The sequence below is a fragment of the Leptodactylus fuscus genome, chromosome 5 (genome assembly GCF_031893055.1).
Source record: "Leptodactylus fuscus isolate aLepFus1 chromosome 5, aLepFus1.hap2, whole genome shotgun sequence".
In the NCBI taxonomy this organism is placed as follows: Eukaryota; Metazoa; Chordata; class Amphibia; order Anura; family Leptodactylidae; genus Leptodactylus; species Leptodactylus fuscus.
The window spans coordinates 2716256-2788344 of record NC_134269.1 but is presented as its reverse complement, the minus strand read 5'-3'; the positions used below and the strand labels follow the sequence as shown (position 1 = coordinate 2788344).

At 44.9% G+C, this 72089-nt stretch overlaps 1 pseudogene; it reads right to left on the bottom strand.

The window, feature by feature from the left end:
• Positions 1-17273: 17273 nt before the first annotated feature.
• LOC142204274 (olfactory receptor 6B2-like) lies at positions 17274-45833 on the bottom strand (annotated as a pseudogene).
• Positions 45834-72089: the final 26256 nt, after the last annotated feature.

Genomic DNA, 72089 nt, shown 5'->3' with positions numbered 1-72089 from the left:
TGTTCGAATCGAATTTCGAACCTCGAACATTTTAGTGTTCGCTCATCTCTAATAAGTCTCTCTTGAGAAATCATCAGATTTTTTTTTTACACTGTGCATAACAACGAAAATAACATCACTATTAAACACAGTGTATAAGAATCGAATTGGAGAAACTTTTAATCATTTAGACACTCAGTAAAGAAGGTCAAGGCCAAAAGTTAACACTAGAGATGAGCGAACAGTGAAATATTCGAGATCTGATATTCATTTCTAGTAGAGCCTCAATATTCGACTACTCAATCGAATATCGAATCCCATTATAGTCTATGGGAAAAAATACTTGTTTCAGGGGAAACCACTATTCGACTAAAGGAGAGTCACCAAGTCCAGGAGTAGCAGGAGGAGAGTGTTTAGGAGGAGCGTTGTGCAGTTAAAGAGCACGGACCCAATTATAGTCTATGGGGACCGTGCGCTTTAACTGCACAGCGCTTGCAGTTGCGCTGATAAAAAGTAAGCTCCCTCGTAACCGCAAGCTGCCAGCTCTACTTACTAGCAAAGATGAGCAGGCGGCAACTCAACGCTGGTTCTGCTTGCTGTTACGAGGGAGCTGACTTTTTTGTCATAGGAATGCATTGACCAGCGTTGATTGGTCAGTGTACAGCATTCGTCCAACCAATGCTGGTTCTGCCAGAGGCTCGTCTGTGAGTAGGCGGAGTCTAAGATCGGACCACAGCAGTCTCCATTGTGGTCCAATCTTAGACTCCACCTCTTCACAGACGAGCCTCCGGCAGAACCAGCGTTGATTGGCCCGAATGCTGTACAATGTATAGCATTCGGCCAATCAATGCTGGTTCTTCAGGACGAGTAAGGGCCGGTTCACATTAGTGGTTGCCTCTCATCTGAAGGAGTCCGCAGGAGGACCCCCCCCCCGAACGGAATATCAGTGCAACTGCAAGCGCTATGCAGTTAAAGTGCATGGACCCCATAGACTATAATAGGGTCCGTGGGCTTTAAGTGCACAGCACTCCTCCTAAATAGAGATGAGCGAACACTAAAATGTTCGAGGTTCGAAATTCGATTCGAACAGCCGCTCAATGTTCGTGTGTTCGAACGGGTTTCGAACCCCATTATAGTCTATGGGGAACAGATACTCGTTAAGGGGGAAACCCAAATCCGTGTCTGGAGGGTCACCAAGTCCACTATGACACCCCAGGAAATGATGCCAACACCTCTGGAATGACACTAGGACAGCAGGGGAAGCATGTCTGGGGGCATCTAACACACCAAAGACCCTCTATTACCCCAACATCACAGCCTAACAACTACACACTTTACACACTCAATACCACCTCTCTGACAGTAGGAAAACACCTTGAAACATGTGTATTTGGCACTTGCAGTGAGGAGAGCTTGTCACCAGCAGTGAATTTGGCCCTTGTAGTAAGTTGAGGTTGGCACCAACATTTGTTTTGAAAATCAGGGTGGATTGAGCCTCTAACCAGCAGAGTTTGGGCAAATTCATGGTGGAGGGAGCCTCTAAAAACCCCAGTTTGGACCAATTCATGGTGGAGGGAGCCTCTAACCAGCCCAGTTTGGGCAAATTCATGGTGGAGGGAGCCTCTAAAAAACCCAGTTTGGACCAATTCATGGTGGAGGGAGCCTCTAACCAGCCCAGTTTGGGCAAATTCATGGTGGAGGGAGCCTCTAACCAGCCCAGTTTGGACCAATTAATGGTGGAGGGAGCCTCTAACCAGCCCAGTTTGGACCAATTAATGGTGGAGGGAGCCTCTAACCACCCCAGTTTGGACCAATTCATGGTGGAGGGAGCCTCTAAACAGCCCAGTTTGGGCAAATTCATGTTGGAGGGAGCCTCTAAAAAACCCAGTTTGGACCAATTCATGGTGGAGGGAGCCTCTAACCAGCCCAGTTTGGACCAATTAATGGTGGAGGGAGCCTCTAAACAGCCAAGTTTGGACCAATTCATGGTGGAGGGAGCCTCTAAAAACCCCAGTTTGGACCAATTCATGGTGGAGGGAGCCTCTAACCAGCCCAGTTTGGACCAATTAATGGTGGAGGGAGCCTCTAACCAGCCCAGTTTGGACCAATTAATGGTGGAGGGAGCCTCTAACCACCCCAGTTTGGACCAATTCATGGTGGAGGGAGCCTCTAAACAGCCAAGTTTGGACCAATTCATGGTGAAGGGAGCCTCTAAAAACCCGTTTGGACCAATTCATGGTGGAGGGAGCCTCTAACCAGCCCAGTTTGGGCAAATTCATGGTGGAGGGAGCCTCTAAACAGCCCAGTTTGGGCAAATTCATGGTGGAGGGAGCCTCTAACCAGCCCAGTTTGGACCAATTAATGGTGGAGGGAGCCTCTAACCAGCCCAGTTTGGACCAATTAATGGTGGAGGGAGCCTCTAACCACCCCAGTTTGGACCAATTCATGGTGGAGGGAGCCTCTAAACAGCCAAGTTTGAACCAATTCATGGTGGAGGGAGCCTCTAAAAACCCCAGTTTGGACCAATTCATGGTGGAGGGAGCCTCTAACCAGCCCAGTTTGGACCAATTAATGGTGGAGGGAGCCTCTAAACAGCCAAGTTTTGGGAAATTCATGGTGGAGGGAGCCTCTAACCAGCCCAGTTTGGACCAATTCATGGTGGAGGGAGCCTCTAAACAGCCCAGTTTGGGCAAATTCATGGTGGAGGGAGCCTCTAAAAAACCCAGTTTGGACCAATTCATGGTGGAGGGAGCCTCTAACCAGCCCAGTTTGGACCAATTAATGGTGGAGGGAGCCTCTAACCAGCCCAGTTTGGACCAATTAATGGTGGAGGGAGCCTCTAACCACCCCAGTTTGGACCAATTCATGGTGGAGGGAGCCTCTAAACAGCCAAGTTTGGACCAATTCATGGTGGAGGGAGCCTCTAAAAACCCCAGTTTGGACCAATTCATGGTGGAGGGAGCCTCTAACCAGCCCAGTTTGGGCAAATTCATGGTGGAGGGAGCCTCTAAACAGCCCAGTTTGGGCAAATTCATGGTGGAGGGAGCCTCTAACCAGCCCAGTTTGGACCAATTAATGGTGGAGGGAGCCTCTAACCAGCCCAGTTTGGACCAATTAATGGTGGAGGGAGCCTCTAACCAGCCCAGTTTGGACCAATTAATGGTGGAGGGAGCCTCTAACCACCCCAGTTTGGACCAATTCATGGTGGAGGGAGCCTCTAACCACCCCAGTTTGGACCAATTCATGGTGGAGGGAGCCTCTAACCAGCCCAGTTTGGACCAATTCATGGTGGAGGGAGCCTCTAAAAAACCCAGTTTGGACCAATTCATGGTGGAGGTAGCCTCTAAACAGCCCAGTTTGGGCAAATTCATGGTGGAGGGAGCCTCTAAACAGCCCAGTTTGGGCAAATTCATGGTGGAGGGAGCCTCTAACCAGCCCAGTTTGGACCAATTAATGGTGGAGGGAGCCTCTAACCAGCCCAGTTTGGACCAATTCATGGTGGAGGGAGCCTCTAAACAGCCCAGTTTGGGCAAATTCATGGTGGAGGGAGCCTCTAACCAGCAGAGTTGTGGGAAAGCAGGGTGGAGGGAGCCTCTAACCAGCAGAGTTGGTGGAAATCAGGGTGGAGGGAGCCTCTAACCAGCAGAGTTGGGGGAAATCATGTTGGAGGGAGCCTAGTATTAGCAGAATTGTGCAACGCTTATGGTGGATGAGTATGAGGATGCGGAGGAATTGGAGAGGTTGAGTACAGACATGGAGTTTCATGTTGGGGTGCTTTACACAGGTGGGCACAAAAATGAAGGCTCTATCCAGTGGTGGTTCATTTTTATCAAAGTGAGCCGGTCGGCACTCTCAGCTGACAGACGGGTGCGCTTGTCAGTGATGATGCCACCGGCTGCACTGAACACCCTCTCAGATAGGACGCTGGCGGCAGGACAGGACAGCACCTCCAAGGCATATAGGGCAAGTTCAAGCCACAGGTCCAACTTCGACACCCAATACGTGTAGGGCGCAGAGGGGTCGGAGAGGACAGGGCTGTGGTCGGAAAGGTATTCCCGCAACATGCGCCTATACTTCTCACGCCTGGTGACACTAGGACCCTCCGTGGCGGCACTTTGGCGAGGGGGTGCCATCAAGGTGTCCCAGACCTTAGACAGTGTGCCCCTCGTTTGTGTGGACCGGTGAGAACTTGGTTGCCTACTGGAGGAACTGCCCTCCCTACCGCCAACGTCACATGCTGGAAACATCTCCATCATATTCTGCACCAATTGCCTGTGGCAAGCATTGATGCGATTGGCCCTCCCCTCTACCGGAATAAAAGACGAGATGTTGTTTTTATACCGGGGGTCAAGGATAGCAAAGATCCAGTACTGGTTGTCCTCCATGATTTTGACAATACGCTTGTCGGTTGTAAAGCACCCCAACATGAACTCAGCCATGTCTGCCACAGTGTTAGTTGGCATGACTCCTCTGGCCCCACCGGAAAGTTCAATCTCCATTTCCTCCTCATCCTCCATGTCTACCCATCCGCGCTGCAACAATGGGACGATTCGAAGTTGCCCGGAAGCCTCCTGTATCACCATCACATCATCGGACAACTCTTCTTCCTCCTCCTCCTCCTCCTCCTCCTCCTCCATTAAACGCAGTGAAGCGGACAGATGTGTGGACCTACTCTCCAGCTGTGACGGATCGGATGCTATCCCTAACTCCTCTGTGTGATCTGAGTTATCCCTGATGTCAATCAGGGATTCTCTCAGAACACACAAGAGCGGGATTGTAAGGCTCACCATCGCATCCTCAGAGCTCACCCTCCTTGTGGACTCCTCAAAGACCCGTAGGATGTCACAAAGGTCTCTCATCCATGGCCACTCATGGATGTGAAACTGAGGCAGCTGACTTTGTGGCACCCTAGGGTTTTGTAGCTGGTATTCCATCAAAGGTCTCTGCTGCTCAACCACTCTATTCAACATCTGAAACGTTGAGTTCCAGCGTGTGGGGACGTCGCACAAAAGCCGGTGTTGTGGCACATGCAGGCGTTGCTGGAGAGATTTTAAGCTAGCAGCGGCTACTGTCGACTTGCGAAAGTGGGCGCACATGCGCCGCACTTTCACCAGTAGCTCTGGAACATTGGGGTAGCTCTTTAGGAAACGTTGCACCACTAGGTTGAAGACGTGGGCCAGGCATGGAACATGTTGGAGTCCGGCAAGCTCCAGAGCTGCTACCAGGTTCCGGCCGTTATCACAAACGACCATGCCTGGGCCCAGGTGCAGCGGCTCAAACCATATTGCCGTCTCATCGAGGAGGGCATCCCTCACCTCGGAGGCAGTGTGCTGTCTGTCCCCCAAGCTGATCAGCTTCAGCACAGCCTGCTGACGTCTACCAACGCCAGTGCTGCAACGTTTCCAACTCGTAGCTGGGGTCAATCTAACAGCGGAGGAGGAGGCGGTGGCGGAGGAGGAGGCGGTGGCGGAGGAGGAGGCGGTAGAGGAGGAGGAGGAGGGGGGTGTTCTTCTCGTGTCCCTGCCAGGAATGTTAGGCGGGGAGACGAGGTACACCGGGCCAGTTTGGGAAGCAGTCCCAGCCTCAACTACATTCACCCAGTGTGCCGTCAGTGAAATGTAGCGTCCCTGTCCGCATGCACTTGTCCACGCGTCGGTGGTCAAGTGGACCTTTGTGCAAAGCGCGGAACTAAGGGCCCGCCTGATGTTGAGTGACACGTGCTGGTGCAAGGCGGGGACGGCACACCGGGAGAAGTAGTGACGGCTAGGGACGGCATAGCGAGGTGCCGCAGTTGCCATCAGGTCCAGGAAGGCGGGAGTTTCAACAAGCCGGAACGCCAACATCTCCTGGGCCAGCAGTTTAGCGATGTTGGCGTTCAAGGCTTGCGCGTGTGGGTGGTTAGCAGTGTATTTCTGCCGCCGCTCCAATGTCTGAGAGATGGTGGGTTGTTGTAAAGAAACGCCTGATGGTGCCTTTGATGGTGCAGGAGAAGGAGATAAGACAGGACCAGGGGAGGATGAGGTAGAAGTCAACAAAGTGGCGGAGGCAGATGAAGTGGTGTCCTGGCTCGTCCTCTGGAGTGCATCGCCAGCACAGTCAGCAGTGGCAGTGGCAGAGGCAGAGGCAGTGGCAGAGGCAGTGGCAGTGGCGTGAACGGCAGGCGGCCTTTGTCCTGCCGTTGCTGCCTGCCACTGATTCCAGTGCTTGGATTCCAAATGACGGCGCATTGAAGTGGTGGACAGGTTGCTCTTCTCAGAGCCCCTAATCAATTTCGAGAGGCAAATTGTGCAGACAACACTATATCTGTCCTCGGCGCATTCCTTGAAAAAACTCCACACCTTCGAGAAACGTGCCCTCGAGGTGGGAGTTTTTCGGGGCTGGGTACGAACTGGAACATCTTGGGAGATTCCGGGTGTGGCCTGGCTTCGCCTAAGCTGCTGACCTCTGCCTCTGCCTCTAGCTACCCTTTTTGGTGCTGCACCTGCCTCAACATCCACACTACTTTCCCCGCTTGACATCCCCCCTGTCCAGGTCGGGTCAGTGTCCTCATCATCCACCACTTCCTCTTCCAACTCCTGTCTCATCTCCTCCTCCCGCACAATGCGCCGGTCAACTGGATGCCCTGACGGCAACTGCGTCACATCATCGTCGATGAGGGTGGGTTGCTGGTCATCCACCACCAAATCGAACGGAGATGGAGGAGACTCTAGTGTTTGAGCATCTGGACACAGATGCTCCTCTGTTAGGTTCGTGGAATCGTGACGTGGAGAGGCAGGTTGAGGGACAATGAAAGGAGCGGAGAACAGCTCTGGGGAGCAGGGACAGTTTGGGTTATTGTTCTGTAAAGCTTCGGAATTTTGGGAGGAAGGAAGACAAGACTGTTGGGTAATAGGAGGAGAGGAGGCAGAGTCTGACTGGCTGCTGGACAATGTGCTGTAAGCGTTCTCTGACAGCCATTGCAAGACCTGTTCCTGGTTCTCGGGCCTACTAAGGTTTGTACCCTGCAGTTTAGTTAATGTGGCAAGCAACCCTGGCACTGTGGAGTGGCGCAATGCTTGCTGCCCCACAGGAGTAGGCACGGGACGCCCTGTGGCTTCACTGCTACCTTGCTCCCCAGAACCATTCCCCCGACCTCGCCCACGGCCTCGTCCACGTCCCTTTCCGGGAGCCTTGCGCATTTTGAATTCCTAGTTAGAAATTGGCACTGTATACCAGTAGTAAAAATTGTGGGTGCACGTAACCCCAATATATTCTTTGAATTACCAGTCAGAAACTGGCACTATATGGCAGTAGCAAGAAATGAGGGTATTTGTATTCCCAATATATTCTTTGAATTCCCAGTCAGACAATGGCACTGTATACCAGTAGTAAAAATTGTGGGTGCACGTAACCCCAATATATTCTTTGAATTACCAGTCAGAAACTGGCACTATATGGCAGTAGCAAGAAATGAGGGTATTTGTATTCCCAATATATTCTTTGAATTCCCAGTCAGACAATGGCACTGTATACCAGTATTAAAAATTGTGGGTGCACGTAACCCCAATATATTCTTTGAATTACCAGTCAGAAACTGGCACTATATGGCAGTAGCAAGAAATGAGGGTATTTGTATTCCCAATATATTCTTTGAATTCCCAGTCAGACAATGGCACTGTATACCAGTATTAAAAATTGTGGGTGCACATAACCCCCATATATTCTTTGAATTCCCAGTCAGACAATGGCACTATATACCAGTAGTAAAAATTGTGGGTGCACATAACCCCAATATATTCTTTGAATTCCCAGTGAGACAATGGCACTGTATACCAGTATTAAAAATTGTGGGTGCACGTAACCCCCATATATTCTTTGAATTCCCAGTGAGACAATGGCACTGTATAGCAGTAGCAAAAATTGTGGGTGTATATAGCCCCAATTCTATTGCTAGGGGACTTGCAGGGTATTTCTGAGGTGAAGGTGGGGGGGCACACCGTTGGAACGGGGATTTGGGGTGTATATATGGGGTATACGGGAATACACTGTCAGTGTGTTCCATTCAGGATCCTGGGAAAGCTGGGTTGCGGCGATTGAGCCCGTCAGTGCCACGTTACACTGACAAGCTTCTCCCTGGAATTGAAGTTATATGTAAGCCCAATATATTCTTTGAATTCCCAGTGAGACAATGGCACTATATGGCAGTAGCAAAAATAGTGGGTGTATATAGCCCCAATCCTATTGCTAGGGGACTTGCAGGGTATTTCTGGGGTGAAGGTGGGGGGGCACACCGTTGGAACGGGTATCGGGGGTATATATCGGGTATACGGGAATACACTGACAGTGTATTCCATTCAGGATCCTGGGAAAGCTGGGTTGCGGCGATTGAGCCCGTCAGTGCCACGTTACACTGACAAGCTTCTCCCTGGAATTTAGCTCTTATAAGAGCTGTTGGTTGTCTTCTCCTTCCTATCCTAGCCTGTCCCTGCCTACCCAGAATCTAAGCCCTAGCTAACTGGACGGAAACCTCCGTCCTCGGTGAATTGCAAGCTCAGAATGACGCGAACCTGGGCGGCGCTGTTCTTTTAAATTAGAGGTCACATGTTTTCGGCAGCCAATGGGTTTTGCCTACTTTTTTCAACGTCACCGGTGTCGTAGTTCCTGTCCCACCTACCCTGCGCTGTTATTGGAGCAAAAAAGGCGCCAGGGAAGGTGGGAGGGGAATCGAGTAATGGCGCACTTTACCACGCGGTGTTCGATTCGATTCGAACATGCCGAACAGCCTAATATCCGATCGAACATGAGTTCGATAGAACACTGTTCGCTCATCTCTAAGACTTATTACATTGGAGCTCGGGGGCTGGTTGTGGATCTCCCTATAGACGCATCCGGTATAAAACGCCCAATAAATGCAGCTATACAATGACTGGATATGGAAACATTATCAAATACCGACTATGCTGCCCAGACTCTCTGCTGTTATATTGAGGATCTTAGGCTCTCATTACCTTGTTCTAATCTCATCAGACTAAACCTTATTTACGATGGGCCCACATGGACATCCTACAGTACAGAACTGAAGTGAGTTACAGAAACAATTGCTGAAGGATCACAGATATATATATATATATATATATATATATATATATATATATATATATATATATATATATATATATATAATCTAATATACTTTTTTTTTTTTGTGTAATTGCTGAGATAATTATCCATTTAATTTTAAGGTAACATTAGGAATATTCTATTTAACAAGCAAAAAAAAACAAAGATAAAATACAAGAAATAAAATATCTAAATGACCGAAACTATGTAACATAAAGACTGAAGTTAGAAATGCCGAAATATCTTATAGGTAAAGCCAAAATATCTTATAGGTAAAGCCAGCCTAGTCCATACTATGGAATGGGAGGAGGAGAAAAAAAAGAGACAATAACTTTCTCCAGTCTCTGATCTTATCACAGAGGGTAAGAAAACCTATTGAAAAGCCATCGAAAGGAGTTGAGATTCCGTTGTGCGGCAGAGGGGTTAATGCAGTAAGTGCCAAAGTAAAAATGTCTTCAGCTGTAAATAGCCCTCACGTGAATGTCACTTGGCAAAAAACAATCGGTTACATATAAAAGGACTGGAAACATTACAAGACTGATTATACATATCTGATTAAATAAAATGCAAAAATACATTTTCATAATTTATTATTATTATTATTATTATTATTATTATTATGATTATTATTATTATTATGATTTTGTATAATAGAAATTCTCGTTATTGTCAGCAATTGTTTTGAGTCTTTTAAGGTTTCTTGAAGACACACCTGACAAATAACATCACATCATTACATTTTTCTTCTTGGATTCTCAAATATACAAAACGTTAAAATCTCGTTCTTCTCTCTACCGGTTCTTATGTACTGCGCCACCATTTCAGGAAACTTTTTAATTACTGCCTTGCATTTAACAAATTAATCCCTTCGGTCCCCTCATGTACTTCTTATTTAATGAGTAGAACTCTTTGGTCACCCATGTACTTCTTATTTAGTGAGTAGAACTCTTCGGTTCCCTCATGTACTTCCTATTTAGTGAATAAAACTCTTCAGTCCGCTCATGTACTTATTTGGTGAGTAGAATTATTTGGTCCCCTCATGTACTTCTTATTTAGTGAGTAAAACTCTTCGGTCTCCTCATGTACTTATTATTTAGTGAGTAAAACTCTTCGGACCCCTCGTGTACTTCTTATTTAGTGAATAGAACTCTTCGGTCCCCTCATGTACTTATTATTTAGTGAGTAGAACTCTTCGATCCCCTCATGTACTTCTTGTTTAGTGAGTAGAACTCTTTGGTCCCCTCATATACTTCTTATTTATTGGGTAAAACTCTTCAGTCCCCTCATGTACTTCTAATTTAATGAGTAGAACTCTTTGGTTGCCTCATGTACTGCTTATTTAGTGAGTAGTACTCTTCGGACCCCTCATGTACTTCTTATTTAGTGAGTAGAACTCTTCAGTCCCCCTAAGTACTTCTTATTTAGTGAGTAGAACTCTTCAGTCCCCTCATGTTCTTCTTATTTAGTGAGTAGAACTCTTCAGTCCCCCTAAGTACTTCTTATTTAGTGAGTAGTACTCTTTGGTCTTCACATGTACTACTTATTTAGTGAGTAGAACTCTTCGGTCCCCTCATGTACTTCTTATTTAGTGAGTAGAACTCTTCGGTCCCCTCATGTACTTCTTGTTTAGTGAGTAGAATTCTTTGGTCCCCTCATGTACTTCTTATTTAGTGAGTAGAACTTTTCGGTCCCCCAAGTACTTCTTATTTAGTGAGTAGAACTCTTTGGTCCTCTCATGTACTTCTTCATTACACATTGTCTGAACTGCTGGTGACTACAGATGTTGCGTCCATCCTTCTTCTCACTCTACTGTATGGCAGTAGTACTATGACTCTCATAGACTGCATAGTTTTGTGTCTTCGTTACCTCAAAGTTCTCAGAATATCTTCTACTGACTGTGATGTTTTATGACCAGTATGTGGCCATCTGTAACCCTCTCCACTATCACTCCATCATGACTCATAAGTTTTGTATGACTTGGTCAGTTGCTTTTATGGTGGTTTCGGTCTATACCATTTCTTTACATAATCTGTATTTCTGCAGACCATTCACTATGGACCATTTCTACTATGTCTTAGAACCTATACTGCAGCTCTGATATATCTGCAATACAGTACATAAAAAAGAATCTCATTGCTGGTTTTCTAACTGGACTTTTTCCTCTTATAATAATATTGATGTCCTATGTGTACCTTGTCATTGAAATTCTGATGGTGTCATACTGGTAGTCATAAAGCCTTCTCCACCTGTAGCTCCCACCTCATTGTGGTCTCCATATTTCATGGGACATTAACAATTGTGTATATGTTTCCAACAAGAGGAGAATCCCTGACCCTGAGCAAGGTCTTGTCCATGATATATACTGTGGTGACCGCACTGCTTAACTCCATTATATACACTATTCATTATATAGAAACAACAATTTTAAAGAAGCTTTTCATTATATTAACTGTGTCTTCTAGTTTGGAAAAGAAAGCAGACTTTTATCCACTGGTCGGTATAAGCTGCTGTCACAACTGCTCTCTCCCTGCAAAAAAATATGTCTTATTCAGAGCCCCAAACTGAGATGTAGAAAAGTTTCTGGTGCCAGAATATGGAGAGTTTTTAGGTTTTTGTTTGCAAAGTTTTGTATTTCTTTATGTTATTAAAGCAAACAAAAATTGTATAAATGTGTTATTACCATAATTGTGCTGACTCACAGAATGTAGGAAACCTTTAGCTCATAAGAAAGTCTTGCTAAGGCTGAGGCCCCACATTACGGAAATGCAGCATTTTTTGTTGCAGATTTTGTTGCGGTTTTTGAGCCAAAGCCAAGAAAATTACATGATTAACAAGTAATAATTGAAAAGAAAAGACTTGTGATGGAATGAAAAGCCCCACTACATTACTCCATGTGTGCTGTGGTTTATTTGCATAATTAAATGTTATTATTATTATTATTATTATTATTACTATTACTATTATTAATTATTATTATTATTATTATTATTATTATTATTATTATTATTATTATTATTATTATTATCCTCTATATTAGTATACTATAAATTATTGATATTTTCAGCAATTGTTCTGCTCTTTTATACTTTCTCCAGGACACATTTACAAGTAACATCACTCACATTTTTCTTCTTGGCTTCACAAATATACAAAACTTTAAAATCCCGTTCTTCTCTCTGATGTTTCTTATATACTGTGCAACCATTTCAGGAAACCTTCTCATCATGGTCTTGTATTTAGTGAGCAGACCCCTTCGGTCCCCCATGTACTTCTTCCTTACGCAAGTCTCATTGTGTGACATCATAGTAGTTACAGATATTGTCCCCACCTTTCTCTACACCCTACTGTTTGGTGGTAGTACTATGACTCTCATTGGCTGCATCGTCCAGTTTTGTGTCTTTGCCACGTCAGAGTTCTCGGAATGTCTTCTCCTGTCGGTGATGTCTTATGACCGGTATGTGGCCATCTGTATCCCCCTCCGCTATAGCTCCATCATGACACCTACATTTTGTGTGACATCAGCAAGTATGACTTGGTTGATTGCTTTTATGGTGATGTCAGTCTATGCCGTTTCCTTACATGATCTGTATTTTTGTGGACCTCATGTCATTGACCATTTCTACTGTGACTTAGAGCCTATACTGCAGCTCTCCTGCTCCGATATATCTGCAATACATAAACAGAATCTTATCATTGGTGTTCTAACTGGATTTTGTCCCTTAATAGTCATTGTCATGTCCTATGTCTACATTGTCATCACCATCCTGAAGATCCCATCCAGTACTGGGAGACATAAAGCCTTCTCCACCTGTAGCTCCCACCTCATTGTGGTCTCCATATTTTTTGGGACATTAATTGTTGTTTATGTTTCCTACAGGTGAAGAATCGCTGACCCTGAGCAAAGTCTTGTCCATGATATATACTGTGGTCACCCCACTGCTTAACCCCATTATATACACCCTGAGGAACAAGGACTTTAAAAAAGCTTTTAATTTGGAAAAGAGAAGAGTTATGCATCTACTCGACTAGCGGGGGGGTTTGTAGTGTTAACCCCCCACATAGTCTCAATTCCTCAGTTATCATGTTATCGAAGACCTTTTACCACCTCCATCAACTCTTTGCATCCTCCAATAGTCGCTGATCTGATTCTGGTGCAGTTGAATTTTTTTCTCTAGTTCCTGAGCAATCAGTGCTGTTATTTATTATTTTCTGCACCCAATATGTGGAATAGTTTTTTTATTGTCAGGTGGGCGGTCCCTGACTGTCTTCTCCAACCTGGGACTGCCCACCTAATATTACAGAGCCTAATTAGCAAATATAATACTGAAACTAACACTAGAGATGAGCGAACACTAAAATGTTCGAGGTTCGAAATTCGATTCGAACAGCCGCTCACTGTTCGAGTGTTCGAATGGGTTTCGAACCCCATTATAGTCTATGGGGAACATAAACTCGTTAAGGGGGAAACCCAAATTCGTGTCTGGAGGGTCACCAAGTCCACTATGACACCCCAGGAAATGATACCAACACCCTGGAATGACACTGGGACAGCAGGGGAAGCATGTCTGGGGGCATAAAAGTCACTTTATTTCATGGAAATCCCTGTCAGTTTGCGATTTTCGCAAGCTAACTTTTCCCCATAGAAATGCATTGGCCAGTGCTGATTGGCCAGAGTACGGAACTCGACCAATCAGCGCTGGCTCTGCTGGAGGAGGCGGAGTCTAAGATAGCTCCACACCAGTCTCCATTCAGGTCCGACCTTAGACTCCGCCTCCTCCGGCAGAGCCAGCGCTGATTGGCCGAAGGCTGGCCAATGCATTCCTATGCGAATGCAGACTTAGCAGTGCTGAGTCAGTTTTGCTCAACTACACATCTGATGCACACTCGGCACTGCTACATCAGATGTAGCAATCTGATGTAGCAGAGCCGAGGGTGCACTAGAACCCCTGTGCAAACTCAGTTCACGCTAATAGAATGCATTGGCCAGCGCTGATTGGCCAATGCATTCTATTAGCCCGATGAAGTAGAGCTGAATGTGTGTGCTAAGCACACACATTCAGCACTGCTTCATCAAGCCAATACAATGCATTAGCCAGTGCTGATTGGCCAGAGTACGGAATTCGGCCAATCAGCGCTGGCCAATGCATTCTATTAGCTCGATGAAGTAGAGCTGAATGTGTGTGCTAAGCACACACATTCAGCACTGCTTCATCAAGCCAATACAATGCATTAGCCAGTGCTGATTGGCCAGAGTACGGAATTCGGCCAATCAGCGCTGGCTCTGCCGGAGGAGGCGGAGTCTAAGGTCGGACCTGAATGGAGACTGGTGTGGAGCGATCTTAGACTCCGCCTCCTCCAGCAGAGCCAGCGCTGATTGGTCGAGTTCCGTACTCTGGCCAATCAGCGCTGGCCAATGCATTCTATTAGCCCGATGAAGTAGAGCTGAATGTGTGTGCTTAGCACACACATTCAGCTCTACTTCATCAGGCTAATAGAATACATTGGCCAATCAGCGCTGGCCAATGCATTCTATTAGCTTGATGAAGCAGAGTGTGCACAAGGGTTCAAGCGCACCCTCGGCTCTGATGTAGCAGAGCTGAGGGTGCACAAGGGTTCAAGTGCACCCTCGGCTCTCCTACATCAGAGCCGAGGGTGCGCTTGAACCCTTGTGCAGCCTCGGCTCTGCTACATCAGAGCCGAGGGTGCGCTTGAACCCTTGTGCACACTCTGCTTCATCAAGCTAATAGAATGCATTGGCCAGCACTGATTGGCCAGAGTACGGAATTCGGCCAATCAGCGCTGGCCAATGCATCCCTATGGGAAAAAGTTTATCTCACAAAAATCACAATTACACACCCGATAGAGCCCCAAAAAGTTATTTTTAATAACATTCCCCCCTAAATAAAGGTTATCCCTAGCTATCCCTGCCTGTACAGCTATCCCTGTCTCATAGTCACAAAGTTCACATTCTCATATGACCCGGATTTGAAATCCACTATTCGTCTAAAATGGAGGTCACCTGATTTCGGCAGCCAATGACTTTTTCCAATTTTTTTCAATGCCCCCAGTGTCGTAGTTCCTGTCCCACCTCCCCTGCGCTGTTATTGGTGCAAAAAAGGCGCCAGGGAAGGTGGGAGGGGAATCGAATTTTGGCGCACTTTACCACGTGGTGTTCGATTCGATTCGAACATGGCGAACACCCTGATATCCGATCGAACATGTGTTCGATAGAACACTGTTCGCTCATCTCTAACTAACACCACTGATGACTTACGGAAAGTGAGGGCTAGAGAAAAGATTTCAACTGTAGTGGATTCAGTAGAGAGGCATCTATTGAATGATACACAGAGTTGGAGTTGGTCGAGGTGATTTATTTAATAATATATCAGAGAAAAGATTAAAGTGTATTCATGTATGTGATACAATATAACCAGACATTAGCAGCTCCCACCTCACTGTAGTTTCCATATTTTTGGGACATTAATCCTTATTTATACATTCCCTTGTCCGTGACTTATATTCTGGTGACCCCACTGCTTAGTCCCATTATATACACCCTGAAGAACAAAGACTTTAAGAAAGCTTTCCAGAAGATGAAGCATATCTTGTAATGTGGAGAAAGAGATGGAGAAAGAGACTGGCATTGGTCGGACAAGTTACCTTTGTGCCCAAGGCAGGAGTTTCAGAATGTGTCTTCTACATGTACCCTCAATCCCTAGATCATTGTAACTGGATGGACAATACTTTCTACCTAATATTTCCTATTTGCAGTTTCCCATTTCTTGTTTAGGTAGGTCTACTATCTCAGTGTATCAGCTAAGTTGTTTTATGTTTGTGTATTTAGTTTTTTATGTAAAGCAGTATGGAATTAATGCCGGTGCCGAGGAGATACCTTTGCATACGTCACATTTTTTCGGCCTGTCCATACAATGTGTCTGTCCTTCTATTCCAAGACCCCGTCGAGCAGTGCTTTTGTAAATTACAGAATGTCAATTATACCTATGGAAATGTTGGCGTTTTCCATATAGTTATAATCAGAAGAGAAAGTCCACAAAGGAAAACTCTTTCATTTGAATGGAAGCGGGGATCGTATGCGCCGCGCTAGTTTGCGGCTGTGAATAAATGCACGGCCACAAACTAGCGCGGCGCATACGATCCCCGCTCCCATTCAAATGAATGGGAGCATGAACGGCACGCAAAGGGTCACGCGGCATACACGTGCCACATCACGCGGCACGTTACACCGTGTGAACGAGCCCTTACTGTGAAAAATGTTGCGGGAAAAAATGTGACGCATTCCCGGTGTGGTCTTTTACACAGCGCTTTTAACCCGTATTTCGCCCAGAGGTCGGGAAAAGTGAAAAAAAATAATTACCTGTTCCTGTTGATCTGGTGTCTTCCATCGTGGTCTGGGACTGCTGCTCTGGTATCTTGTTTTGGTGGAAGTCTTCATCACATGTGACTAGCCTCAGTGGCCTAAGGACGTGGGACACAGGGGACGTATGTAAGTGACATCTCGGTTCCTTTCCTTAGACCTCTGAAGCCCCTGATTGATCTCAGCAGTCACATGTGGCAGGAACGTCTACCAAAACAAGAATCTGGAGCAGCATTACCGGACCACAATGAGATCTTGTTGTGGTGGAAGTCTTCACCACGTCATTGGCCTCAGTGGCTTAAAGAAAGGATATGGGACACAGGGGACGTATGTAAGTGACATCCTGATTCCTTTCCATAGGTGTCTAAGGCCTCTGATTGATCTCAGCAGTCACATGTGGCAGGGACTTCCGCCAAAACAAAACCCCGGAGTAGCATCACCGGACCACAATGGGATCTTGTTTTGGTGGAAGTCCTCACCACACGTCACTGGCCTCAGTGGCCTAAGGAAAGGACGTGGGGCACAGGGGACGTATGTAAGTGACATTCCAATTCCTTTTCTTAGACGTCAAAGGCCCCTGATTAATCTCAGCAGTCACAGGTGGCAGGAACTTCTACCAAAACAAGAATCTGGAGCAGCATTACCGTACCATGATGAGAAACATGGGTGAGTATGTTGTTATATGTTTTTTCCCCTTCCCAGGTGCAAAACACCAGTCAATCAAATTTCTCGGCTGATGCAAGACCGGAATTATTTCTAAGTTCTGGTGTATTAATAAATCTGGTGCACTCCCGAGTAACAGAATAGAAGTCAATGCTACTCATGGACTGGTGTAGGTGTCCTGTATGACGCCAATTATGGTGCGAGTTATAGGAAATCTGATCCAAATCTGTGAAAATTGCCTTAAGAATGGATTCATCTGTTTTTCACACAGCCTCGTGTAAATATCGCCTAAGATGTTCAGCATCAGAAGGAAGCAGAAAACTGGTGGAAAGGAAAAATCAAGATGGAGAAAAGCATTAAATTCGCACAAGCGCTATAGTTGTCTTAGAAAGACTTTGCCCTCTGCGCATGAACTTACAAGGTCTATGGAACAGTAATGTAGTCCTTGCACTGCATTGAACAAAAGTATTTAAATTTGCTCTTACCCTTGTACATAAAACTAATATACATGACAATAATAGAATAAATAATACAATTCCGATCTTATACTATGTTATGGGAATGACAAATTCTGAATATGGCCATTGTACAATCTTCTAATTATAATAGGAGGGTCCTTACTTCAGGGGTCATTAAGGTTGGATCCATGTTAGACAATGTGACAGTGATCACGCTGTATTCTGCTGTGCTACCATTTTGCAGGATGGCCGGTGTACCACCGATGTGAAGGCTCTTCATGGACCACAGTGCACTTAAGGCCTTATGGAGTCCACCACCACCGAGAAGTCTATGGAGAATTCCACAATTAGAATTACCAATAACTAGTTAAAGAACAATTACATATCACACAATATGGGCGCGTGCTATAGAAGACTCTGGTTACATTTACCAAACAGTGTTTATACTGTAAAGCTATTCCCATACAGTGTGAACATGCTCCAAAGTTTCCTCAGAGAAATTGTATAAGATGTATTCCTGCAAACCGATTACGGCTAATGTGCAAGATGTGGAATGCAGAGTTTTGGTAGCTGCTGAAAAAACTTTTATTGAGGTCAGAAATTCATTACCATACGCCTTCTTTTTATTGTAGCTGGTGAGCCCCATATTTATGTAAATTTGTTTTCCTATCAATCTGTCTTTGGAGTATGGGAGGAAATCCATGCAAACACGGGGAGAACATACAAACTCCAGGCAGATGTTGTCCTTAACAGGATTCGAACCCAGGACTCCAGTGCTGCAGTGCTAACCACTGAGCCACCATGTTGCCCCTCATTACTATACTTCTATCACAGATTGCTGTGCGTAGCCTGTAATAGAAGAGAATGGACTTACATGGACAAGATACTGCAATACAAATTACCTAGGGAGTCTAAAAATGTAATAAAGAAGAAAAAAATCCACAAAAACTATACTTGAAGGAATCCTGATGGTGAATTCCTACAGGTCATAGAGTAATTCTACTCCACAAGAGATATAAATTGGGCCCCAATTGCAGATTTGCCACAGACCCGCTCCTGACTTTAGTCTTTGCATATCACCCAGTGCATATATGGTGTAGCTCGGGGCAGATAGCACCCTTCTTATTGCTAGTAAGATGTGGCCTAATAGGCGCTCAAGCACTGAACAGCCAATGTATAGTAGCTGAACTTACCAGCAAAGTCGCAACGGTTGCATCGGACAACTCTCTATGAATCTCAGAATCCCAAAGCTCACAGGGGTGTCAGTTAAAGTCTTTGTTGCCCAGGATAATGCGTACTAAACCCACATGGACTCTGCTACTCAGAACTATCTCCACGTAACGCTCTGATAACTTCTGGGACATGGTTGAGAAGCTCCAAACACGACCTGGCTTTGGCTTCTACTAAGTTGACATCTGGACTGACTTCCAAAAGGCCAAAGAACTTTATCCTTCATGGTGAGTATTTCTACCCCAGTGGGGCAAAAAATACTGCGTCTCAATGTGTGTAAGGGGCTGGTTTTCACCACCTTCTAAATCTACAGGCAAAATAAAATATATATATTTACGCCTGCAAAATATCGATTCACCAACACTATAAAAAAATTGGCTAGACTAAAAAACAAAAAATACAAAAGACAAACAAATCCCTTTTAGACTGCAGCATTACACATTGTGATTAATACCCAGAACACTCCCGGCCGTGTAAATTCAGTGCTCAAAAATATTTAGTGAAATAAGAAAAAAAAATTAAAAAATTGAACAATGTAACTTCACAGCATAAATCATACCGCAGATTGAACGATACGCAGTATCAGAAACATGTATTTAACCACTGATATAATTCCCATTGGGACCTCTGTGGAGTATTTGCAAGTGGTCCCCGCAGAACAAGGTACCTGTGAGAGTCTCAGCAGTGTTCTGGGATCCTGAGGGTCTCACAGGTGCTTTCTTACAAAAAAATAATGCAAAAATTAACCACTAAGAAATAATTTTTGAAACAGAAGAGGGTAATAGAAGGGTTTGTTCTAAGATTTGGATCATTTTCTTTGCTTTTGTCTGAGGTCTGACTTTAAGGATCTGGTTTGCACTTAAATGTAGTGATCAGCTACGGGTTTTGGCCATGGACCGCATGGCCATGCCTCTAATTCTTAGTTATCACTGACATAGCGGATGGAGACAGAAGTGTTACTTCACGCTTCCAGACTCTGATGCAAAATATGTAATGGGGGCCCCCATTTACGATGGGCGATGGCCAATACTGGTGTCTTTTCATGTTGTGAGAGGCCTTTTGGCCCTCTGAGGCTCTCATGCCCCTAGAGATGGATGGAGAAGTGGAAAGTAGAAGGTAGTTTAGGACAGTGGATAAGGAGATCCATACTGTATGTTACAGATGACTTATTCGGTTTATAATGGACCAGGTTTATACATTTTCCAAAAATTTAAAGTTTCGCTGAATTCAAAATTTTTGGGGGTTTACCACCCACAAATCATCATTATACTCTGTGGTCTCTTTCCAGAGAAGGCGCAGAAATACAAACACTGATATTCCCCTCCCCAGGGCTCTGGCGCACTGTCCGGTCCTATTTCACTACATCTTCCACCTCGTAGATGACACCACTGATGCCGAGTCACCGCTGAGGCCTGTCATTGGACCTCAGCGATGACACGGAGTGCGGCTACCCCATGATGCTTTTGCCTGAACTGAAACATGTGGGTGATTCTCACAAATATTTGTGAAACAAATCTCACTAGGTTCACCTGACAAAATCACAAAGTCATATTCTGAAATTGAATGTAGAAAAATAAATTCCAAATTTGTATCTGCACAAATGACAGAAGTCTGGCAGCAAAACTTAAGGTCCTGGAGGAAAACATTGATGTAGTTGGTGTGTCTACGACATTTCCAGACTCCTCACATGATGGGGCCATCGATATTGAGAGATTTTGGTCAAAAAAAGGAGGAAAAGTAAATAAATATGATATAAGTGATGGGACAGCAAGTGAAACACATAAGGGTGAAGATTGTGAGACTGATGGAACCTCGTAGGTAGAATTACAAAGGGATGGAGCCAGTGATGAAATACTTCCATGGTCCACATGGATAAGACAATACAAGCTAGTGTCCTGATGGCTGGAACTGGTTCATAGAATTGACCCAATGTCTGACTGTATTTAGATTGTCCTTCTCACACTCTCGCCCCTTCTCCTGCCCATCCCCCCTCCCCCAGCCTTTTACTTATGTGTATAAGTCATGTCCTCTCTTCTTTACTTTCAATTAAATAAGTTTACATTCCCCATATGACATAATGTTACTGTTATAGATGACTGGGCGCCCTGTTATTTGTCTGCCCATTTTCTACTATTTGCTTAAATTGTTTAAAGAATGTCCAGGTTCCATCCACAGAATAGGTCATCAGTATGCGGTCTGTGGAGGTTCAGCACCCAGACCCCACACAGATGAGCTGTTTCAGTAGCTGCAGTGGGTGGGGCATACATGCAGACTCCGCCTAGTTAAGCAGCAGCCACTGCATAGTGATGGTTCCAAGGAACTGCAGTGCTGTCCTATTACATACATGGGCGCAGCCGGCACACACTGCCCATGTACTGCATTAGCTTCCAGCACCTACTACTGTATCAGCTCATCTGTGCAGGGTCAAGGTGTCAGACCCCCACAGATCACATACTGCTGATCTATTCTGTGGATTGATCATCAACATGAAAACTCAATTTGTGCCTAAAAGTCACCTTAATACCTTCCTAACATTTGACATACATGTACTTCATAATGTCGGGCACAGAATATTGATAAGGCTCAGGAGCTGGGCCCCTTCCTATATACTGTGAGTGTAGGCTGCATTATACAGCAGGCATCCAGCCATGATGGGTACCAGCAGTGATCATAATGGTTAACTATGTAGATGTCAGGATCAATTGCCATTGGAAACCACCATATTGGAAACGACCACTGCTTTATCAAAGAGGACAGTGGTCACTTGTCAGGACAGTGTGGAGTCTATCAAACCTCCCACTGTCCCATAGATCTTCTATCACATCCTGTCACATGCAGCGTGTAACAGGAGTGTGCTGATCGGACAATCTACTGCTGTTCAGAAGTAGAATGAGCAATGAAACCTTTCTAGGGTTCAATCCTGTAGAGGGACTAAGAGTAAAATTTAAAGATTAGAGTTTTAATAAAATATTTAACCACCTTCTTCCTTTATTTTACAAATAAAAATAAATTCTCAAAAAAAGCAAATTAGAAAATTAACAAATTATGTCATTTCAAAAAATTTTAAATTATTCATTTCATTTGGTGGATGCTGCAGAAGAAAAAAAAAAAATCAAAATAGGAATCAGAACCCACCAACAAATTTTTATTATACAGTTAACCCATAAAACCCTTTAAAAATGGTGCAACTGAGATTTTTTTTTTATTTTACCCCATTCACAATTTTTTTTTAGCGTACCACAACATCATTTGGAATATTGCAGTGCTAACATGAAATGCAATTTGTTGTGCACAAAACTAAAAAAAAAAAAAAAAAAAAAAAAAAAAGTTATAGTCTTTGGAAGAATGAAAGTAAAAACAAGAATAAAAAAAATTTGCCACAGTGTGAAGGGGTTAAAATGACCTTGACCACAAGTAATTCCATTCAGTCTTCAGTCGTTAGGTAATAGGTCATACATCCTTTTATAGTGGATGAATTGCATAGTTTAACACATACTGGATCAGAAAAGATTGGATCCCGATCGGCAATTGAGTAAGTTTCGGGTTTGGATGGAAAATTATCAGAAATCGGATTTTAAAAACGATCCTGAAATCTCAAGATCGGCTGAAGCCTAGTTGCCAACAAACTTCCAGGAGACTTTAGCCCCTGCCCAGGCCCGACCAACAACCCAACTGGATCCAACATGTTATAAACATGTTCTTGTAAAGCCTTCTTAACATCATTGTTCCTCAGACTGTAGATAATGGGGTTGATCATTGGGGTGAACACAGTATATAACAGGGAGAGGATCTTACTGACACTTAAAGTTTTTCCTTTTGTTGGCAAGACATAAACCCCAAATAGAGTCCCGTAGAATATGGAGACCACAATGAGGTGGGAGCTACAGGTGGAGAAGGCTTTCTGCCTACCAGTACTGGATGGGATCCTTAGAATGGTAACAATAATTTTGGCATATGAAAATATAACTATTATTATGGGAAGAAAAACAAATAAGATGCTAAAAGAGTACATTTCCATCTGAACATTGAAAGTATCAGAACAGGCAATTTCTAATAGAGGAACAAGATCACAGACAAAATGGTCAATGATGTTCGTCCCACAATAGTTCAGTAATGATGTTGAGATGACTGTAATCAACATAATGAAAAATCCAACCAACCAGGAGGAGACGGCCAATATCACACAAAATGTACTTGTCATGATGGAGGAGTAACGGAGGGGGTTACAGATGGCCACATATCTGTCATAGGACATCACAGTGAGGAGAAGACACTCTGTCGCTTCTGAGGCACTGAAAAATAAAAGTTGAGTCATACAACCGACAAAAGTAATTCTCCCCCCATTCCTGAGCAGAATGTGAAGTGTATTGGGGGCAATATCAGAGGTCAATACGATGTCATTAATAAAGAGCTGTGTGAGGAAGAAGTACATTGGGGTGTGGAGGATCCCACCAATAATATTATCAGGAGGTTCATGGAAACTGTAAAGCAGTAAACCACGAGAAGCAGAAAGAACATCACAGGCCTAATATTCTGACTGGCCTGGAATCCTAAGAGGATGAATTCTGTGACACTGGTCTCATTGTCCCTCTGCACATGGAACAAGAAGAAAATATATATCAGATATTGGTGAACTCATAACTAGTTACATAATCACAGTATTAGTTACATGATGGATAATGCTGAAAAAATGATGAAGGCATGTGTATATTCTCCGAAAAATAAGATAATCATAAGATTTCAGCATGTTACAGCAGCCTAGTAATACAGATACAGGATAATACACAGTAATATATTACAGACGTAGACACATATATGCTGAGAAGAGAAGATATACTAGGAGTCCATAGCAGCTAAGGAAAGGAAGAGAAAGAAGGAAGACCTCATGGTCATAATCATTAGTTCTCTGTGCGGAGTGATCTTCGCTTGGTCTGATGTAGATTATACAGCCTGGTGGTGGTTAGAAGGAAGGACTTGCGATAGCTCCTTCTCACACTTGGGGTGAAGCAGACGGTCACTTACAGTGCTGCCAAGTCCCATCAAGGTCCCATACATGGGGTGGGGTTTGTTCTCCCGCATGGAGCTCACCTCGGACAGTATCTTCTGTCACCCACCACCTGTACTGGGTCCAAGGGGCTCCCCAGGACAGAGCTGGCCCTCCTGATCAGCCTGACAAGTTTATTTCTGTCCCTGGTTGATATACTGCTCCCCCAGCAGGCCACACCAAAATAAATTCTTGACTCCAGGTTTACCATTCAGGATAAATCTCTAGATCAGCGTCTCATTTCCAAAAATCTAGTTACTATAATTTGCAGATGGATATTTATAACCCTTATTGTCATTGGTTATCAGATAAGTTTCCAGCCTATGTTATATCCACCATTACTTATTAATGAGGTAGGACATTGCATATCATAACTACTCTAACTGTAAAGAATCCTTATACAAATATATACAATGCACACTCTCAATGACCTCACAACAATGCGTTTATAGGTCTTACCATTCGTACTAGGGTTATTAAATGGGAATGGTGCCTTTGCAACATAGCTTCCAATTAGTATTGCCATATAATTCAAATATACATTTGCATGACTAGCGTCAAATAAACAAAGCACAGAATAATTTTTTGCATACATTAGAAAAGCTGCCATGTGTAGGGAGAGATAAAGGAATGTATACATTATCTTGCTCAGACAAATACATGTATGTATGTATGTACATATGTATGTTTTAGTTGATATTTTGTGACTGTGTGAATTGAGAGAGAACCATGAGCAGGAAAAGACACTGTATACAGAGAACCATCTCGCATCTGTTATATAATCCTCAGAAGTACCAAAGAGGCCAAGAAGTGGAATTCTGTTACAATGAAACGTTATTACTGGTTTAGATCCTTAGAGACAGTCACCATACATATATAGGAGAAGAGAGAATCCAAAATGAGCTGAACCTAAGTCATATATGGCAGAGGCAAGTTAGTCACAAGCAGGAGTTTTTCCTCCAACCCCTGTTTGGCCACCATGGATTTTTTATTTTTTTTTATCATGCCACACTTGCTTTTGTAATTTTTTTGTCCAAAAATTGCATACAATTAGCTTAAATGATCACCTTTATATCTTCTAAATAGATATTCAATAACTACTACTATTTACTTAACATGTTAGAGGTCATGCTAAGCTTGGATCCATGTGTATAGTATGTTAGTTGTACACTGACTAACGTGTTAAATAAACAGTTGCAGCAAACTTTGACTCGATTTCTTCAATGGCCAGTCACTGACTTTTCTTGTACAATATCTCACTGCAGCAAGTTATCAGATTTAAATGAAAGATTAGGTTACCCTTAGTTCACATTTTCATTTGGTAATGCATTCGGCGAGTGCACATGGGGATCCCCCGAACAGACTACTGAATGCACTGGCAAGCGGTGTGCAGGGAAAGCACACAGACCCGTAGACTATAATGGAACGAAACGGAACACGCTGACATGAAGGTAGATCACAAAGTACTTTTGTGTCCGCATGTTCTGTGCAGACACCGCGCAGAGAGCACACGGACCCCATTATAGTCTATGGGGTCCATGTGCTTTCAGTGCACGCCACTTGCCAGTGCGTTTGGTATTCCATTGGTGAGGTCACCATGCAGACTTCCCAATGCAGATGTGTATCAATCTAATATCTAGTTGTCAGACTCTTGAAAGTTATCATCACAGTCAGCCATGATTCAGTAACGCATATAACACTTACATCCAGCATGTTCTACTGATAAAACAGTGTTGTCGTCTTCTACTGATTCATCATTCTTAAAGTCCTTCTCTGAAGATGTCCACCTGGTAGATGTTGGTAACCACCATGACAGCAGGACAAGCGTCCAGCCATGTAATATGAGAACCTATGTGACATCTCGTATATCTTTCTGCAGAGATATAACCACCATGCCTATCCAAATTTATACACAATTACAAAGAAGTCTCATATTAATGATCTCTTCCGAGGATTCTCTTGCTCTATCCCACATGGAAATTTAGACGTCTATTGGGAAATACCATCTACAGGTAGAATGATCAAACGTAATTTCTAGATTATAATGAAATATACAGAAAAACAATCAGGCACGTGAAATGCTTTCTTTACCATTGAGATCACACTTATGTGCCCTTCATGACCCACATTTTTGGTTGGAAATGTCCAAATCTGTTTATCACAAGATAAGCGGATCTTCTAACTACGACATGGTTTCATCCCAAAGTTATATGGAGGCTCTCCTACTTGTGACTATATCTGACTACCCAATGGAGAAGGGTAAATTATAACAGTGGCCGGGATCGGTAAGTGACACCGCGGGCCCCAAAAACAGTATTATTATACTTGAGGGTCTGAAAAGACCCCCGAGTATAATGAACGAAGGCCCAACAGAGGTAAGGGAACATAAAAAAACTGTGTTACTTATCTCTCCGGGCAGGCTTCAGGCCTACTTGTGTGACTTCCCTGACTTCAGATGACTGGGGCCTGCATCCTTTGCGTTACGACGCAGGCCCCCCCAGTCACGTGATGTCCCGGATGACATTGAAGATGGCTACTATCAGCGGGAAGTACAGCAAAGCCAGGGATAGGTAAGTAACCGTGTTTTTTTATGTTTGTATCTGTTACGGTTCTGTATATATATATATATATATATATATATATATATATATATATATATATATAAATATTTTTTTGAACAACAGAACCTCTTAGCTGTAGAACACTGCAGCGAGGTCCACAGGCCCAATGGTGGGCGGCTGTATGTCTGAACTCAATGTGAACTGCTGCAAGACACTGCAGCGTGGACTCAATGTGAACAGTGTGTACTGTGCGACACTCCATGTGAACAAGGTACAACTAAAACCCTGCCAGTTTAGCTCACTGGTCAGGTGCACCAGTACAAGTGAAACACACACGGCTGCCAAGGGTTAACACTCACCCCAGGCCAGCAAACACACACACTTACCCCTGCGACAGCTAGGGGCCACCACGGAAGTTTAGAACATTCTCCTGCACACAGCTTGGAGTTACCAGGGGAGTTTGCATGGTCCTGCACACAGCTTGGAGCCATCACACACCCATGCTCCCGCACACAGCTAGGAGCCATACATGAAGTCAGACAGTACACATAGGCTATCTCACAGACCATACCTGCCGCAGATTTACAAGCTGGAATGGCGTCTACCGCTCCTAGCCCTGCTGTAGAGCTGTCATTTCAGGGTTTATAGGTCCTACCTAACAGCACCCAGGAGAAGCAGAGGAACCCCACACAGAGGCCTAGATCTGACCACCTGCCTGAGTACTGGAGCTTATCCCTGACTACTGTCATTCACTCCATGGACTTTGAGGAAATTTTAGTCAAAGTGTGAGCACCTGGGGGGCGTCGGATCACACTATTTAAAGGGAAGTCCTCGCCCAATAGGGGCGGCGGTGATGACCTCACCGCTCATGCTCAATAGGGGGGAAATGGCACTTAGCTTGTGAGCAGCTCCAATAGGTCTGAGCATGCTCAGTAAGGTGATAGCTGGATGGTTAGACTGACCCGCAGGTGGCGCTGTGCGCTATGATAGCAACCTGCGGGACCCAAACCTAACAGTATCCCTCCTGAGTCTCCGATTATTATACTCTGGGGCCTGAAAAGCCCCCAGAGTATAATAATTGTTCATGAGTGTCCACAATGGAGCATAATAATGTGTGTAGGGGCCACTATGGGGCATATTACGGTGTGCAGAGGCCACTATGGGACATAATACTGTGTGCAGGGGCCACTATGGGGGATAATACTGTGTGCAGGGGCCACTATGGGACATAATACTGTGTGCAGGGGCCACTATGGGGCATAATACTGTGTGCAGGGGCCACTATGGGGCATAATACTGTGTGCAGGGGCCACTATGGGGGATAATACTGTGTGCAGGGGCCACTATGGGGCATAATACTGTGTTCAGGGGCCACTATGGGGCATAATACTGTGTGCAGGGACCACTATGAGGATAATAGTGTGTGCAGGAATGCAGGCCAGTGGGTCTGTCAGGGTCTTCAGCGTCAGGGGGGAAGGGGGACCATGTCAAATGTTCACCACAGAGCCCCATCATTCCTAGTTTTGCCACTGATTTACACCCAATTAACAACATAATGCAGCCCCTCCCCCTCCCTCCAGTGTAATCTATATGTAGTTCACGGACAATAGAGTACAATTGCTTTCCAGTTACACAACTATCTATTGTCGGGCGTCAGTGATTCGGCTCCTGTATAGTCAGCAATACTGACAATCTTACTATCAGGCAGTTTTCCCCTGACCAATATGGCTGCTCAGTAAGGCTGCCTGCACACTACAGTAACACTACAGTCTCTGGGCAGTGGATTCCACATCTCCATAGACTTCTATTGAGCCTGAAAAATGCACAGCTTTGTACACAAAGAAGTCTATGGAACTGCCAAATCCATGGCCCAGAGGCCTGTGAAAAATACTGCAGTGTGCAAGCAGCTACTAAGGATACCAGACATGTGTTATCAGTGCATGCGTGCGTGTACATGTGTGTGATCCATGTGTACAAATCTGTTCTTTAGAGGAACAGATTTGTCAGTAACCAGACTTTCTGTGCCTTTATTTAATGGACAAATCAAATGTGAAACCCACACATTGTACCTCATCTCCTTTGTGGAAAAACATTTGCAAAAGTCATTAACACAGGGGTTCCATTATTTTTCTTGCGGAGTGAATGTTACTCATTGTGTGTTCAATAATAATAATATACAGAAAAGGACCTATCCAACCAACTTCTACAGAAGTATCAAATGGATAAAAGGATCCGCGCTTACCAACCGTAGTTCTTGTTGCATTCGTTTATTAAAGCCTCACACACAACGCGTTTCGAAACCGGAAGCTGGTTTCTTCTTCAGGTGCACAAAGGACATAGATACTGAGAGCATAGAACATGCGCCCCCATAGTGACCTCATCATTTTACAATTGTAGCAAAAAAAAACATCAAATGGACAAATGACAACCAATAAATAGTTAAGAAACAGAATAAGACTAACATTATGTCAGCAATACAATAAAAAACTACAAACATTTATGCAGTATATTGAAAATCTCTCCAGCATCCAGGCATATCTACCTGCACATGTATTCATAAAAAGCCCGCCCTAAAGTATAATTATGCGTCATAGCCCATTGCTTGGGACGCATATGTGTCTCACATGCCGGAACTACTCTTGGAGCGCACATGCGTTCCATATACCGGATGTAGTTAGAAATAGTAAACCGCATAGACTACATGTTAAAAACCCAATTCGGGGTCACGTGTGCATGTGTGTCGACGGACTCTCAGCGATTCATAAAGGCGGTGTCAAAGCAGCCGAGACCCAGAACACGCATGTGCACAGAACATACCGGCTCCTATAAATCTGAACCCATAACAAGCAAAAAAACAGATGTTATGGAGCACTACAAATATAGACACATCTAGTCCTCTATTAAACAATAATACATAAAATAATGATACATGAAATTTACCATTTACAATGAAAAAGTTATGGCTCTTGAAATGTGAGGAGGGAAAAACGAAAATGCGAAACCAAAAAATGGCCTGGTCCTTAAGGGGTTAAAATGATTGTATATGTATAAAAACACTTTATGTTAATAACCAATAAAAATATATTCAACTCAAAAAGGTTTATTGGTTATTAACATAAAGTGTTTTTATACATATACAATCATTTTAATGAGTGGTAAATTTCATGTATCATTATTTTATGTATTATTGTTTAATAGAGGACTAGATGTGTCTATATTTGTAGTGCTCCATAACATGTTTTTTTTTGCTTGTTATGGGTTCAGATTTATAGGAGCCGGTATGTTCTGTGCACATGCGTGTTCTGGGTCTCGGCTGCTTTGACACCGCCTTTATGAATCGCTGAGAGTCCGTCGACACACATGCACACGTGACCCCGAATTGGGTTTTTAACATGTAGTCTATGCGGTTTACTATTTCTAACTACATCCGGTATATGGAACGCATGTGCGCTCCAAGAGTAGTTCCGGCATGTGAGACACATATGCGTCCCAAGCAATGGGCTATGACGCATAATTATACTTTAGGGCGGGCTTTTTATGAATACATGTGCAGGTAGATATGCCTGGATGCTGGAGAGATTTTCAATATACTGCATAAATGTTTGTAGTTTTTTATTGTATTGCTGACATAATGTTAGTCTTATTCTGTTTCTTAACTATTTATTGGTTGTCATTTGTCCATTTGATGTTTTTTTTTGCTACAATTGTAAAATGATGAGGTCATTATGGGGGCGCATGTTCTATGCTCTCAGTATCTATGTCCTTTGTGCACCTGAAGAAGAAACCAGCTTCCGGTTTCGAAACGCGTTGTGTGAGGCTTTAATAAACGAATGCAACAAGAACTACGGTTGGTAAGCGCGGATCCTTTTATCCATTTGATACTTCTGTAGAAGTTGGTTGGATAGGTCCTTTTCTGTATAGTACCATGCATACGTGTTTTCACGGTTAAGATCTGCCAGCTACTAGCCATTTTGTCTATGAAGTGATATTTGAGTGCTGTGATCACTTCACAGCGCTTAAAGGTGATTATATGTTGAATAATACTTTGTGGAATCACTTTAAAAGGGTAATGCACAAGGTGCCGCGCGGTGCTCTCTCTTCTGTTTTCCAATAATAATAATAATAATAATAATAATAATAATAATAATAATACATTTTATTTCTATAGCGCCAACATATTCCGCAGTGCTGTACATTTTGTAGGGTTTAGAGATGAGCGAACACTAAAATGTTCGAGGTTCGAAATTCGATTCGAACAGCCGCTCAATGTTCGTGTGTTCGAACGGGTTTCGAACCCCATTATAGTCTATGGGGAACAGATACTCGTTAAGGGGGAAACCCAAATCCGTGTCTGGAGGGTCACCAAGTCCACTATGACACCCCAGGAAATGATGCCAACACCTCTGGAATGACACTGGGACAGCAGGGGAAGCATGTCTGGGGGCATCTAACACACCAAAGACCCTCTATTACCCCAACATCACAGCCTAACAACTACACACTTTACACACTCAATACCACCTCTCTGACAGTAGGAAAACACCTTGAAACATGTGTATTTGGCACTTGCAGTGAGGAGAGCTTGTCACCAGCAGTGAATTTGGCCCTTGTAGTAAGTTGAGGTTGGCACCAACATTTGTTTTGAAAATCAGGGTGGATTGAGCCTCTAACCAGCAGAGTTTGGACCAATTCATGGTGGAGGGAGCCTCTAAACACCCCAGTTTGGGCAAATTCATGGTGGAGGGAGCCTCTAAAAACCCCAGTTTGGACCAATTCATGGTGGAGGGAGCCTCTAACCAGCCCAGTGTGGGCAAATTCATGGTGGAGGGAGCCTCTAAAAAACCCAGTTTGGACCAATTCATGGTGGAGGGAGCCTCTAACCAGCCCAGTTTGGGCAAATTCATGGTGGAGGGAGCCTCTAAAAAACCCAGTTTGGACCAATTCATGGTGGAGGGAGCCTCTAACCAGCCCAGTTTGGGCAAATTCATGGTGGAGGGAGCCTCTAAAAAACCCAGTTTGGACCAATTCATGGTGGAGGGAGCCTCTAACCAGCCCAGTTTGGGCAAATTCATGGTGGAGGGAGCCTCTAAACAGCCCAGTTTGGGCAAATTCATGGTGGAGGGAGCCTCTAACCAGCCCAGTTTGGACCAATTAATGGTGGAGGGAGCCTCTAACCAGCCCAGTTTGGACCAATTAATGGTGGAGGGAGCCTCTAACCACCCCAGTTTGGACCAATTCATGGTGGAGGGAGCCTCTAAACAGCCAAGTTTGGACCAATTCATGGTGGAGGGAGCCTCTAAAAACCCCAGTTTGGACCAATTCATGGTGGAGGGAGCCTCTAACCAGCCCAGTTTGGGCAAATTCATGGTGGAGGGAGCCTCTAAACAGCCCAGTTTGGACCAATTCATGGTGGAGGGAGCCTCTAAAAAACCCAGTTTGGACCAATTAATGGTGGAGGGAGCCTCTAAACAGCCAAGTTTGGACCAATTCATGGTGGAGGGAGCCTCTAAACAGCCAAGTTTTGGGAAATTCATGGTGGAGGGAGCCTCTAACCAGCCCAGTTTGGACCAATTCATGGTGGAGGGAGCCTCTAAACAGCCCAGTTTGGGCAAATTCATGGTGGAGGGAGCCTCTAAAAAACCCAGTTTGGACCAATTCATGGTGGAGGGAGCCTCTAACCAGCCCAGTTTGGACCAATTAATGGTGGAGGGAGCCTCTAAACAGCCAAGTTTGGACCAATTCATGGTGGAGGGAGCCTCTAAAAACCCCAGTTTGGACCAATTCATGGTGGAGGGAGCCTCTAACCAGCCCAGTTTGGGCAAATTCATGGTGGAGGGAGCCTCTAAACAGCCCAGTTTGGACCAATTCATGGTGGAGGGAGCCTCTAACCAGCCCAGTTTGGACCAATTAATGGTGGAGGGAGCCTCTAACCAGCCCAGTTTGGACCAATTAATGGTGGAGGGAGCCTCTAAACAGCCCAGTTTGGACCAATTCATGGTGGAGGGAGCCTCTAACCAGCCCAGTTTGGACCAATTAATGGTGGAGGGAGCCTCTAACCAGCCCAGTTTGGACCAATTCATGGTGGAGGGAGCCTCTAAACAGCCCAGTTTGGGCAAATTCATGGTGGAGGGAGCCTCTAAAAAACCCAGTTTGGACCAATTCATGGTGGAGGGAGCCTCTAACCAGCCCAGTTTGGACCAATTAATGGTGGAGGGAGCCTCTAACCAGCCCAGTTTGGACCAATTCATGGTGGAGGGAGCCTCTAAACAGCCAAGTTTTGGGAAATTCATGGTGGAGGGAGCCTCTAACCAGCCCAGTTTGGACCAATTCATGGTGGAGGGAGCCTCTAAACAGCCAAGTTTTGGGAAATTCATGGTGGAGGGAGCCTCTAACCAGCCCAGTTTGGACCAATTCATGGTGGAGGGAGCCTCTAAAAAACCCAGTTTGGACCAATTCATGGTGGAGGGAGCCTCTAAACAGCCCAGTTTGGGCAAATTCATGGTGGAGGGAGCCTCTAACCAGCCCAGTTTGGACCAATTAATGGTGGAGGGAGCCTCTAAACAGCCCAGTTTGGGCAAATTCATGGTGGAGGGAGCCTCTAACCAGCCCAGTTTGGACCAATTCATGGTGGAGGGAGCCTCTAACCAGCCCAGTTTGGACCAATTAATGGTGGAGGGAGCCTCTAAAAAACCCAGTTTGGACCAATTCATGGTGGAGGGAGCCTCTAAACAGCCCAGTTTGGGCAAATTCATGGTGGAGGGAGCCTCTAAAAAACCCAGTTTGGACCAATTCATGGTGGAGGGAGCCTCTAACCAGCCCAGTTTGGACCAATTAATGGTGGAGGGAGCCTCTAACCAGCCCAGTTTGGACCAATTCATGGTGGAGGGAGCCTCTAACCAGCCCAGTTTGGACCAATTAATGGTGGAGGGAGCCTCTAAACAGCCCAGTTTGGGCAAATTCATGGTGGAGGGAGCCTCTAAAAAACCCAGTTTGGACCAATTCATGGTGGAGGGAGCCTCTAACCAGCCCAGTTTGGACCAATTAATGGTGGAGGGAGCCTCTAACCAGCCCAGTTTGGACCAATTCATGGTGGAGGGAGCCTCTAAACAGCCAAGTTTTGGGAAATTCATGGTGGAGGGAGCCTCTAACCAGCCCAGTTTGGACCAATTCATGGTGGAGGGAGCCTCTAAACAGCCAAGTTTTGGGAAATTCATGGTGGAGGGAGCCTCTAACCAGCCCAGTTTGGACCAATTCATGGTGGAGGGAGCCTCTAAAAAACCCAGTTTGGACCAATTCATGGTGGAGGGAGCCTCTAAAAAACCCAGTTTGGACCAATTCATGGTGGAGGGAGCCTCTAAACAGCCCAGTTTGGGCAAATTCATGGTGGAGGGAGCCTCTAACCAGCCCAGTTTGGACCAATTCATGGTGGAGGGAGCCTCTAACCAGCCCAGTTTGGGCAAATTCATGGTGGAGGGAGCCTCTAAAAAACCCAGCTTGGACCAATTCATGGTGGAGGGAGCCTCTAACCAGCCCAGTTTGGGCAAATTCATGGTGGAGGGAGCCTCTAAAAAACCCAGTTTGGACCAATTCATGGTGGAGGGAGCCTCTAAACAGCCCAGTTTGGGCAAATTCATGGTGGAGGGAGCCTCTAACCAGCCCAGTTTGGACAAATTAATGGTGGAGGGAGCCTCTAACCACCCCAGTTTGGACCAATTAATGGTGGAGGGAGCCTCTAACCAGCCCAGTTTGGACCAATTCATGGTGGAGGGAGCCTCTAAAAAACCCAGTTTGGACCAATTCATGGTGGAGGGAGCCTCTAACCAGCCCAGTTTGGACCAATTAATGGTGGAGGGAGCCTCTAACCAGCCCAGTTTGGACCAATTAATGGTGGAGGGAGCCTCTAACCAGCCCAGTTTGGACCAATTCATGGTGGAGGGAGCCTCTAAACAGCCCAGTTTGGGCAAATTCATGGTGGAGGGAGCCTCTAACCAGCCCAGTTTGGACCAATTCATGGTGGAGGGAGCCTCTAAAAAACCCAGTTTGGACCAATTCATGGTGGAGGGAGCCTCTAAACAGCCCAGTTTGGGCAAATTCATGGTGGAGGGAGCCTCTAACCAGCAGAGTTGGTGGAAATCAGGGTGGAGGGAGCCTCTAACCAGCAGAGTTGGGGGAAATCAGGGTGGAGGGAGCCTAGTATTAGCAGAATTGTGTAACGCTTATGGTGGATGAGTATGAGGATGCGGAGGAATTGGAGAGGTTGAGTACAGACATGGAGTTTCATGTTGGGGTGCTTTACACAGGTGGGCACAAAAATGACGGCTCTACCCAGTGGTGGTTCATTTTTATCAAAGTGAGCCGGTCGGCACTCTCAGCTGACAGACGGGTGCGCTTGTCAGTGATGATGCCACCGGCTGCACTGAACACCCTCTCAGATAGGACGCTGGCGGCAGGACAGGACAGCACCTCCAAGGCATATAGGGCAAGTTCAAGCCACAGGTCCAACTTCGACACCCAATACGTGTAGGGCGCAGAGGGGTCGGAGAGGACAGGGCTGTGGTCGGAAAGGTATTCCCGCAACATGCGCCTATACTTCTCACGCCTGGTGACACTAGGACCCTCCGTGGCGGCACTTTGGCGAGGGGGTGCCATCAAGGTGTCCCAGACCTTAGACAGTGTGCCCCTCGTTTGTGTGGACCGGTGAGAACTTGGTTGCCTACTGGAGGAACTGCCCTCCCTGCCGCCAACGTCACATGCTGGAAACATCTCCATCATATTCTGCACCAATTGCCTGTGGCAAGCATTGATGCGATTGGCCCTCCCCTCTACCGGAATAAAAGACGAGATGTTGTTTTTATACCGGGGGTCAAGGATAGCAAAGATCCAGTACTGGTTGTCCTCCATGATTTTGACAATACGCTTGTCGGTTGTAAAGCACCCCAACATGAACTCAGCCATGTCTGCCACAGTGTTAGTTGGCATGACTCCTCTGGCCCCACCGGAAAGTTCAATCTCCATTTCCTCCTCATCCTCCATGTCTACCCATCCGCGCTGCAACAATGGGACGATTCGAAGTTGCCCGGAAGCCTCCTGTATCACCATCACATCATCGGACAACTCTTCTTCCTCCTCCTCCTCCTCCTCCTCCTCCATTAAACGCAGTGAAGCGGACAGATGTGTGGACCTACTCTCCAGCTGTGACGGATCGGATGCTATCCCTAACTCCTCTGTGTGATCTGAGTTATCCCTGATGTCAATCAGGGATTCTCTCAGAACACACAAGAGCGGGATTGTAAGGCTCACCATCGCATCCTCAGAGCTCACCCTCCTTGTGGACTCCTCAAAGACCCGTAGGATGTCACAAAGGTCTCTCATCCATGGCCACTCATGGATGTGAAACTGAGGCAGCTGACTTTGTGGCACCCTAGGGTTTTGTAGCTGGTATTCCATCAAAGGTCTCTGCTGCTCAACCACTCTATTCAACATCTGAAACGTTGAGTTCCAGCGTGTGGGGACGTCGCACAAAAGCCGGTGTTGTGGCACATGCAGGCGTTGCTGGAGAGATTTTAAGCTAGCAGCGGCTACTGTCGACTTGCGAAAGTGGGCGCACATGCGCCGCACTTTCACCAGTAGCTCTGGAACATTGGGGTAGCTCTTTAGGAAACGTTGCACCACTAGGTTGAAGACGTGGGCCAGGCATGGAACATGTTGGAGTCCGGCAAGCTCCAGAGCTGCTACCAGGTTCCGGCCGTTATCACAAACGACCATGCCTGGGCCCAGGTGCAGCGGCTCAAACCATATTGCCGTCTCATCGAGGAGGGCATCCCTCACCTCGGAGGCAGTGTGCTGTCTGTCCCCCAAGCTGATCAGCTTCAGCACGGCCTGGTGACGTCTACCAACGCCAGTGCTGCAACGTTTCCAACTCGTAGCTGGGGTCAATCTAACAGCGGAGGAGGAGGCGGTGGAGGAGGAGGAGGAGGGGGGTGTTCTTCTCGTGTCCCTGCCAGGAATGTTAGGCGGGGAGACGAGGTACACCGGGCCAGTTTGGGAAGCAGTCCCAGCCTCAACTACATTCACCCAGTGTGCCGTCAGTGAAATGTAGCGTCCCTGTCCGCATGCACTTGTCCACGCGTCGGTGGTCAAGTGGACCTTTGTGCAAAGCGCGGAACTAAGGGCCCGCCTGATGTTGAGTGACACGTGCTGGTGCAAGGCGGGGACGGCACACCGGGAGAAGTAGTGACGGCTAGGGACGGCATAGCGAGGTGCCGCAGTTGCCATCAGGTCCAGGAAGGCGGGAGTTTCAACAAGCCGGAACGCCAACATCTCCTGGGCCAGCAGTTTAGCGATGTTGGCGTTCAAGGCTTGCGCGTGTGGGTGGTTAGCAGTGTATTTCTGCCGCCGCTCCAATGTCTGAGAGATGGTGGGTTGTTGTAAAGAAACGCCTGATGGTGCCTTTGATGGTGCAGGAGAAGGAGATAAGACAGGACCAGGGGAGGATGAGGTAGAAGTCAACAAAGTGGCGGAGGCAGATGAAGTGGTGTCCTGGCTCGTCCTCTGGAGTGCATCGCCAGCACAGTCAGCAGTGGCAGTGGCAGAGGCAGTGGCAGAGGCAGTGGCAGTGGCGTGAACGGCAGGCGGCCTTTGTCCTGCCGTTGCTGCCTGCCACTGATTCCAGTGCTTGGATTCCAAATGACGGCGCATTGAAGTGGTGGACAGGTTGCTCTTCTCAGAGCCCCTAATCAATTTCGAGAGGCAAATTGTGCAGACAACACTATATCTGTCCTCGGCGCATTCCTTGAAAAAACTCCACACCTTCGAGAAACGTGCCCTCGAGGTGGGAGTTTTTCGGGGCTGGGTACGAACTGGAACATCTTGGGAGATTCCGGGTGTGGCCTGGCTTCGCCTAAGCTGCTGACCTCTGCCTCTGCCTCTAGCTACCCTTTTTGGTGCTGCACCTGCCTCAACATCCACACTACTTTCCCCGCTTGACATCCCCCCTGTCCAGGTCGGGTCAGTGTCCTCATCATCCACCACTTCCTCTTCCAACTCCTGTCTCATCTCCTCCTCCCGCACAATGCGCCGGTCAACTGGATGCCCTGACGGCAACTGCGTCACATCATCGTCGATGAGGGTGGGTTGCTGGTCATCCACCACCAAATCGAACGGAGAAGGAGGAGACTCTAGTGTTTGAGCATCTGGACACAGATGCTCCTCTGTTAGGTTCGTGGAATCGTGACGTGGAGAGGCAGGTTGAGGGACAATGAAAAGAGCGGAGAACAGCTCTGGGGAGCAGGGACAGTTTGGGTTATTGTTCTGTAAAGCTTCGGAATTTTGGGAGGAAGGAAGACAAGACTGTTGGGTAATAGGAGGAGAGGAGGCAGAGTCTGACTGGCTGCTGGACAATGTGCTGTAAGCGTTCTCTGACAGCCATTGCAAGACCTGTTCCTGGTTCTCGGGCCTACTAAGGTTTGTACCCTGCAGTTTAGTTAATGTGGCAAGCAACCCTGGCACTGTGGAGTGGCGCAATGCTTGCTGCCCCACAGGAGTAGGCACGGGACGCCCTGTGGCTTCACTGCTACCTTGCTCCCCAGAACCATTCCCCCGACCTCGCCCACGGCCTCGTCCACGTCCCTTTCCGGGAGCCTTGCGCATTTTGAATTCCTAGTTAGAAATTGGCACTGTATACCAGTAGTAAAAATTGTGGGTGCACGTAACCCCAATATATTCTTTGAATTCCCAGTCAGACACTGGCACTATATGGCAGTAGCAAGAAATGAGGGTATTTGTATTCCCAATATACTCTTTGAATTCCCAGTCAGACAATGGCACTGTATACCAGTAGTAAAAATTGTGGGTGCACGTAACCCCAATATATTCTTTGAATTCCCAGTCAGACAATGGCACTGTATACCAGTAGTAAAAATTGTGGGTGCACGTAACCCCAATATATTCTTTGAATTACCAGTCAGAAACTGGCACTATATGGCAGTAGCAAGAAATGAGGGTATTTGTATTCCCAATATACTCTTTGAATTCCCAGTCAGACAATGGCACTGTATACCAGTAGTAAAAATTGTGGGTGCACGTAACCCCAATATATTCTTTGAATTACCAGTCAGACACTGGCACTATATGGCAGTAGCAAGAAATGAGGGTATTTGTATTCCCAATATACTCTTTGAATTCCCAGTCAGACAATGGCACTGTATACCAGTAGTAAAAATTGTGGGTGCACGTAACCCCAATATATTCTTTGAATTCCCAGTCAGACAATGGCACTGTATACCAGTAGTAAAAATTGTGGGTGCACGTAACCCCAATATATTCTTTGAATTCCCAGTCAGAAACTGGCACTATATGGCAGTAGCAAGAAATGAGGGTATTTGTATTCCCAATATACTCTTTGAATTCCCAGTCAGACAATGGCACTGTATACCAGTAGTAAAAATTGTGGGTGCACGTAACCCCAATATATTCTTTGAATTCCCAGTCAGAAACTGGCACTATATGGCAGTAGCAAGAAATGAGGGTATTTGTATTCCCAATATACTCTTTGAATTCCCAGTCAGACAATGGCACTGTATACCAGTAGTAAAAATTGTGGGTGCACGTAACCCCAATATATTCTTTGAATTACCAGTCAGAAACTGGCACTATATGGCAGTAGCAAGAAATGAGGGTATTTATAACCCCAATATATTCTTTGAATTCCCAGTCAGACAATGGCACTGTATACCAGTAGTAAAAATTGTGGGTGCACGTAACCCCAATATATTCTTTGAATTCCCAGTCAGACAATGGCACTGTATACCAGTAGTAAAAATTGTGGGTGCACGTAACCCCAATATATTCTTTGAATTCCCAGTCAGACACTGGCACTATATGGCAGTAGCAAGAAATGAGGGTATTTGTATTCCCAATATATTCTTTGAATTCCCAGTCAGACAATGGCACTGTATACCAGTAGTAAAAATTGTGGGTGTATATAGCCCCAATTCTATTGCTAGGGGACTTGCAGGGTATTTCTGGGGTGAAGGTGGGGGGGCACACCGTTGGAACGGGTATCGGGGTATATATCGGGTATACGGGAATACACTGACAGTGTATTCCATTCAGGATCCTGGGAAAGCTGGGTTGCGGCGATTGAGCCCGTCAGTGCCACGTTACACTGACAAGCTTCTCCCTGGAATTTAGCTCTTATAAGAGCTGTTGGTTGTCTTCTCCTTCCTATCCTAGCCTGTCCCTGCCTACCCAGAATCTAAGCCCTAGCTAACTGGACGGAAACCTCCGTCCCCGGTGAATTGCAAGCTCAGAATGACGCGAACCTGGGCGTCGCTGTTCTTTTAAATTAGAGGTCACATGTTTTCGGCAGCCAATGGGTTTTGCCTACTTTTTTCAACGTCACCGGTGTCGTAGTTCCTGTCCCACCTCCCCTGCGCTGTTATTGGAGCAAAAAAGGCGCCAGGGAAGGTGGGAGGGGAATCGAGTAATGGCGCACTTTACCACGCGGTGTTCGATTCGATTCGAACATGCCGAACAGCCTAATATCCGATCGAACATGAGTTCGATAGAACACTGTTCGCTCATCTCTAGTAGGGTTCAGATACAGAAAGATACATAACAAAGAAATAGTCACTTTACACAATGGGACTGAGGGCCCTGCTCCCAAGAGCTTACAATCTATGAGGTAGAGGGGGTGACACAAGAGGTATCAGGGGCGGTATTACTTATACAGGGGTCAGACACTTCTGTAATAGAGGTGACTGTCATTACACAAACAAAACCTTTTGAGCCGTCACCAGTCGTGTCCTGTAACATGTGGATGTAGCTTGGACAAATAAAGTTAGCCTGAAATGGCCTCATATCATGTGGGGAAATGTGGGAGCAGGGACAGAGGAGGGTTACATTTTGGGGATTCTAATTATAGTACGGAAGGGTTTACATTAGGACATGTGATAGGCCTGTCTGATAAGATGCGTCTTTAGTTTGCGCTTGAAGCTGTAGAAATTGGGAGTTAATCTGATTGTCCGGGGTAGAGCATTCCAGAGAAGTGGTGCAGCTCGGGAAAAGTCTTGTATACGAGCGGGGGAGGTTCTGATAATAGAGGATGGAAGTGTTAGGTCATTGAGTGAGCGGAGAGCACGGGTTGGGCGGTAGACAGAGATGAGGGAGGAGATGTAGGGAGGTGCGGCATTATGGAGAGCCTTGTGGATAATAGTATGTCTGTATGTGCCTAATTTAGGTATTTGGTATTTATCTATAATTCCGACTTAGGCCTGGTTCACATCTGCGTTTGGTAATCCATTCGGGAGAGTCTGCATGAGGACCTCACAAACGGAATACCAAATGCATTGACAAGCGGTGAGCAGTGTTAGCACATGGACTCCATAGACTATAATGGGGTCCGTGTGCCTTCCGCGAGATCTCCGCTTGAGTCATGCAGACAGGGAAGTAGATCATGAAGTACTTGTCTATTCACATGTTCCGAGCAGACACCGCGCAGAAAGCAAATGGACCCATTAGAGTCTATGAGGAGCATGTGCTTTTATAAGCTCACCTCTGGCCAATGCGTTCGGTATTCTGTTTGGGGGCGGTCCCCATGTGGACTCCCTGAACAGATTACCGAATGCAGATGTGAACCAGGCCTTAGGCAACATTTTTACTAAAATATTAGAAAAAAACCCCAAAGATTTCACATCACAGTGTTATACATTGATTGAGGATTGTCAGCAAAATCTACAATAACCAAACACTTGAAGATGACCTCTGTATAGTAAGTCACCGCAGGATGACCGAAACAATCGCAACACAGCACCATCAAGGAGAATGATCCAATAGCCCAACAGCAGCTCACTGCCAGACTAAGCCACCAGATTTTGGGCCATACCATGGAAATGGCAGACACTATGCAGCATGGCATCATGTCAGCAGATCTCAAAAAGTTCACCTTCATGATCAGTATAGAAATCCGGCAATTCATTATATTACACACAGGATTTGGAAGAACAACTGTCAATGATGAATGGAAACAATGGTCTACATAGGCGCGATAAATTACAATGTAAATGTATTATGTAAAAACACAGAAGTGACAGCTCCACATGTACAAATGTGTTATTCAAATGCAAAATCCACAAAAAATATTTTTAACTAGAGATGAGCGAACAGTAAAATATTTTTTATTCATTTCGAGTAGCTGCTCAATATTTGACTATTCGAACGAATATCGAACCCCATTATAGTCTATGGGAAAAATGCTTAGTTTCAGGGGATCCCACCATTCGACTCAGGAGGATCACCAAGTCCACTATCACGCCCCAGGAAATGATGCCAACACCTCTGCAATGCAACTGGGACAGCAGGGGAAGCATGTCTGGGGGTATCTAACAACCCCAAATCATTGAATTATGTCGGGATCCCTGTCAGCTTGTGATATGCCCGAGCTGACTTTTTCCCATAGGAATGCATTGACTAGCATTGATTGGCCGAATGCCATACAGCACACACTCAGCTCTGCTACATCTGAGATAGGACCACAATGCAGACTGTTGTGGACTGATCTTAGACTCCACCTCCTCTGGCAGAACCAGCGTTGATTGGCCGAATGCTGTACTCTGTATGGCATTCGGCCAATCAACACTGGTCAATGCATTCCTATGGGAAAAAGTCAGCTCGCGCATATCACAAGCTGACAGGGATCCCGACCAGATAGAGCCCCAAAGAGCTGGGTGAGTAACATTCTCCCCTAATAAAGGTAATCCCTAGCTAACCCTGCCTGTACATCTGTCCCTGTCTCACAGTCACATAGTTCACAGTCTCATATGACCCAGATCTCAAATCCACTATTCATATAAATTAGAGGTCACCTGATTTAGCCAGCCAATTACTTTTTCCATTTTTTTTCGATGCCTCCGTTGTCGTAGTTCCTGTCCCACCTCCCCTGCGCAGTTATTGGTGCAAAAAAAGTGCCAGGAAAGGTGGGAGGGAAATCAAATTTTTACTGCGTTTGCCTCGTGGTATTCGATTGCAATCGAATACCTCGAACGGCCTGATGTTCGATCGAATAGTGTTCACTCATCTCTATTTTTAACACATCACAGTAAAAAATACAAAAATAACACCTTGGGCCCCATCCAGTGTTACCCTGAGAACCTCCTATTGCTTCTTTACATTGTGACTGCTATAACTCTCACATTTAGTTTTATATTGACATTATAGATTGGTTTGGGGCTTTTTTATTACATTTTTTTTTCATGACCAATTGTAGAGGATTTAGACACCATTTTGGGGTAGATACTGCATAGGTTAGCCTTGGCCGATGTCCTATGTAAAATCAACAGAACATCACCGTATATTCCAATCTTCAAAATAAAGAAAATAAAGGAAATGAAAGGGGTTGCCCAATAAAAAAGAAAAAAAAAAAACAGAACAGAATACTGTTTAATAATAAAAAAAAAATCATACTTACTTCTTCATCTCTTGAAGTTTTGATGTGTTGTGGCACTGTCCAGTCTTCCAGGGGTCTCCTCCCTGGTGTCGGAGTTCTGTACTGACACAGGTATCTCTGAGCACTGTAATCAATCACCGGCGGTGAACTACTACAGCCAGAGATTGCCCGGATTGGACCAATGCATTGGCTTCATTACTGAAGCAGAAAGTTTAGACCAGTGTAGGAGGAAGCGATCAGTAAGGTGACTATGACCTCTCCCATGATCACGTCTTTGACAAGACCACCATATATTTCCTATGACAGATTTTCAGTTGTCCCATAGATGATTCAAGATGACTAGGGTTGAGCAGATCTTGAGATTTCAGGATTAATTTTAAAATCCGATTTCCAATAATTTTGTAGCCGACGCCGATCGTGATCATGAAATTTGCTCAACTGTTGATCGGGATCTGATCTTTCCCGATCCTGATCGCTGAACCCTATTAATGATATATGCATGACTGGGGTTGAGCCGATCTTGAGATAACCTCCAACCTTGATCCCGTGGGAAAAGATTGGGATCTGAATTCTAATCGCGATCGTGAAATTTACTCAATCGCCGATCAAAATCCGATCTTTTCCAATCCCGATCGCTCAACCCTAATGATGACCATCTCCTTTGAAGACTCTCACTCTAAAGACCACGTTACAATACAATTCGGGGTGGCCACATAAAAGAGGTTTATTATTGTAGTTATTAACCTAAAGACTTGACTGTAGCCAAGAGCACAGGCTGGTTTAGGCAAATTCAATATTAAATTGTTTAGGATATGACACAAAAAACAGAAATGCAAACAGGTGTACGGGGTGTAAATAAAGAAAGAAAACCAGAAAATCCAACAAAAATATAACAATGATATGGAAGGCAGAGGACCATCTGATTTGATTGGCTGAGATTTGCTTGAATTTGGGACAAGGGTTGACCCTGTCCAAAAAAAAAATTGAACCAAACTCATGGTGCTCCAATTGCATTGAAAAGCAGAGAAAACATGTCATAGATTTTCAAATGGACCAATGATTGCCCGAGCCAGTTTGGCCATAGAACTCTGTTGTAGTAGCCCCTCCTGCAATTCCTTTGAAGGTAGGAGTCACCAGCTATTGATGTCGATGGTCAGACTAGCTCCCAAATGCACAGAAGATATGACATAGCTTCATCTGAAGCAGCTGAGTAGAAATGAGCGAGCAGGTTTAGATCGAACCAAATTTGACAAAAGTTTTGCGCTTGAACCAAACTCAAAACATTTGAGGTTCATCTTCCGCGAATCATAGGAGATGAGCCAACATAACAAACAGTTATACTCACCTTGCCCCACCACTCCCCTGGCATCCTTGTGGAGATCTCTTCCAACCTCCAACTGATGTCTCGAAACCCGGGCTCACTCCTCCTCCTCATCAGTTACGTGGGGTGCGCCATTGTCATGAAGCTTGGTGAAAACTTAGCGCCTTGTTTTTCTTCTAAGCAGAAATGAAGTAAACAATATATTTGTGAATTCTTTCACGTACAGCCTTTCGTATGTCCTTATTTCTTAAAGTGTAGATAACGGGGTTGATCAGAGGGGTGAACACAGTATATAGCAGGGATAGGGCCTTACTCATAGTCGATGTTTGCCCTCTTCTTGGGAAAACATACACACTGAAGAGAGTCCAATAAAATATGGAGACCACAATGAGGTGGGAGCTACAGGTGGAGAAGGCTTTCTGTCTACCAGTACTGGATGGGATCCTTAAGATGGTGGCGATAATCTTGATATAAGACGTTACTATTATTATACTTGGGATTATAACTAGCACTATACTTAGTAAAGAGACTTCCAACTGAACCATAAAGGTATCAGAACAGGAAATTTCTAGTAGAGGAACCAGGTCACAGAATAAATGGTCAATGATATTTGGCCCACAAAACGTCAGCATTGATGTAGTTAAGATTCCTATCCATATAATAGAAAAACCAACCACCCAAGAGGCCATGGCCAATTTCACACAGTAGGACCTGGTCATGATAGAGATATAGTGAAGAGGATCACAGATGGCCACATATCTGTCATACGACATGACTGTGAGGAGAAGACACTCAGAAGCTTCTGAGGCGCTAAAAAAATATAGCTGTGTGATACAGTTACTAAACGTTATAGTCTCCCCTTTATTTAGTAGGATATGGAGCATATTGGGGACGATCACTGTGGTCAGCAAGACATCATTGATAAACAGCTGTGTGAGGAAGAAATACATAGGGGTCCGGAGGGTCTTGGTGGTGGAAACCAAGGCGATCAATAAGAAATTCATGGAAATTGTCCAACAGTTAATCATAAGGAGCAGAGAGAACAAGGAAAGTCTTACGGTGTGGCTGCCTTCAAATCCTACAAGGAAAAAGTCGGTGACGATCGTCAGATTTCTTCCCTGAATATAAAGAGAAAATATAAAATAGGAAATCCAGGGATTTATTTATGTAACATTTTTTTTAAAAAATTTCCTGATAATTTTTTGCGATTTAATGTCAGCATTTTTTTTTTCTAATGATACAGATATTGATACTTTCTGCTACTGTTTACATGGAAGTATTCCGGAGCCATCTGTAGGTTCTATTTCTGAGAATACTTTGATTCGAGAGTCTCATGTTTCGGTTTGTAGATTGTCTAGGCTGATATCTTTGGATAATTCTAATCCTGTGTTCTGTGAGCATTTCATCTGAATCCAGTTCTTACAGAATTCCCCAACACATAACATTTCCAGAATACACAGTCAGTGGGAGAGACAGATGAAACAATAAGATAACCAGTTGGCCTCTCACCTGATGGGGTTGTGAGCAGTCTCCTGGCCCGACGTGACCTGTATATTTGCACTTGAGAAAGGGTCCGGTTTGACCCGAAATGCGTCGTGCTGTTTTACCCACTAAAATAAAGATTCCACTTTGGATATTCCGGTTCTTGTATTGTTCCATTGCCTGTGAGCGTAGATCTTCTTCCTATCACCTCTGGTTCTTGTTTTTCACCCAGTTAGAGACCGGTCACACATGATATACTCCGTGTTGTAAAACCATCATGTGCTTGCTCTATTATATACACATTCAGATAAAGCCAAACCCCACGGTAGACAATTCTGTAGGGAATTTTTAACAAGATCTCCTATTACAATAATCAGTCTTTTGAGGAATATTCTGTGTAAATAAAACTGGATAATTAGAAGCTTGTTATTTTTAGTGAAACTAGTCCTGAAAGTCTATCCTCTGAATTTCATGGTTTTCATTTCAAGGCATAATAGAAAAGCTTCTGTTCCTTACAAAGTCTTTAAATTAGGTTAATGCAACCTCAGATGAACAACAACATACAAAAGATCCCAATGTGTCATTATATATTTAATAAAACCTGGGTTCAAATCAGAATGTTCTCCCAGCTTTTGGCCATTTGTGACTCCTCTGGTCATTGACTTTGCTCAGCAGGCCTTGGGGGAGGGAGTTTGGAGCCCCTACACATCCTTCAGGGGGGCTCCTCACTTCTCCCAGTGGCTAATTGTCATTTCATCTATCTATCTATCTATCTATCTATCTATCTATCTATCTATCTATCTATCTATCTATCTATCTATCCCTCTTGTGTTTCCCTGGCCTCTAGTGAACCTCCTGGCAGCTGTATTGGGGAAGGGAGTGCTGAGCCCCTACTCTACCATCGGGGGCTCCTCACCTCCCCCTCGATTCTCTTGGATATTAAACTAAATGCTCCCATAAAGAGACTACATTATTCTACTGCTACACTGGCGGTCGACATGGAAGAGACAGAATCCTAAAAAATAGCTGATAGAGAATTGTGTCTCGCTTGGCTTTATCTACAATATACAGCACAGTCTCCTGAGCCAGGTGATGCCGGGCTAAATATCCTGATGCTAAGAACCTAATCTTTGTTTTAAATTCTGATTTTATTGAACATTTTACAATTTTGCAAAGTTCATTGAAATGGTCTAATACAGATACTTATGAACAGTTTAACAGCTTATAACATACATAGTAGATAAGATCTAATATGACTAGAGGGGTATCAAAATCTTATGCAAAGGTTTTAACATATTCCGCGTGGTGCAATTCAACTATCAATATGAAAATAGAAGGTAAGTTACATTTAATAATAATGGGAGAATAAAGAGAGGGGGGAAGGTACATAGGGTTAAATAGTGTTCGGAGTGGGGGTAAGGCTTTTTAAGCAAGGATGAGGGAGAAAGAAGGGAGTTCAGAAATGAAACACAGGTAGCTAAGTCATTAAAGCCATCTCAATACGTTAAACCTCGTATTAATTTCTATACAGTAGAAGCCAGGTCTTCATACATATTCCACCAAGGGGACCAGATTTTTAAGTACGTTGCTCGAGTGTGTGATGACCAATGCATTAATTCTTCATATCTAGCGATCTGAAGAACTTTATCTAACCAGAGTCTTGTCGTGGGGGGATCTGTTTGGAGCCAAAATAATGGCAGCCAACGATTTTGCTGCTTCAATGAGATGCGTAGCGAGATTCACTTTCGAAGGTGAATATTGGGGTGAGGTCTTGGAAAGTAAAACGATTTCAGGTGTCAATTTGATTTTTTTTTTCCATTATTTTAGAGATTTGAGCTTCTACTTTAGTCCAGAAGGGTTGGATCACATCGCAAGACCACAAGATATGCAGCATGCTTCCCGCATGTCTTACACCTCCAACATAGTTTTGAGTCTGCTAATCCATGTGTATGTAACCACTCTGGCGTCTTGTACCATCTAGTCAGGATTTTAAAATGGGTTTCCTGTAACCTGACGCACCTAGAGAAACCATGTGAGTTCTTCAAGATCAAACCAGTCTCTTCGCTGGTAAATTTGGTGTTTAGTTCCTTTTCCCATGAGGAGATATAAGTGGGGGTCGAAGAGTTCCGTAAGTTTAAGAGAAGTGTTTTTAAATGAGATATCTTCCTAAACCTTAGGTTACCAGAGGTTAGCTGTGTTTCAAAGGGAGTTAAGTTTCTGGATGAAATACCTATCTTTAAGATTTTGTTCATCCAGGCCTGGAAGGTTACATATTGCAAAAAATTCAGTCGGACTGTAGGGATTAGTAGTTGTAGGTCATGGTGAGATATCGGTGAATCGTTAACCACCAGATCAGTTAATTTAATATTGGCAAGTTTGGACCAAAGATTAAAGTCAGCTTGTGAATGTTTTTGCAGAATCGCTGGCACCGAGGAGTCAGGTAAGATGAGAGATAAGCCTGGAGATAATAGGTGACAATATTGCGCCCAAGTTTCACATGGACCTCTTACTAAAATGTTGGAGGTTGAGTTTCTCATCGCCTTAGTTTCTGGGGCTCACAGAGAATGTTTGTACGTTAGACCAAAATGGGCTAACTCAAGATCAGCAAGTGTCTTATCCCCCGCTGGGTAGGTCATTGTCATCCACCTGGAGAGTTGTATAGCGTTATAATATAGCGATATATCGGGGAAAGCTAAACCCCCATTTTGTTTGAGTCTCGTAAGAAGTTGGTAGGACAATCTTGGCATTTTTTTTGACCAGAGGTATTTAGATGCAATTGATTTCAAAGATTGGAAGAAGGCTTTAGGCAGATAAATAGGCAGCATCTGCATGAGATATAAGATTTTAGGGACTATATAAGTTTGATATAAATTCCATGCTAAGAACCTAATCTTACATGTTTCCTGCTATAAGTGGCACCCTACATCCTCTGACTTCAACTCTGATTCCCCCTGATACTAAAACCCTATAACCTTCAAGACTATGGCACATAGGGGGAAGGGACTTCTTCACTTCTTCACCATTATATGCTGATGAAGACTCAGGTCCTCCTGCTCATATAATTCAACTATCAAATCCTCCTGGCATTACTCCTCCATCTACCATGCATGCCTCTTCCAGTCAACCTCAATCCAATCTTTCTGACACAGATGGATCCTCAGCTAGCGTCACGTCCTCTGACACGCCACTTCCTCAGCCTGAGTAGACTACTAGAAGAGGTGCTTCTTCAATGCCAAATGGGAATCTTCTTGAATACAATCTGTTGAAGTGAAAATACACCAAACTCCCATCTCAGAGTCCAGCTAAACAGCAAACAAAATGGGCTACAACATTTGATTTCTCATCCAAAACTCTACCCCAATCTCAGGGGCCCTCCCCTGAAGCTCTGTACACTGTCCAAATCTTTCCTGCTGGAAATCAAGTGGTGTCAAGATCTTTCTTGTAGGATACTATGCTAGCCCTTCACAGCACCATCCAAAAAGACATCACAAAAGCTATTTCTAATGTGTCTTCTACCATTGACTCTCTTGGAGGACGCATAGAACACGTAGAATCAACGATGAGCAAATTTGCTGGTGCTCATAATTCCTTGGTCGACGACCCACAATGACCTCAAAGAAGACATAGAAGTTAAGAAACTGAAATTAGTGGATATTAAGGATAGAAACCAAAGAAATAATGAGAAATTCCGAGACATCCCCAAATCTGTCACGCCATCTGAATTGCCTCAGTTCCTCCAAACACTCATTAAAGTGGTCTTACTGCACTGTACTGACCGAGATTTAATTCTAGACAGAGCCCACAGACTTCCCAAAGCAAAAAATCTCCCTGATTCTCTCCCGTGTGATGTAATTGCCTAAATTTACTTCTCACATGTGAAAGATCAACTTATGTCAGCTTCTAGGAGAAGGCCTAGGTTCCTTGCTACTTTCCAGAATATCCACAACTAAGCTCCTGACTTGTCCGGGTAGACCTTCACAATGTCTGATGATGCTTACACACATCTGAGAAATCCTTTAGATTCTACTCCGCCAGCCACAATACCTATACTAGGATCAACATGTTTCTGACCACTAAATGGCTCCTCCCTGACATCTCTCAGTGCACCATAGGGGATATTACACGATCTGACCACGCGTCCATTACTATGACTATTCAAACTCCTGACTATCCCCATAACACATAGTGCAAGCGTAACAATGCCTAGATTATGTCTCTAAACTCAGTTAAGGATTCCATTTCCTGTAGCCTATCTTCATTTTTCTCTACTAATATTCCTTCGGCAAGAGATGCTTTCTCCCTATGGAACTCTCACCAAGCATACACCCATGGCCTCCTCATACAACACATAGCTAGGCTCAAGAAACAAAAACTTTGTTCCAGACAGATAGTAATGGAAAAAAATTGCAGCACTAGAAAAACAACGTAAATGCAACCCATCTCTAACCCTTCAAACTTCACTTCGTGATGCTATAAATGAACTTAATAAATCTCCTTACTCAAGACTTTGACCACCAGACCAAAAGAATGCACCCATCTTACTATAAGTCTTATAATAAACCTAGTAAGCTCATGGCTAATAGATTCAAGACCATGCAAGCTAAGGCAAAGCTTCCATTCCTTATCTCACAACCTTTGGGCACACACATTTGTTCTCCCCAATCTATCGCTGATGAGCTTATCCACTACCAGAAATTGTATAACTTAAGTGCAGACCCAACTACTCCTCAACCCATGGACAGACATATAAAGAACTTCGTACATTCTTTGCAACTTCCTTCCCTGCCCAATGACCAATTATTATCAGCTCCAGAATTAGAGAAGAAAATATCTTCCATTAAATTAGGCAAATTCCCGGGACCTGATGGTTATTCCAACAAATATTTTGGTTCATTTAAAGCCCAACTACTCCCACATCTGTTCAACATGTGTAACCTCGCTATGTCCTCTGGTCAGTTCCCTGCCAAAATGCTCAACTATAATTCCCTAGCGGAATTTTAATTAACCAGTATTTAATTCACATGGTTTGACCCTTTAAAAGGGCACAGATGCCTCCCCCCTGCGTCCTGTGTAGGACCGGACAGGTGGGGAGGATTCTCTGTCCTCTTAAATGGTCAGGACCAGGGTCTTACCTGGTCCTGGTGCTTTTCTTTCAATGCCTGGTGTCTTGAACATGAAGTGGACTCCTCCGATCCCCCAGTAAGGGTGATCCTGGATTTTCTTCAGGACGGCCTAGACAAAGGGCTTGCTGCTTCCACAGTGAAGGTACATGTAGCCACTTTGTCCGCCTATCTGGGGTGGCACCTGTCTCAGGAACCTTTAGTAAGCACCTTCATTAAAGGGGCAGCTAGGTTGAGACCAGCAGCAGCTGCTCCAGCCCACTAATGGGACCTCTGTACGGTCTCATCGGCACTTTACATTGCTCCCTTTGAGCCTCTGGATGAGGTGAATCTAAAATTCCTGACCTATAAGGTCACATTTTTCCTTGCCATAACATCTGCAAAAAGAGTGGGTGAACTCCAGGCACTCTCCTCGGAAGCACCGTTATATTGCCTTCTTTGAGGATAGAGTACAATTAAAATTTCTCCCGGGCTTTAAGCCCAAACTTCCATCTACTACAAACATAAATCAGTTAATTTGTCTACCTGCTTTCTATCCTTCTCCTTCTTCCCTGAAGAAGAGAGATTTCACACACTGGACTTGGTGAGATGTCTCCAAATATATCGAGAGTGCACTCGCTCCTTTAGGAGATCAGAGAATCTCCTGGTCAATTATTTGGGGAATCAAAAAGGTCTCAAAGCCTCCAAGGCTTCTATTTCGTGCTGGGTGAGGGAGGCCATAAAATCTTGCTTTTCAGCTCAGGGGTTTCCTACACCGGCCCTCCTGAGAGCCCACTTGACTAGAGCTGTCTCCACATCCTGGGCGGAGAATAGGGCTTTGCTCTTAGACCAAATATGTGCGGCTGCCTCTTGGTCTTCGGAAACGACTTTTGTAAGTCATTACCGCCTAAACTCACGTTCCTCGGATTCTACCGCTTTTGGGCGAGCTGTACTACGCTCAGTTCACGGTGATATCCCACCCTTATGGGGATTACTTGTTATCACTCCATATTGTGCCTCTGGTAGGACGATAGGGAACAAAGGATTATGAAGATAATCTTGTTTCCCTTAGTCCTAGACATAGGGTGTCTTTTTTGAGGGGCTGGGTGTAATTTTTAGTTATGCCATTTTTGGTAATCATTATTGACTTGATATTTTTTTATTAAAATTTTTATCAGAGGCAGAACAGTGAAAAAACGGCGGTCTGGTACTTTTGACTTTTTTTTCCGTTACGAAATTTACCATATGGGAAAAATATGTTTATAGATTATGTAGAGCGGTCATTTTCAGAAACAGCGATACCTAACATGTAGGCGTTACACAGAATTTCAGTACTTTTATATGTTCTATGGAAAGGGGTGTATTTGAATTCATTATTTATTTTATTTTTTATATATTATTTTTTACCCTTTTTTAAACAAATTTTATACATTTATTAGACCCTCCTAGGGGGTCTTGAACCCCAGGGGGTCTGATCACTAATGCAATGCATTACAATGCTAATGCATTGCAATGCATTGCAAAATACTGGGGTTTCTATTGCAGGCTACCTAGAGTATTCTGCAATAGAAGCCAGTGAATGCAAGGCCGGAGTCTTCACAAGGCTCCCCACTATCATGGTAACACGATCCCGTACTCAGAGCTTGCTTTGAGTCTCGGTGATCACCGGGGGAGGTTAATGCCCCCGATCAGTGCAGGCACAAACTGGGGGTATTAGCGCTGGGTGTCTACTGTATAAAACAGTGGGAGCCGCTCAGGTGTTTTTTCAGGTTTGCTCCGGTTCCTAGAAAAAGAAGTGAGAAGCGTGAAGACACTCCCTTTTTCGCAAATAGGCCCATTCATCGGTCCTAATCCGGAATCGAGAGCGCGACTGAATGCTGGTGCAGTGCACCGGTTTTCAGTCGCGGCTGCCTCCGCCTCAGGTTCCGATCCAATACACTCAGTGTCAACTTACGCTTATACCTCCTTGCCACCAGTGATCTTCTCCCTACTAAGCCCCCTCTCTTTTTAAAGTAGGAATCTGATTTAGGTCGTAGTGTTGGCGGGGCAGAGTGGAATGGTGCTTTAACCTGAGCTCATAATCTGCGCCCAGACAGAGGGGTCAGTACTGTGTGTGGTTGGCGAGATCTCCACCGTCATCTACAAGATCCTTCCTATTATGTATTTCTAGTAACTTTTACTCTTTGCTTACACTTCCTAGAAGTCAGGGATATTTCATAGAGTTTTACTTTTTACTCAAGAAACTTTAACAAGAACTTCAGAAGTCCCGGAGACCCCGGAGGGAATGGCTGAGACTTTCTATAGAGATGATTTCTTTGTTGAAAATTTCCCTGTGATCTCCTGACAATTCTCATTATTCTCTGTACCCCTTAGGTAATAGCAAGAACATCCCATCGTCTTATTTCCCACAATCCTCTGCCGTCACTGTGTGCTGCTATATATACAGGGAGTAAGAGAGATCCAGAGACATAGACTGGCTGGAGATGGAGAGATCTGATGTAAGTTATTAATTATTATTATTATTATTATTATTATTATTATTATTATTATTATTATTATTATTATTCTATAGATCCCGGGGTCACACAGACAATCACTGGTGTCCTCTGTTATACACATTATAATACTGGGGGAGGGAGAATGTACAATAATGATATAACACACTGTACTGTATGTTTAACTTTTAACTATTTTATCTCCTTTGTATCCCAAAATGTCTAAAATGTGTGTTTGTCCCTCAGTATGACAATGTGAGTGTTTGTGTATTTTACGGACGAGTTGTATCCTTCTCTGGGATTATATAAGGGTATATACTGTGTAACTCATTCACTTATTCTTATTAACCAATTAGTATCCATGATGTTAGTAATGAAAACATATACAGCAGTTCCAGTTGTTTTTTTGTTTTTCTTAATTTGTACATTGTTGGTCTGTTCCGAATTCGGCATGAATAATACGTTACCTTTATCCGGCAGGTCAGGAGGATTACAGCAATACCACATTTATAGAAGCTTTTGATAGAGACACAATAAATACACATTGTAATTATTTCCTTTGCTGTCGTCTTTATTCTTAGTATCTTCCTTAACTATGACTATGTCATGTTTTGGTTTGTTTTGGGTTTTTTTTTTGCAGGACTATCTGTAGTTTTCGGAGGTTTTCAATGATTTGGAATCATTTTATTTTCCACTTTTTAGAAGTTATGATATTTATATTGTTTGCTGTGTAATCGATATATCGCTGGATCTTTTAGAAGGTTGACACAATTACCACAATAGCTTCTTTTTTTAAGACTTTTACACATATTACATTAACATTATTTGATCTATTTTTATTTTTTTAACTTTTGCACAATCGGAGCTGTGTAATTAATATCTTTTAATTGATTTTTCTGTCTGTGAGGGATTATTTTAGCTAAAGCTCTGCGCGGTCATGAGCAGTCGGCTCTGCCCAGGCCCGAAGCCTGAGCAGAGCCGACTGCGCAAGCGAGGGCATACCCACGCATGCGCAGTCAGCTCTGCCTAGGCCGGATGCCTAGGCAGAGTGAATTCCTGACGGAAGACGCCACGGGGATGCTGCACGGAGAAGACTTCTAAAGGTAAGAGAAGAAACAGCGTTGATGGGCAGAATGTATAGCATTCTGCCAATCAACGCTGGTTCTGCATCGAACATTAAACTTCGAACAGCTAGTAGTGTTCGATCGAGTAGTGAACACCTACTCGCTCATCTCTATTTATTACTCATTGTATATAACACACTTGAGGAAGGGGCTTTGTTTTTCTTTGCAACGTCTGTTTTTTTACGGACTTCAATAAAAGACTTTGGCTTTGATCTTTTTGGTGAGCGCAGAATCAGTTTTTTTTCCTCCCATTTGTTTTTTTTTTTTTTTTTTGGGTGACCTTTTTTGTATCTCTACATCGGAATTCTTCATTTGATCAGGAACGACTAGGAATCTACAGGCTGATACCACCATCATCTACTGTGATAAGCTATACTGGTTGTTGAGGACCTGCACAACCGAATCAGGTGAGATCACCAGGACCAGATTATTTCTCCTTTATTTGGCTATTGTAATTCTACATTGAGTTTATTTTTAAAGATGAGCGAACACTGTTCGGATCAGCCGATCTGAACAGCACGTTCCCATAGAAATGAATGGAAACACCTGGCACGCACACTTTGCCGGCAGCCGGCCACTTCACCCCCCACGTGCCGGCCGCTTCCATTCATTTCTATGGGAGCGTGCTGTGAGCGTGCTGTTCCGAACAGTGTTCGCTCATCTCTATTTATTTTTTATATCTAGATTCACCTGTCATTTTTAGGTGGCTGTATCATTGATCAATTTGACATTTTTACCAAGATGGCAATTTGGAAGGAAACCTTTTCATTTCATACAGCACAGGTAGGCACACCACAAAAAAACTAGAAGTTTACCAGTATATTGGCTAATATAGGTGTAACTTCTATGCCTGTTTGGGTATCTGCGTCACCCTACTCTCAAACGTTGCAGCGCAGGAGTTGTGTTCTGTTTGAATCTTTGCTTAGAGTTTTTTGTTGCTTTGTCTGAACACTGCCCTATTCCCCCACATTGGTAATTGATTTACCACCACACCCATCTCCTTCACCTTGGTTCTCCTTTTGCCTTTGAGGGTAAGATTACACTGGTTTTTTTGGACCGGAACCTGAGGCTCAGGCGGATTTGCTTCTTTTTCTGGGAGCTGTTTGTTCCAGCTCCCAGAAAAAAGAACTGACCAGCTCCCATTCATTTCAATGGGAGTCATCTTTTTGGTCAGGATTTTGAGGTGGATACAGCCTATCTTCCTATTATGTCTGGGGCAGGTTCTTCCTTCCTATTTATTATTTGCTCACATTCACATTGGTGCTTGCTATTGTCTTGTGCTTTCTGGCTGTTACTCTTGATGATTTGTTACCTGTTCTCATATTATTGACTTCTGGCTTTTACTTTGTCCATTCTCTTGGATTTCATTTCTGTACTGCATTGCTCAATTGTTACCAAACCCTTGGCTAGCTGACCTCCATTTCTTGTTTGTCTTTTCTGCGTTCTGTGTCATCACTTATATCTAGGTAGGGTTTTGCTGCTCAGTTGTCACCTGTCGCTTAGGACAGGATAGACAAGCATGAAGAAACAGAGGGGGAGGGGGGTTCGGCTTAGGGCTCACTGTCTTGTCATTCCCCTCCCCCCAGAGGACACATCTTTTTATTGATTGCACAGGAAAAAATATTGATTATCGGCACAGCCTATTATTTTATATCCTTTTATAGTCTAAATATTTCATTATAATCTGCGTGAGTTTCTCTAAAAGGAAGAGGGACTTGAAGGACTTGATTGTGGACTTCAGGGATCCAAAACCTAAGACAGATATGACTTACAAAGAGTAATATTTTCTGGCAGTCCTACCATGCATAGGGCTTTCCTGGGGGACTTATTCTCAAGGTCTTCAATGTCCTCAGATAATTAAGAGGTCACTTATTGCAGTTCTCTTACTTGCTTGTCTGCCAGAGATGTCATCCCATCCTCAAGGTTGGATATTCTTTAATATCCCATTATTTGAAGAGAAAGATCCCCAGTATTTGTGTTGTCTTAAAATTCTACTTTTAATACAATTCCCTTAGAAAAAAAATATTGAGCTTGACCATCAAAAAAATCCCCAACAGCGGTTATCACGTCGCTATCGTCATCACATTTCTTGCCCCGGAGGTGTTACTTGAGCCGAGGAAAGAGAAAGAAGTCACTGGGGGCTAGTTCTGGTGAATAGGGGGGTGTGCGACCAGTTCAAAGCCCGCTTCTTGGACGGCAGCCACGGCAACTGCAGCTTTGTGAGCCGGCGCGTTGTCTTGGTGAAACAGCACTCCAGCCCGCAGTTTGCCGCGCCTTTTCTCCTTGATAGCCTCCCGCAATCTTCTGATTTGTTCTGCGTAGTAGGAGCCCGTAACTGTTATGGTTTGGGGATCCCTGACCACGGACTGGCCCCTGACTGATAACTTCTCAGTATAGTACAGGAAAAACATATATAAAAACCAACAATAATAAGTATGAGCAGTTTGGACTTCTAGTGTGGATCCTCCTACACCCTGCCTCGCACAACTAGAAGTAGCCATGGGCCCGACTAACTTGCCTGAAGGGGCACGAGCACAGCCGGAGAAGTAGCTAACCTGCAAAGGGAAATAGAGCCCCTGTCTAGCTTCACGTTTACGAAGGAGAAGCAGATACAGAACAAGCCCCCCACAGATGTCCAGACTTGGACTAACGGTGAACGTGAGTACACAAAAGCATAGGAAGAGAATAAACGTGAAACACAGAATAACTGAACTAAGCAAGGGATAGGGAAAAACAGAACTTAGGATCACACACAAAAAACCCCTACCAAAATTCCAAACTTCCAAACAGAAAAATACCTAGGGCTTGCTGCGCCCGGAACACTATGTTTGGATACAAGCTCAATACTTAGCGAACCAGTCCTGTGTGAACAGGAGCAAGAAACTGGATGGACCAGGATGCAGATGGTAGCAGCTTCAGACAACAGACATTCACTGAGAACAGGAACAGACGTTTAAGACCGGCGTCAGATAGCATGTGCAACAACCTTATATAGTAAGGAGAAGGCCTCGCCCATGGCCTGTAAAGTATTCAGCACTGCAGAGAACTTAACCCCTTCAGAGGCCAAGACACACCAGGCACTGATCCACCAGGCCACTCACCACGTGATCCACGCCCGAGTGCCAGAGCAGAAACTGCATGTCTGGTGTGAACATTCCCCTGCCGTGCATCAGGTGGTTCACGCACTGAATGTCGTCCGGACACTCTGCGCCTGAACCTAACAGGCCGAGACTGCTGAGACCGGGTCATAACATGACCCCCCCCTTGATGAGGGGTCACCGAACCCTCAAAGGCCGCACCTGGTTTCTCTGGGAATCTCCGGAAAAATTCCTGCACCAGTCTAGCCGCATGAACTTCAGACGCCGAAATCCAAGAATTATCTTCTTGTCCATAGCCTTTCCATTTAACCAGAAACTGTAACCTGCGTCTGCGCCATCTAGAGTCCAGGATATTCTCCACTTCATATTCCAGATTACCATCCATCAGAACTGGCTCGGACGGAGAGATAGAAGGAATCAGCGGTGGAAGAAACTTCTTCAACAAAGCCTTGTTATTAATGGCGCAGTTGTACTCCCTATGAGGAGGCAATTTTTCAGATTGGGATTTGGAGAAAACAGAAGAAACATCAGACAAGTATTCCGGAACTTGATCATCTTCAGTCAGTACAGAAGACAGAGTAATAGTTGAATCCCTACATTTACACCTCCAACTAGTTAATTTCTGGGATTGCCAGTCAATTACTGGGTTGTGGGCTTTCAGCCACGGGTATCCCAAAATAACTTCACTTTGGAGACCCTGTAAAACCAAGAAAGTACAAAGCTCCTCATGTTCCCCTTCAGTCACCATTCTCAATTTGACTAGAAACTGGGGCTTGGATTCTGCAATAGAAGAAGAATCAATAGCCTAAAGATTGATCTTCTTAGTTACTGGAGCAAGAGAAAAATGACACTGGCGTGCAAAATCATAATTCATAACATTAACCATCGCCCCGGAATCAACAAAGGCCTTAGCAGTACATGAGGAGGACAAACTGCAATCAGGAAACGTCACAGACAAGGAAAAGCGAAAACCTGGTCCAAGACAAACCTCTGGGTTGGACTTCACTGGAGGGCGTTTCAAACATTGCGAGATTACGTGACCTGGATCTCCACAGTAAAAGCACCTTTTATTTTTGCGCTGATAATCCCTCCGCTGTTCAGGAGTTTCGAAATGATCAATTTGCATTGGCTCAGAGAACTCATTATTTACGGAAGGGAGCGCCAAATTGTTTTTCCTTTGACGTAGTCGTCGGTGTACCTGTATGGCTAAAGACATAGATTCATTAAGTGATTTAGGCTTTGGGAATCCCAACATTACGTCCTTTACCGAGTCAGATAAACCCTTGCGGAAGATGGCTGCCAGCGAGGAGTCATTCCACGTAGTCTGTACAGCCCATTTTCTAAATTTCTGACAATACACTTCTGCCTTATCAGAACCCTGCTGCAAATTAATGAGAGCATGTTCAGCAACACCTTCAGCATCAGGTTCGGAATAAATCAACCCAAGGCTCTCAAAAAATAAATCAGGATTTAGCAAAGCTGGGTCATTAGGAAGCAAAGAATACGCCCATTGCTGGGCATCACCTCGCAGTAAGGAGATGATGACCTGAACCTGTTGCTGAGGTGTTCCAGCAGAACGAGTTTTAACTGAGAAATAATTCCGACAGCTATTTTTAAAATTGTCAAACTGGGTATAGTCTCCTGAAAAACAGTCAGGTAACTTAATTTTAGGCTCCACACCTTGTGGCAGCCCTGCAGTCTCAAGAGCTTGTATGCGCTGAACTAACTCCTGATTTGAGAGAGTCAGTTTTTTCACCTGCTCAATCAAAGAACCAATAGCTTGCTCCATGACAAAAAAAACTATTGAAGGATCCCACAAAAAAAATTCCAATGAAAAAGGTCAGCCAGTTTTTTCTTTTTGGCCGGTCTTACTGTTATGGTTTGGGGATCCCTGACCACGGACTGGCCCCTGACTGATAACTTCTCAGTATAGTACAGGAAAAACATATATATAAAACCCAACAATAATAAGTATGAGCAGTTTGGACTTCTAGTGTGGATCCTCCTACGCCCTGCCTCGCACAACTAGAAGTAGCTGTGGGCCCGACTAACTTGCCTGAAGGGGCACGAGCACAGCCGGAGAAGTAGCTAACCTGCAAAGGGAAATAGAGCCCCTGTCTAGCTTCACGTTTACGAAGGAGAAGCAGATACAGAACAAGCCCCCCACGGGTGTCCAGACTTGGACTAACGGTGAACGTGAGTACACAAAAGCATAGGAAGAGAATAAACGTGAAACACAGAATAACTGAACTAAGCAAGGGATAGGGAAAAACAGAACTTAGGATCACACACAAAAAACCCCTACCAAAATTCCAAACTTCCAAACAGAAAAATACCTAGGGCTCGCTGCGCCCGGAACACTATGTCTGGATACAAGCTCAATACTTAGCGAACCAGTCCTGTGTGAACAGGAGCAAGAAACTGGATGGGCCAGGATGCAGATGGTAGCAGCTTCAGACAACAGACATTCACTGAGAACAGGAACAGACGTTTAAGACCGGTGTCAGATAGCAGTGCAACAACCTTATATACTGAAGAGAAGGCCTCGCCCATGGCCTGTAAAGTATTCAGCACTGCAGAGAACTTAACCCCTTCAGAGGCCAAGACACACCAGGCACTGATCCATCAGGCCACTCACCACGTGATCCACGCCCGAGTGCCAGAGCAGAAACTGCATGTCTGGTGTGAACATTCCCCTGCCGTGCATCAGGTGGTTCACGCACTGAATGTCGTCCGGACACTCTGCGCCTGAACCTAACAGGCCGAGACTGCTGAGACCGGGTCATAACAGTAATAGTGGCTCCCTTCCCCAAATAGTCCACCATAATAATTCCTTCAGCGTTCCAAAAAATGGACGCCATAACCTTCCCTGCTGAGCTTGACACTTTGAATTTCTTCGGCGTTGGTTCAACGGCTTGTTTCCATGTCATCGATTGTTGTTTAGTTTTGGGATCAAAGTGGTGGATCCAGGTCTTGTCCATGGTCACAAAACAAGACAAAAAATTCTCCTAGTCTGCTTGGAACTTTTTGAGATGTGCTCTTGAAATGTCGACTCGTTTCTTCTTTTGCTCATTGGTTAACATTCTCGGCACCCAACGAGCGGAGACCTTTCTCATATGCAATTCGTTCGCAAGGATTCTTTGAATACTGTCATATGAGATCCCTGTGACCTGAGCTACATGCCTGATAGTCACTCTTCCATCTGCCAATACAACTTCTTCAACTTTTTTCACGTTATCTTCAGTGATGGGCGTGGATGGGCGTCCTTTACGATGTTCATCTTCCATCGATGTTCTTCCCAGCTTAAACTCCTTGGCCCAGCGTGCAACTGTGGAATATGGAGGAGAAGAGTCCCCCAATGTTTCCACCAAGTCGCTGTGTATGTCTTTGGTAGACATTGTTTTCAAGCAGAGGTATTTGATGATAGCTCTGATTTCGTTTTTTTCCATTTTGATGTTCACTCCTCGGCAGTCCGTATTCAAATGAATGTAGCTCCCGGGAAGCGTGGCCTATTTAAGTGATTTTTTTTTTCCTGAACTAGTGGGTACCTAAGCGAGTAGAGGACATATTATTTTTATTTTTGTGTGCACTAGAAATAACCGATTATCATTACTTTTGGATCACCCCTATCTAAGGGAATTCTAAGTTTAGAAAAGAGATGGACTAAATGTATAGACTTGTTAGGAGACTATGTAGAACAATAAATTATTATGTTCACTCTATTCATTGTGTTTATTATTGATTATCATCATTACTTTTGGATCACCCCTTGTATTTGTCCGAACCAAAGCTCTACGGGAGGTTCAGCAACATAATAGACTGTTATACTCAGCTTGCCTCACCTCTTCTGGACATCCTTTTGGCTTTGGAGGTCCCTTGACATCCGCTTTCAGCCTCTTTTGGTCTCCTGGCTGACTTAACATATCCAAGGGTCACCACCGAGACCTATGATGCAAGCAACATAATGTCATCAAGCAACAAACACAACCCAACACCCCTGTGATCTCTGAAGCCAAATCACAGCCTCAGCGGTTACTCCAAGGTGTGTGATGTCAAGAGACCTGTCTGGGAGGCGTAGAGGTGAGAGCTGAGTATGTTGCTTGTTATGTTGCTGAGCTCCATGTTTACTAATGGTTGAAGGCGACCACTTACAGAGGAGGAGGAGTTTTCTGTTTCCCTGTTGCTCACTACTTTATGAGCGCTCCTGAGAATTTTTTCTATATTTTTTATTTCTTGGTTACAGTTTATGCTGCTAATTATTATTATTATTATTATTATTATTATTAGAGATGAGCGAACAGTGTTCTATCGAACTCATGTTCGATCGGATATTAGGCTGTTCGGCATGTTCGAATCGAATCGAACACCGCGTGGTAAAGTGCGCCATTACTCGATTCCCCTCCCACCTTCCCTGGCGCCTTTTTTGCTCCAATAACAGCGCAGGGTAGGTGGGACAGGAACTACGACACCGGTGACGTTGAGAAAAGTAGGCAAAACCCATTGGCTGCCGAAAACATGTGACCTCTAATTTAAAAGAACAGCGCCGCCCAGGTTTGCGTCATTCTGAGCTTGCAATTCACCGGGGACGGAGGTTTCCGTCCAGCTAGCTAGGGCTTAGATTCTGGGTAGGCAGGGACAGGCTAGGATAGGAAGGAGAAGACAACCAACAGCTCTTATAAGAGCTAAATTCCAGGGAGAAGCTTGTCAGTGTAACGTGGCACTGACGGGCTCAATCGCCGCAACCCAGCTTTCCCAGGATCCTGAATGGAATACACTGTCAGTGTATTCCCGTATACCCGATATATACCCCGATACCCGTTCCAACGGTGTGCCCCCCCACCTTCACCCCAGAAATACCCTGCAAGTCCCCTAGCAATAGGATTGGAGCTATATACACCCACAATTTTTACTACTGGTATACAGTGCCATTGTCTGACTGGGAATTCAAAGAATATATTGGGAATACAAATACCCTCATTTCTTGCTACTGCCATATAGTGCCAGTTTCTGACTGGTAATTCAAAGAATATATTGGGGTTACGTGCACCCACAATTTTTACTACTGGTATACAGTGCCATTGTCTGACTGGGAATTCAAAGAGTATATTGGGAATACAAATACCCTCATTTCTTGCTACTGCCATATAGTGCCAGTTTCTGACTGGGAATTCAAAGAATATATTGGGGTTACGTGCACCCACAATTTTTACTACTGGTATACAGTGCCATTGTCTGACTGGGAATTCAAAGAATATATTGGGGTTACGTGCACCCACAATTTTTACTACTGGTATACAGTGCCATTGTCTGACTGGGAATTCAAAGAGTATATTGGGAATACAAATACCCTCATTTCTTGCTACTGCCATATAGTGCCAGTGTCTGACTGGTAATTCAAAGAATATATTGGGGTTACGTGCACCCACAATTTTTACTACTGGTATACAGTGCCATTGTCTGACTGGGAATTCAAAGAGTATATTGGGAATACAAATACCCTCATTTCTTGCTACTGCCATATAGTGCCAGTTTCTGACTGGGAATTCAAAGAATATATTGGGGTTACGTGCACCCACAATTTTTACTACTGGTATACAGTGCCATTGTCTGACTGGGAATTCAAAGAATATATTGGGGTTACGTGCACCCACAATTTTTACTACTGGTATACAGTGCCATTGTCTGACTGGGAATTCAAAGAGTATATTGGGAATACAAATACCCTCATTTCTTGCTACTGCCATATAGTGCCAGTTTCTGACTGGGAATTCAAAGAATATATTGGGGTTACGTGCACCCACAATTTTTACTACTGGTATACAGTGCCATTGTCTGACTGGGAATTCAAAGAATATATTGGGGTTACGTGCACCCACAATTTTTACTACTGGTATACAGTGCCATTGTCTGACTGGGAATTCAAAGAGTATATTGGGAATACAAATACCCTCATTTCTTGCTACTGCCATATAGTGCCAGTTTCTGACTGGGAATTCAAAGAATATATTGGGGTTACGTGCACCCACAATTTTTACTACTGGTATACAGTGCCATTGTCTGACTGGGAATTCAAAGAGTATATTGGGAATACAAATACCCTCATTTCTTGCTACTGCCATATAGTGCCAGTTTCTGACTGGGAATTCAAAGAATATATTGGGGTTACGTGCACCCACAATTTTTACTACTGGTATACAGTGCCATTGTCTGACTGGGAATTCAAAGAATATATTGGGGTTACGTGCACCCACAATTTTTACTACTGGTATACAGTGCCATTGTCTGACTGGGAATTCAAAGAGTATATTGGGAATACAAATACCCTCATTTCTTGCTACTGCCATATAGTGCCAGTGTCTGACTGGTAATTCAAAGAATATATTGGGGTTACGTGCACCCACAATTTTTACTACTGGTATACAGTGCCATTGTCTGACTGGGAATTCAAAGAGTATATTGGGAATACAAATACCCTCATTTCTTGCTACTGCCATATAGTGCCAGTTTCTGACTGGGAATTCAAAGAATATATTGGGTTTATGTGCACCCACAATTTTTACTACTGGTATACAGTGCCATTGTCTGACTGGGAATTCAAAGAGTATATTGGGAATACAAATACCCTCATTTCTTGCTACTGCCATATAGTGCCAGTTTCTGACTGGGAATTCAAAGAATATATTGGGGTTACGTGCACCCACAATTTTTACTACTGGTATACAGTGCCATTGTCTGACTGGGAATTCAAAGAGTATATTGGGAATACAAATACCCTCATTTCTTGCTACTGCCATATAGTGCCAGTTTCTGACTGGGAATTCAAAGAATATATTGGGGTTACGTGCACCCACAATTTTTACTACTGGTATACAGTGCCATTGTCTGACTGGGAATTCAAAGAATATATTGGGGTTACGTGCACCCACAATTTTTACTACTGGTATACAGTGCCATTGTCTGACTGGGAATTCAAAGAGTATATTGGGAATACAAATACCCTCATTTCTTGCTACTGCCATATAGTGCCAGTTTCTGACTGGTAATTCAAAGAATATATTGGGGTTACGTGCACCCACAATTTTTACTACTGGTATACAGTGCCATTGTCTGACTGGGAATTCAAAGAATATATTGGGAATACAAATACCCTCATTTCTTGCTACTGCCATATAGTGCCAGTGTCTGACTGGTAATTCAAAGAATATATTGGGGTTACGTGCACCCACAATTTTTACTACTGGTATACAGTGCCATTGTCTGACTGGGAATTCAAAGAATATATTGGGGTTATAAATACCCTCATTTCTTGCTACTGCCATATAGTGCCAGTTTCTGACTGGTAATTCAAAGAATATATTGGGGATACGTGCACCCACAATTTTTACTTCTGGTATACAGTGCCATTGTCTGACTGGGAATTCAAAGAATATATTGGGGTTACGTGCACCCACAATTTTTACTACTGGTATACAGTGCCATTGTCTGACTGGGAATTCAAAGAATATATTGGGGTTATAAATACCCTCATTTCTTGCTACTGCCATATAGTGCCAGTTTCTGACTGGTAATTCAAAGAATATATTGGGGTTACGTGCACCCACAATTTTTACTACTGGTATACAGTGCCATTGTCTGACTGGGAATTCAAAGAGTATATTGGGAATACAAATACCCTCATTTCTTGCTACTGCCATATAGTGCCAGTTTCTGACTGGGAATTCAAAGAATATATTGGGGTTACGTGCACCCATAATTTTTACTACTGGTATACAGTGCCATTGTCTGACTGGGAATTCAAAGAGTATATTGGGAATACAAATACCCTCATTTCTTGCTACTGCCATGTAGTGCCAGTTTCTGACTGGGAATTCAAAGAATATATTGGGGTTACGTGCACCCACAATTTTTACTACTGGTATACAGTGCCATTGTCTGACTGGGAATTCAAAGAATATATTGGGGTTACGTGCACCCACAATTTTTACTACTGGTATACAGTGCCATTGTCTGACTGGGAATTCAAAGAGTATATTGGGAATACAAATACCCTCATTTCTTGCTACTGCCATATAGTGCCAGTGTCTGACTGGTAATTCAAAGAATATATTGGGGTTACGTGCACCCACAATTTTTACTACTGGTATACAGTGCCATTGTCTGACTGGGAATTCAAAGAGTATATTGGGAATACAAATACCCTCATTTCTTGCTACTGCCATATAGTGCCAGTTTCTGACTGGGAATTCAAAGAATATATTGGGTTTATGTGCACCCACAATTTTTACTACTGGTATACAGTGCCATTGTCTGACTGGGAATTCAAAGAGTATATTGGGAATACAAATACCCTCATTTCTTGCTACTGCCATATAGTGCCAGTTTCTGACTGGGAATTCAAAGAATATATTGGGGTTACGTGCACCCACAATTTTTACTACTGGTATACAGTGCCATTGTCTGACTGGGAATTCAAAGAGTATATTGGGAATACAAATACCCTCATTTCTTGCTACTGCCATATAGTGCCAGTTTCTGACTGGGAATTCAAAGAATATATTGGGGTTACGTGCACCCACAATTTTTACTACTGGTATACAGTGCCATTGTCTGACTGGGAATTCAAAGAATATATTGGGGTTACGTGCACCCACAATTTTTACTACTGGTATACAGTGCCATTGTCTGACTGGGAATTCAAAGAGTATATTGGGAATACAAATACCCTCATTTCTTGCTACTGCCATATAGTGCCAGTTTCTGACTGGTAATTCAAAGAATATATTGGGGTTACGTGCACCCACAATTTTTACTACTGGTATACAGTGCCATTGTCTGACTGGGAATTCAAAGAATATATTGGGAATACAAATACCCTCATTTCTTGCTACTGCCATATAGTGCCAGTGTCTGACTGGTAATTCAAAGAATATATTGGGGTTACGTGCACCCACAATTTTTACTACTGGTATACAGTGCCATTGTCTGACTGGGAATTCAAAGAATATATTGGGGTTATAAATACCCTCATTTCTTGCTACTGCCATATAGTGCCAGTTTCTGACTGGTAATTCAAAGAATATATTGGGGATACGTGCACCCACAATTTTTACTTCTGGTATACAGTGCCATTGTCTGACTGGGAATTCAAAGAATATATTGGGGTTACGTGCACCCACAATTTTTACTACTGGTATACAGTGCCATTGTCTGACTGGGAATTCAAAGAATATATTGGGGTTATAAATACCCTCATTTCTTGCTACTGCCATATAGTGCCAGTTTCTGACTGGTAATTCAAAGAATATATTGGGGTTACGTGCACCCACAATTTTTACTACTGGTATACAGTGCCATTGTCTGACTGGGAATTCAAAGAGTATATTGGGAATACAAATACCCTCATTTCTTGCTACTGCCATATAGTGCCAGTTTCTGACTGGGAATTCAAAGAATATATTGGGGTTACGTGCACCCATAATTTTTACTACTGGTATACAGTGCCATTGTCTGACTGGGAATTCAAAGAGTATATTGGGAATACAAATACCCTCATTTCTTGCTACTGCCATGTAGTGCCAGTTTCTGACTGGGAATTCAAAGAATATATTGGGGTTACGTGCACCCACAATTTTTACTACTGGTATACAGTGCCATTGTCTGACTGGGAATTCAAAGAATATATTGGGGTTACGTGCACCCACAATTTTTACTACTGGTATACAGTGCCAATTTCTAACTAGGAATTCAAAATGCGCAAGGCTCCCGGAAAGGGACGTGGACGAGGCCGTGGGCGAGGTCGGGGGAATGGTTCTGGGGAGCAAGGTAGCAGTGAAGCCACAGGGCGTCCCGTGCCTACTCCTGTGGGGCAGCAAGCATTGCGCCACTCCACAGTGCCAGGGTTGCTTGCCACATTAACTAAACTGCAGGGTACAAACCTTAGTAGGCCCGAGAACCAGGAACAGGTCTTGCAATGGCTGTCAGAGAACGCTTACAGCACATTGTCCAGCAGCCAGTCAGACTCTGCCTCCTCTCCTCCTATTACCCAACAGTCTTGTCTTCCTTCCTCCCAAAATTCCGAAGCTTTACAGAACAATAACCCAAACTGTCCCTGCTCCCCAGAGCTGTTCTCCGCTCCTTTCATTGTCCCTCAACCTGCCTCTCCACGTCACGATTCCACGAACCTAACAGAGGAGCATCTGTGTCCAGATGCTCAAACACTAGAGTCTCCTCCATCTCCGTTCGATTTGGTGGTGGATGACCAGCAACCCACCCTCATCGACGATGATGTGACGCAGTTGCCGTCAGGGCATCCAGTTGACCGGCGCATTGTGCGGGAGGAGGAGATGAGACAGGAGTTGGAAGAGGAAGTGGTGGATGATGAGGACACTGACCCGACCTGGACAGGGGGGATGTCAAGCGGGGAAAGTAGTGTGGATGTTGAGGCAGGTGCAGCACCAAAAAGGGTAGCTAGAGGCAGAGGCAGAGGTCAGCAGCTTAGGCGAAGCCAGGCCACACCCGGAATCTCCCAAGATGTTCCAGTTCGTACCCAGCCCCGAAAAACTCCCACCTCGAGGGCACGTTTCTCGAAGGTGTGGAGTTTTTTCAAGGAATGCGCCGAGGACAGATATAGTGTTGTCTGCACAATTTGCCTCTCGAAATTGATTAGGGGCTCTGAGAAGAGCAACCTGTCCACCACTTCAATGCGCCGTCATTTGGAATCCAAGCACTGGAATCAGTGGCAGGCAGCAACGGCAGGACAAAGGCCGCCTGCCGTTCACGCCACTGCCACTGCCTCTGCCACTGCCTCTGCCACTGCCACTGCTGACTGTGCTGGCGATGCACTCCAGAGGACGAGCCAGGACACCACTTCATCTGCCTCCGCCACTTTGTTGACTTCTACCTCATCCTCCCCTGGTCCTGTCTTATCTCCTTCTCCTGCACCATCAAAGGCACCATCAGGCGTTTCTTTACAACAACCCACCATCTCTCAGACATTGGAGCGGCGGCAGAAATACACTGCTAACCACCCACACGCGCAAGCCTTGAACGCCAACATCGCTAAACTGCTGGCCCAGGAGATGTTGGCGTTCCGGCTTGTTGAAACTCCCGCCTTCCTGGACCTGATGGCAACTGCGGCACCTCGCTATGCCGTCCCTAGCCGTCACTACTTCTCCCGGTGTGCCGTCCCCGCCTTGCACCAGCACGTGTCACTCAACATCAGGCGGGCCCTTAGTTCCGCGCTTTGCACAAAGGTCCACTTGACCACCGACGCGTGGACAAGTGCATGCGGACAGGGACGCTACATTTCACTGACGGCACACTGGGTGAATGTAGTTGAGGCTGGGACTGCTTCCCAAACTGGCCCGGTGTACCTCGTCTCCCCGCCTAAAATTCCTGGCAGGGACACGAGAAGAACACCCCCCTCCTCCTCCTCCTCTACCGCCTCCTCCTCCGCCACCGCCTCCTCCTCCGCCACCGCCTCCTCCTCCGCTGTTAGATTGACCCCAGCTACGAGTTGGAAACGTTGCAGCACTGGCGTTGGTAGACGTCAGCAGGCTGTGCTGAAGCTGATCAGCTTGGGGGACAGACAGCACACTGCCTCCGAGGTGAGGGATGCCCTCCTCGATGAGACGGCAATATGGTTTGAGCCGCTGCACCTGGGCCCAGGCATGGTCGTTTGTGATAACGGCCGGAACCTGGTAGCAGCTCTGGAGCTTGCCGGACTCCAACATGTTCCATGCCTGGCCCACGTCTTCAACCTAGTGGTGCAACGTTTCCTAAAGAGCTACCCCAATGTTCCAGAGCTACTGGTGAAAGTGCGGCGCATGTGCACCCACTTTCGCAAGTCGACAGTAGCCGCTGCTAGCTTAAAATCTCTCCAGCAACGCCTGCATGTGCCACAACACCGGCTTTTGTGCGACGTCCCCACACGCTGGAACTCAACGTTTCAGATGTTGAATAGAGTGGTTGAGCAGCAGAGACCTTTGATGGAATACCAGCTACAAAACCCTAGGGTGCCACAAAGTCAGCTGCCTCAGTTTCACATCCATGAGTGGCCATGGATGAGAGACCTTTGTGACATCCTACGGGTCTTTGAGGAGTCCACAAGAAGGGTGAGCTCTGAGGATGCGATGGTAAGCCTTACAATCCCGCTCTTGTGTGTTCTGAGAGAATCCCTGATTGACATCAGGGATAACTCAGATCACACAGAGGAGTTAGGGATAGCATCCGATCCGTCACAGCTGGAGAGTAGGTCCACACATCTGTCCGCTTCACTGCGTTTAATGGAGGAGGAGGAGGAGGAGGAGGAAGAAGAGTTGTCCGATGATGTGATGGTGATACAGGAGGCTTCCGGGCAACTTCGAATCGTCCCATTGTTGCAGCGCGGATGGGTAGACATGGAGGATGAGGAGGAAATGGAGATTGAACTTTCCGGTGGGGCCAGAGGAGTCATGCCAACTAACACTGTGGCAGACATGGCTGAGTTCATGTTGGGGTGCTTTACAACCGACAAGCGTATTGTCAAAATCATGGAGGACAACCAGTACTGGATCTTTGCTATCCTTGACCCCCGGTATAAAAACAACATCTCGTCTTTTATTCCGGTAGAGGGGAGGGCCAATCGCATCAATGCTTGCCACAGGCAATTGGTGCAGAATATGATGGAGATGTTTCCAGCATGTGACGTTGGCGGCAGGGAGGGCAGTTCCTCCAGTAGGCAACCAAGTTCTCACCGGTCCACACAAACGAGGGGCACACTGTCTAAGGTCTGGGACACCTTGATGGCACCCCCTCGCCAAAGTGCCGCCACGGAGGGTCCTAGTGTCACCAGGCGTGAGAAGTATAGGCGCATGTTGCGGGAATACCTTTCCGACCACAGCCCTGTCCTCTCCGACCCCTCTGCGCCCTACACGTATTGGGTGTCGAAGTTGGACCTGTGGCTTGAACTTGCCCTATATGCCTTGGAGGTGCTGTCCTGTCCTGCCGCCAGCGTCCTATCTGAGAGGGTGTTCAGTGCAGCCGGTGGCATCATCACTGACAAGCGCACCCGTCTGTCAGCTGAGAGTGCCGACCGGCTCACTTTGATAAAAATGAACCACCACTGGGTAGAGCCGTCATTTTTGTGCCCACCTGTGTAAAGCACCCCAACATGAAACTCCATGTCTGTACTCAACCTCTCCAATTCCTCCGCATCCTCATACTCATCCACCATAAGCGTTGCACAATTCTGCTAATACTAGGCTCCCTCCACCCTGATTTCCCCCAACTCTGCTGGTTAGAGGCTCCCTCCACCCTGATTTCCACCAACTCTGCTGGTTAGAGGCTCCCTCCACCATGAATTTGCCCAAACTGGGCTGTTTAGAGGCTCCCTCCACCATGAATTTGCCCAAACTGGGCTGTTTAGAGGCTCCCTCCACCATGAATTGGTCCAAACTGGGTTTTTTAGAGGCTCCCTCCACCATGAATTGGTCCAAACTGGGCTGGTTAGAGGCTCCCTCCACCATGAATTTGCCCAAACTGGGCTGTTTAGAGGCTCCCTCCACCATTAATTGGTCCAAACTGGGCTGGTTAGAGGCTTCCTCCACCATGAATTTGCCCAAACTGGGCTGTTTAGAGGCTCCCTCCACCATGAATTGGTCCAAACTGGGTTTTTTAGAGGCTCCCTCCACCATGAATTGGTCCAAACTGGGTTTTTTAGAGGCTCCCTCCACCATGAATTGGTCCAAACTGGGCTGGTTAGAGGCTCCCTCCACCATGAATTTCCCAAAACTTGGCTGTTTAGAGGCTCCCTCCACCATGAATTGGTCCAAACTGGGCTGGTTAGAGGCTCCCTCCACCATGAATTTCCCAAAACTTGGCTGTTTAGAGGCTCCCTCCACCATGAATTGGTCCAAACTGGGCTGGTTAGAGGCTCCCTCCACCATTAATTGGTCCAAACTGGGCTGGTTAGAGGCTCCCTCCACCATGAATTGGTCCAAACTGGGTTTTTTAGAGGCTCCCTCCACCATGAATTTGCCCAAACTGGGCTGTTTAGAGGCTCCCTCCACCATGAATTGGTCCAAACTGGGCTGGTTAGAGGCTCCCTCCACCATGAATTGGTCCAAACTGGGCTGGTTAGAGGCTCCCTCCACCATTAATTGGTCCAAACTGGGCTGGTTAGAGGCTCCCTCCACCATGAATTGGTCCAAACTGGGTTTTTTAGAGGCTCCCTCCACCATGAATTTGCCCAAACTGGGCTGTTTAGAGGCTCCCTCCACCATGAATTGGTCCAAACTGGGCTGGTTAGAGGCTCCCTCCACCATTAATTGGTCCAAACTGGGCTGGTTAGAGGCTCCCTCCACCATGAATTGGTCCAAACTGGGCTGGTTAGAGGCTCCCTCCACCATGAATTTGCCCAAACTGGGCTGTTTAGAGGCTCCCTCCACCATTAATTGGTCCAAACTGGGCTGGTTAGAGGCTCCCTCCACCATGAATTTGCCCAAACTGGGCTGTTTAGAGGCTCCCTCCACCATGAATTGGTCCAAACTGGGTTTTTTAGAGGCTCCCTCCACCATGAATTGGTCCAAACTGGGCTGGTTAGAGGCTCCCTCCACCATGAATTTCCCAAAACTTGGCT